General features: G+C 40.1%; 1 long non-coding RNA gene across 2 annotated transcripts; it reads left to right on the top strand.

Annotated features, from left to right (window-relative positions):
* Positions 1-33,098: 33,098 nt before the first annotated feature.
* On the top strand, positions 33,099-63,119 carry LOC132869800 (uncharacterized). 2 transcript variants are annotated; one of them, XR_009651011.1, is made up of 4 exons: positions 33,099-33,160; positions 61,899-61,988; positions 62,221-62,458; positions 62,916-63,119. It is a non-coding gene; the product is annotated as an uncharacterized LOC132869800 (long non-coding RNA). The 2 variants fall into 2 exon arrangements; XR_009651010.1 differs by having other exon boundaries at positions 62,221-63,119.
* The last annotated feature ends 8,970 nt before the right edge of the window (positions 63,120-72,089 follow it).

Here is a 72,089-nt window from a genome sequence, read left to right as displayed (position 1 = left end):
TTCATAAGGGAATGGTTATAAAAACTGGAAGAGTATCCAATTTTATTTTGCCCCATGTACAATGAGGAAGATGGTAAGAAAGGCAAAAAAAATCCCCAAGGATCACTGTTGGTGAATTACAAGAAAGAGTAAAATCTTGGGATCTCCAAGTATCCAAAACCACCATCAGATGCCACCTCCATGCGAACTGATTATTTAGAAGGTGTACCAGAAAAAAAGCCTTTTCTGTCAGTTAACTACAAACATAAGCACTTGAAGTTTGCGAAACGCTATTACAACTTTGACTGGAACCGTGCTCTATGGTTTGATGTAACAAAAATGGAGTTTTTTGGCAATAAACACTTAAGATGGGTTTGGTGTAAAAAAAAAAGGGATGGCTATAATGAAAAGAACCCAATCCCAACTGTAAAATACAGTGGGAGTTCTGTGATGTTTTGGGGCTGTTTTTCCTCCAGAGGCCCTGGAAACCTCGTTAGGGTACATGGCATCATGGACTCCATGAAATACCAGGACATTTTAAATCAAAATCTGGCTGCCTCTGCCAAGAAACTAAAACTGGGTCATCACTGGATCTTCCAGCAGGGCAATGATCTGAAACATATGTCCAAATCAACACAAAAATGGTTCACTGAGCACAGAATCAAGCTTCTGTCATGGTCATCTCAGTCCCCTGAGCTGAACCCCAGTGAAAACCTGTGCAGTGAGCTGAAGAGGAGAGGCACAAGAGAGGGCCTAGAACCCTGGATGATCTGGAGAGATTGTGTAAAGATGAATGGTCTCAGATGTCCTGCTCTGTATCTCCAACCTTATAAAATGTTATAGGAGAAGACTTAGTGCTGTTTTATTGGCAAAGGGGGGTTGTACAAAGTATTAAATACAGGGGTGCCAATAATAGTGGCACATGTGTTTTTGTTGAAAATAATTATTTTGTGGGGCAGCATGGTGGTGTAGTGGTAAGCACTGTCGCCTCACAGCAAGAAGGATCTGGGTTTGATTCCAGTGGCCGACGGGGGCCTTTCTGTGTGGAGTTTGCATGTTCTCCCCATGTCTGCGTGGGTTTCCTCCACAGTCCAAAGACATGCAGGTTAGGCTAATTGGTGGCTCTAAATTGACTATAGGTGTGAATGGTTGTTTTGTCTCTATGTGTCAGCCCTGCGATGACCTGACGACTTGTCCAGGGTGTACCCCACCTCTTGCCCATAGTCAGCTGGGATAGGCTCCAGCTTGTCCATGACCCTGCACAGGATAAGTGGTTACAGATAATGGATGGATGGATAATTATTTCATGATGAGGAATTTGCTTTTCCCTGAATAAATTGATTTCAATTAAAGGTTGGATTTTCCTCCTTTTTTTTTCAGTGTGAAATGAAGTGACTTCACCAAAAGGTGAATTTTTTTTACAAGGGGTGCCAATAATTGTGGAGGGCACTGTATATGATATGCGCGTGTAATGCAGCATATGATGTATTATGCAGCACAGTCCTTGGTTCACCTGATGAACTCGAGTATTAAAGCTAAAGCTATATAATTTGAAAGATTTGCTGAAAGATTTATGACTCCCCTTGTGTAAGTGCATGGAGAGGACATGCCACACTTTTTCAAATGAAACCAGACAGAAAAGGATTTTTATGGACATTTTCTGATCTAACTGATCAGCTAGTGAATGCATACTGAAATGTCGTCTTCTTCTTCTTCTTATTATTATTATTATTATTATTATTATTTATAGTGTTGTTTATTAATGTGTTTTTTTTAAACTACAGTATAGTCACTGTAGAAGTCCTTACAAGAAGAATATATCTTCTTGTAAAATTTTAAAAGGTCCATCAGGACAGCAATTTGTACTTTCAAAACACATTTATTCCACTTATAAATCATTTCGGAGAGGAATAACATTCCCTTCTAATTCCCACCAATGTATAACTTTATGACTCTTTTCCACAAGTGCCTTGAAAAAAAAATGACCTGCATAAAAATGAAAAAAAAAAAAAAAACCAGCTCATGTGTTTAGCAAATAGGAGCAAGATTTGTTAACTTAACCTAAACTATTTTTGTTCAGGAGCTTTATATTGTGTACTGTTCATCTGAAGGCAAAGTGCAGATGTGTATTCCAGGTCCAGAAAACCATGATCTATGCAGCTAATTCAAAAACAGCCACAGAGCTCAAAACATCACACTGTACACACATAGCAGTGAGTGAAACCTAATCATTCTCTGAACCCTGGATGCCTGAGTCTGATTTAGTTGTGGAAGAGCTGGCAGAGAATTTAGGTTCCTCAGCTGAACCCAGGCCTTTCAGCACGCGAGCTCATGGGGGAGCGGCTGCCAGTGTCCTCGGCTGAACCTCGTCGGCTGACTGATTTGCGCCAAGACTGAGGCAGACCTTCTCTCCAGCTCCAGCAGGTGCAGAGTGTTTCTGACATGAGCCAGAGCATCAGGTTCCCTCCATTATTCGAAAGGTTACTGAATAGTAACTAACTACATTGCATCAGTTTGCATCGTCTTTGGTAAATTGTAGTGTTTTGTCGTCATCAATAGGTATGAAAACGAAAGAAGGGAAATGGTTTGTGCCATATCATTTACTCTTGTTTCCTCTGCTGGAAAAGTTCCACAGAGCAAAATTCCCGTATGAGTACCAGAGTTCCGTAATAACATCGGGTTACTGGAAACATGAAATATAATGTAATGAAAATAGACTAAAGTATAGTATATGGCTGGTTCACAAATCATGAATATCTTTTCATAGGTGAATTTACATAATCATATGTCACACTGTGCAGTGTTTATCTTTCATGTGGCTATGAGAAGATTTAAAAAATTCCATGATATAAAAGTATGTCTAATTCATCAGCAGTGTTTAGAGCACAGAGTGATAAAGTGCAGTTAGTTATCCATAGTGGTGAGAGCAGATGCACCTGTGCCATGTGTTTTTTTTTTTAAGGAGCATTCCTGCCGGATGAGGCAGTGGACTATTGGAACATTTTGTGGTTCTGGGAAGCTGGGTTGGAATCAGTGAACAGAGGGGCAGGCCATGCAGTTTCCCTGCTTTCATTGAGAAAAATGTCTAGCTCAAGCCACTTGTACAAACACACCCACCCAGTCAGAGCTTTCAGGCATCTGTACTGGGTGCAGGTTATTCTCAGGAGTTGCGTTCCCATTAGGAGATTTTTCATCGCTTGTATTTATCTGTATGGGAGGAGTTGTCTGTTTGTTTAGTCTACAGTTTGAAGAAACTGGTTTAACAGAGTGGGTGATCACCTATTTACAGTAACTGGGTTTATGATGAAACTAGGCCAAGAAATAGGAGGTATGTGTTTGTGAATTTCAGCATGAGTTACAGGCTGAACTGTGTTTATAAGAGACAGCAAAAGACAAGTGTGACATGCCTCAGCAGGTTTTATTGCTATTAGACCCAGCTGTGAGTTCAGAGTCTAATTAGAACTAACAGGTACATTATTTACAACACCAAATCAGAAAAAGTTGGGACAGTATGTTGAAAGTGAAATTAAAATTGAAAACAATGACTTGTACATAGGGGCGGCACGGTGGTGTAGTGGTTAGAGCTGTCGCCTCAGAGCAAGAAGGTCCGGGTTCGTGGCCGGCGAGGGCCTTTCTGTGCAGAGTTTGCATGTTCTCCCCGTGTCCGCGTGGGTTTCCTCCGGGTGCTCCGGTTTCCCCCACAGTCCAAAGACATGCAGGTTAGGTTAACTGGTGACTCTAAATTGACCGTAGGTGTGAATATGAGTGTGAATGGTTGTCTGTGTCTATGTGTCAGCCCTGTGATGACCTGGCGACTTGTCCAGGGTGTACCCCGCCTTTCGCCCGTAGTCAGCTGGGATAGGCTCCAGCTTGCCTGCGAGCCTGTAGAACAGGATAAAGCGGCTAGAGATAATGAGATGAGACTTGTAAATAACCTTCGACCTGTATTACACTCAAAACAATAAAACAGCACAATGTTTTACCTAATGAATTTTATCCCCTCCGTATATAAACACATTTCAATTTTGATTCTTGCAACACTTTTTTTATTAAGTTGAGACAGTAAAGCTTTTCCCAGTTTCTAATGTTGCCATTCCATCTTACAACACTTAAAACTGTTTCGAGATTGAAGACACCAAGCGACGAAGCATTTCAGGTCGCATTTTGTCTCGTTCTTCCTGCAAACAGGTCTTAAGGTGTGCAACAATACGGGGTCGTCATTGTCATATTTTTCATTTCAAAATTCACCATAAATTCTCTATTGGGGACAGAGGGGACAGACACCCTCTTCTTCCACAGCCATGCCTTTGTAATGTGTGCAGAATGCGGTTTTGCTTTGTCTTGTTGAAATATCCCTGGAAAAGATGTCATCTTGAAGGCAGCATATGTTGCTCCAAAATCTCAGTGTACTTTTATGTATTAATGCTGCCATCACAGAAGTGTAAGTTACCTTTGCCAAGGGCACTGACACAACCCCATACCATGATAGACCCTGGCTTTTGGACTTGTTGCTAGTAACAGTCTGGATGATCCTTTCCATCTTTGGTCCAGAGCACACAGTGTCCATTTCTTCCACAAAAAAAAAAAAAAACCTGGAACATTGATTCATCTGACAACAATACATGCTTTCACTGTGTGATGGTCCATCCCAGAGAAGTCAACAGCACTTCTGGACACAGTTAACATAAGGCTTCCTTTCTGCACAGTAAAGTTTTAACTGGCATTATTTATTTATTTATTTATTTATTTGTTTGGTTTTTAAGTCTTTATTCATCACATGTACATTAGAGCACAGCAAAATTCTTTCTCTGCATTTAACTCATCTGGGGATGTGAGCACACATACTCAGAGCAACAGGCAGCTGTGCTACAGTGCCCAAGGAGCAATTGGAGGTTAGGTGCCTTGCTCAAAGGCACTTCAGCCATGGATGTAGTGGGAGAGGAAAGTACTGTTCATTCACTCCCTTCACCCATTATACATCAAATACATCCCGTTTGTGGATGTAGCTCTGTATTATAGTTCTTGACAAAGATTTGCCAAAGTAATCCCAAGCTCATGTGGTTATATCAGCTATAGATGAATGATGGTTGTTGATGCAGTGCTGTTTGGGGGATCGGAGATCATGGGTTTTCAGCTTAGGCTTGTGCCCTTGACTTTACACACTGAAATTTCTCCAGATTCCTTGGATTGTTAAATGATATTATGCACCGTAGAGGGTGAAATCTCCAAATCCCTCCCTATATTTCTTTGCGTAACATTGTTTTTAAACACTACAAATAATTTTCTCATGTATTTATTGACAAACTGGAGATCTTCGACCCATCTTTCCTCCTCGAAGACTAGACCTTTCTTGGATACTGATTTTGTGCCAAATCATGACTACAATCACCTGTTGATATCACCTGTTTCAATTCACATCATTATTTAATTGTTTTACCTCATTACTAGCCCTAAATTGCCCCTGTTCTAACTTTTTTTTTGAATATGTTACAGGCCTGAAACACTGGAATGGATGCATATTAACAAATGAAATGAAGTTGAGCAGACAAAACGTAAAATATCCTGGGCTCATACTGTCTGCAGTGAAATACAAGTCAAAGTAAATTTAGAAATCACTACTTTCTTCTTTATGTGCATTTTCCATCCCATCCCAACTTTTTCTGATTTTCTGAGGTTGTATATACCTCCACACCAGACCTCAAGACAACATACCAACATCCTGAAGCAGTCCTATAATATAATTAAATATTATTTATGATTAAACTTGCCAACATTGATCTAAAATGCCTGAAATATAAGAGAGTGAAGGAAAGCATATGTCCATCCTGACTGCTTTTAAAAAGTGCTTTGCAAACATTTTTGCATGACTAAAAAGGGCCAAAACACAGTTACTTTTTTTTATTAGATGCCACAAGGGTGCGCTTTTGTTGCATGCACTTTGGCATATTGAATAATATTCCTTATAATTCATGATTTGTCTTAATAAAGAACCCTTCTCTGAATACATATTCTTATTTTCTTTTGATGATTAGTGAAAACTGTTGCCTTCATGACACCATATTATAAAATATTTTGCAGTGTGAATTATGTATATATTTTGAAGACTATACAGAAATGTGTGTGTGTGTGTGTGTGTGTGTGTGTGTGTGTGTGTGTGTGTGTGTGTGTGTGTGTGTGTAATTGATTGTATGTGACTGTACTGAATATGTTTAATTTACAGAATGTAAATGGGTACATGGCCAGAAAACATGAAAAAAATTAAAATGGCCTTTTTAATAGTTTATGTTAATGAGGTGTGTGTGTGTGTGTGTGTGTGTGTGTGTGTGTGTGTGTGTGTGTGTGTGTGTGTGTGAGTGAATGTGTGTGTGTAAGTGAATGAGTGAGTGAGTGAGAGATTCCACACTTGTAATATTTTGATTAAAATATAACATTAATTAATTAATTAATATTAAAATGTGTTTGACATTAAAATATTAAATATGAAAATATTTCACATTTAATCACTTTAAATACTAAAGCTGGACTTATGTTACATAAACCAAGGAAAGAGAAACTTGTTACTTTGTGATTTAATTAAGATTACTCTTTCTGCTTTAATATTATTTATTTACTTTCATATTTTTGTATTGACGTTCACTGTATTTCTTCACACACACACACACACACAAGGAGCAATTCCAATAAGGACATGTCATGCATAATTTCTTTAAATATATGAAGAAGTATAATATGAAGAAGCCTGTGTGTGTGTGTGTGTGTGTGTGTGTGTGTGTGTGTGCACGTGTGTGTATGTGTGTGTGTGTGTGTTGTTGTTGTTGCTGCAGGATTTTATGCTGATTACTAGTTTTTTCTCCAAGCTCAAAACCAGCTAGGCGTAGGCTTCTCTAGTCCTGCTGTTTTACAGAATTTGGGTCACTCTGTGCTCTATAACTATCAGCAGGGTGAAAGGACACTATCTGCAGCATTCTACCTCCTTGCACATGTCCTGCTACACATCTGTGAGCAGTAGCCCAACTCCTGCTCCTGACAAATCCTACCTCTGTGACCTGCAAGCTGCTGTCAAAAATACACAGCCTTAGCAAGCATCAAATTGTGAATCGCTCTTTGCTTTGGCCTATACTATGATTTTTGATTTCTGGTTGCCTGTTCTCACTTTCCTTCAGTTTAAAATGTATTTCAGTAAAACTGCCCTGGATTGATGAATCCATTGGAAATTCATTAGCTTCTGGACTGTCCGAAAGCCAAGCTGACTTTATAGTCAATTATTTAATTTTTTTTATTTAATCAGTGGGTCCAGGCTTACATTCCTCACTCGAAAAACTAAACACATTTACTACACAGATCCACTGTAGTTACTGAATAATGTGCTTTAACAATAAAGGGGTTGAATATGAAAAAAAAATCAGACAAAAGAAAAACCTGCTTTTCACCTGATAGGCTAAAAGACATCTGAATAATAAATGCCCAGGTATCTATCTTTACACACACACACACACACACACACACACACACACACACACACACACACACACACACAAAGATTTCTATTTTATATTTACATTATCGAGTCAGTACAAAAACATTTTAGAGTTCCAAATGTTTGTTTTCCAGCACAAAATTAAATGTGATTTTAAAAAATGCTTGTATCTGAGCAGCATATTACATAAGAGAGCACTTTTCAGATTAAAAAATAAAACATAATGAAGGCTGCTGGGTTTTGCTGCAAAATTAAGAAGCGAGTGTGACAGTCAAAGTGTCCAGAAGAACTGTGGCTGGTTCTGTAAGATGCTCAGTAAAACCTACAGATCATTTCCTTATAAAACTGCACTCACTGTACCTGAGACTGCTATGTTTTTTTTTTTTTTAAAGCAGAGGGTCGTCTCACACCAAATATTGACTTTCTTTCATTTATTATGGCTTACTGCTGTTTATAATATATATTTTTTTAATGTTGAAACATTTCACTGCATTATTTTGGTCTACAGCATTTCTTTACGTGTCTAAGAATTTTGCACAGTACTGTACTCTCTCTCTCTCTCTCTCTCTCTCTCACACACACACACACACACACACACACACACACACATATATATATATATATATATATATATATATATATATATATATATATATATATATATATATGTTTCATATGCATATACCAGCTCAGCTCAGATTAAAATAAAAATAAGTCTATATTGAAATATGATACATGATTGATCTTAACCTCCTAAGGCCCAAGCTGTTTTTTTTACATGCATTTTTTATTTCTCTTTGCTATTTGGGCTTATTAGAACCTGATTAGAATAAAAACTAAGCATCATCTTTTGATGAGATGTACTTTTAGAGAAAAAGTATGCCCACATATGTGGATTCTTGTTCCGAATTTCCATAAAGTGCTGTCCACGCATGTGACCGCTAAGCCCTAGGAGGTTAAGGCATATAATTAATTACTAATTATGATCAGGCATTACGGATTGGCTCCAGCTTGCCTGCGACCCTGTAGAAGGATAAAGCGGCTAGAGATAATGAGATGAGATGAGATGAGATGAGATGAGATCAGGCATTGGCATCAGGCATTTAAAAAGTGTTGGGAAACTCTGAAAGGTTCTTGATTTTGGCAAATACTGTACAAGTTTGTGGACGTTTGTTACTCAGTAGTCTCCAGAAGCAGTTCCCCTGCTGCCTGTTTCATCCCTCGTTAGATAGCAGATGATCTGTGACACATGGGCAGAGAGCATGTCAGTTCTCATTAAAGTGAGCTAATAAACATAGGCCTTTAGCACACAGGTGTAAAGCAGTAGGGCTTTCTTCTCTCTCTCTCTCTCTCTCTCTCTCTCTCTCTCTCTCTCAGCACTGTGAATTAAACACACTTCCTTAGCCTAAAAGAAGATTCAGCCTATATAATATTAGAATTGTAGAATACATTTTTGACAGAGCTTTATTTTTTACTATTATACTTTATGTTGTGGTGGCGAGATGCATGCTGCACCATACCTCCAGAATAAATATGTGTAACGCCGGGTCCTGAAGTCAAGCTTACACTTTGTGTGAATTCATAGAGCACTACTCAAGTCACATAAAAAATACATATTTCAGGTAATGGTTCGAGGTGAGGTTCACATTCATACCTTTTTTTTTTTACAACTTTTCTCTCCTTTTGTTTCAGTACAAAAAGCAAACCTTATAAGCATCACCCCACTTAAGAGCTTTCGTATTGGAAAGATGTTGTCAGATAGTGGTCTTGACTGGCAAATGAGAAATTTACAAGGAGGTAATTCAGTTACAAACCTAAAGGAGAGTAGAGGTTGATGTGCTTGCAAACAGTGTCCAATGTGGTTCATTGCACTGGGTAGAGAAAATGCTTCAGGCCAGGATGCATTGGTGCAGGACTAACCAAATCTACAGTCCTATGAGTTTCTGCTGCTCCTGCTGCTAGGGCTGACACTACAGTGCATTCAACAAACCAGAGTGTTCACTGCCCCATTCAGGCTGAACAGAACGTGTAACATTAACAAAGCCTTTTGTTAATGTTAATGTAATGATGTCTGGCTTCTCATCAGATCTGCTTTTGCAAATCAACAGGTCACAGGTCACCGTGGCAAAGCAAACCATGCAGTTTGAAATTATAGGACTGGCCCTTGTGCACAAAGGGACAGCTAGTATTTCGCGGACATGCTCCATGTACACACAAGTTTTATGCAGTTAAATGGAAAACTTTTAAGCTTTATCTTGCAACATGAACAAAGTTTTGGATTTTTTTTTCCAGAATTATTTCGAAAGATATTTTTCTTGGTCTACTCTAAAAGTGTAAATGGCAGAATCAGGATAATATGTGCAATGGCGATGGACTGGTCATTTCTTGATGAACTAGTCGTTTCTTTCTTACATGAACTATTAAGCCAGAGAACATCTCCAACCTTTATTTAAGATAGTTGTCTCACAGTAGGACTTAGACATGGTACTAAGCAGTTTGTGTAACTAAGCAGTTTTGAATCACTGGAAGAAGAAAAAGAAGAAGATGAAGAAGAAGAAGCAGAGGAAATTTATCACATGTACACTTAAGCACAGTGAAATTCCTTTCTGCATTTCACCCATCTGAAGCAGTGAACACACACATGCACACACACGTGAGCAATGATCACACACACATGCCCAGAGCAGTGGGCGGCCATGCTACAGTGCCCAGGGATCAGTTGGGGGTCAGATGGCTTGCTCAAGGGCACTTCAGCCCAAGGCCGTCCCATGTTAACCTAATTGCTTGTTTTTGGACTGTGGGGGAAACCGGAGCACCTGGAGGAAACCCATGCAGATATGGGGAGAACATGCAAACTCCACACAGAAAGGCCCCTGTCGGCTGCTGGACTCAAACCCAGAACCTTCTTGCTGTGAGGTGATAGTGCTAACCACTACACCACTGTGCCAACCTCTACATAATGTAGCTTTTGCATATGATAGCTTTTTTAGTTATCCATATCTGCAGCCAGATGAGAACTTCATGTCTGCAGCTATGTCTGCATCAGAGACTGGAGTCCAAACATGGCCAAACCTAGCATTCCTGCTAAAGATATTGCTACTGTAACACAAACTGCTGAAAAAGTTAATCACACACATCACATCACATTATCTCTAGCCGCTTTATCCTTCTACAGGGTCGCAGGCAAGCTGGAGCCTATCCCAGCTGACTATGGGCGAAAGGCGGGGTACACCCTGGACAAGTCGCCAGGTCATCACAGGGCTGACACATAGACACAGACAACCATTCACACTCACATTCACACCTACGGTCAATTTAGAGTCACCAGTTAACCTAACTTGCATGTCTTTGGACTGTGGGGGAAACCGGAGCACCTGGAGGAAACCCATGCAGATATGGGGAGAACATGCAAACTCCACACAGAAAGGCCCCTGTCGGCTGCTGGACTCAAACCCAGAACCTTCTTGCTGTGAGGTGATAGTGCTAACCACTACACCACTGTGCCAACCTCTACATAATGTAGCTTTTGCATATGATAGCTTTTTTAGTTATCCATATCTGCAGCCAGATGAGAACTTCATGTCTGCAGCTATGTCTGCATCAGAGACTGGAGTCCAAACATGGCCAAACCTAGCATTCCTGCTAAAGATATTGCTACTGTAACACAAACTGCTGAAAAAGTTAATGCTGCCTAAAATAGAAAGGTGTCAGCATTAATTTTTTCAGCAGTTTGTGCTACAGTAGCTCTTCTGTGGGATTGAACCATATGGGCTAGCTTTCATGCCCCATGCGAATCAATGAGCCTTTGACACCCATGACCCTGTTGCCGGTTCACTGGTTATCCTTCTTTGGACCACTTTTGGTAGGTACTAATTATTGCATACCGGGATCACCCCACAAGATGTGCCATTTTGGAGATACTCAGACCCAGTCATCTAGCCATCACAATTTGGCCTTTGTCAAAGTTGCTCAGATCCTTACACTTGCCCATTTTTCCTGCTTCCAACACATCAACTTCAAGAACTGACTGTTCTCTTACTGCCTAATATATCCCACCCCTTGATCGGTGCCATTGTAACAACATCCATCCATCCATCCATCCATGCATCCATCCATCCATCCATCCATCCATTATCTGTAGCCGCTTATCCTGTGCAGGGTCACAGCCTGCGACCCCTGTAACAACATAATCAACGTAATTAACTTTACCTGTCAGTGTTTTTAACTTTATGGCTGATTGGTGTATATCTCAAAGGCCTCTCTCAAACATCTCCTGATATTTATATTAATGAGAAGATATAATGCTAGGACACCTTATTCCTAGCCCTCTTGTAGCCTGTTAAACAAGACAAGAAATGGATTCAGATTTGCCAAAGTAAGCATGAAATGAATTAAAGATTGCTACTGTTTTAACAAACATAGCATTGAAGAGTGGAAAAGTGAGTTGATTTTTATAGGCCTTCACATTTCAATCTACTAAAACTAAACCTAGGCTCAGCAGGCAGTGTTATGCAAAAATCTTACCCTTGGACAGAAATACTTGTATGTTTGTTTTATACATTATGGGATAATTACTTTACTATGCATCAACACAACATGAGTTTATAGTTGAAATGGATGGCGAAGGAGTTCTAGTAGGAGTTGAATTTTATACGCCTGACTTTAAAATGAGCTGCTTCCTGCAAGCTAATGTGCTGGAAAGAAACCCAGAGAGCCCTCCATTCATTTTCTATTAACATTACACACAACATTTCACTTCACTAATGCAGACACCAGAATGAATGTTTTTTAAATAATGCCTGAATTCTGTTTCCTCACCAGCGGAGCCCCTGAGGTCATTTGGTGTGTACGTGGAATACTGGCTGACTTTAAACAGGAAAGCATGACGGCCACAATTCACACCACTTTGGTTTTCAAAAGCATCACGCTGACATGCAGTCAAAATAACACCACGCCTGACTCTCTGTATGTGCAAATCTCTGGGCCAAAAGTGACACTCTGTGTTTCAGACGAGGCCTTATTATTGCTATTCATTACATAGCGTTGTGACAGCCAATTTCTTGAGCCACAGTCATTAGCAGAGTTTTAATGTCTCATTTCACGTACATCTTGCACTGTGATTAGGCATAACAGGAAGCGAACTCTCGGATCTGGGTCAAATTGCAGTTCCTGTTTCTCCTCCTTCAGCCGTGTGACACGTGTTGGACTGTTTACTACACAGGGACCCAGTGAATAGTCAGGTTCATGTCCAATGTGGATTACAAACCATGTGTCTTAAAGAAATACAACAACTTTTACACTATCTCCCTTAAGTACACATGCTTTTTTTGTGCAGTGCATTATGAGAATTAATATAATGATCAGAAATTAAAGATTGCTATTTTGTTGGCTTTAAGTATGAGAAAAAATTGTTCTCATCCCTGAATGCTGGAGCACATGAAAATTCTTTATTGTGATCTCAGGGAATGTTTTTGTTCAGTTACATTTGACTGCAAAAGTTTGTGTCCTCTATAGTGTCTGACTAAAAAAAAAAAAAATTTAAATAAATTTTTTTTTTTATTTCCTTATGTTTATAATTCATCTATGAAAAAAAGCACAGTTCCAGGAAGCTAAAAGTTAAACATGGGTGTTTTGGCCAACCATCCAGTAATTCAAATGTGGATATAACTGGTAACCTCTCCACAGTTTTGTGTACTAAGTGCTCATCTGGTTCTGTGGTTAAACATGACACCATAAACATTTCGTCTAACTTGTCACACAAAGAGGTGCGAGTGCGTATATCTGTTGATGAGCTCATGAGAATAACACATAGGAATAACACCTCCAAATAGCATATGTATTTAAATAAGCACAAAACCTGTCTGCAGCAGACACTGCTGACTTGTTGCAGATAGTGTACATGCATAGAACACTGAGCTACTTGTCTTCTGAAAGAGGAGGGGTGTTTCCTGACTTATTGTGCATGCTTGGGGAAGTGTGGTTGGTGCAGTATGGTGACCTAGATGTAGTTTACAGCGTGAAGCTTTATCTCTGCCTTTCTGCAGCTGAAATGTGCAGGTGTTGGAAATCAGAGGGGCTCAGCTTGGCCATGTTCCAGCTACATACTCTGACTGGAAAAAAAAAAAAAAACCACAACTAAGTATAGACTGTAGGTAGATTTCTGTGCTGAGCAGCATGGCTTGAAAAAATTATTATTATTATTATTATCTCTCCTTCCGGTACTAAAGGCTCAAAGAATTAGTGGCAGCATCTTTTCTAATCGTTTGAGTGAGTAGAAGAGTTAAACGTAGAGATGTGTTAGGTACCCTGAGTTTTCAACCTTTTGTTTAACCAAGGTATTTTAGCTTATATGATAATGTTTGTCATCCATTTTTGTTTGCAAGTGAAGTAAATCTCTAGCCTGGGGAAATTCACCTGGTGATTTTCTGCACAAGACCTTTATCTTAAAATCAGCATCATTCTCATCAAGTGGAAAACGAACATGCAAAATCTCTTCACAGTAGTCTGGCTGTCCAGATACAGTTCATCTCTTGTACCGTAGGTGATTTAATACTTCAACCACTTGTTCAGCACAGGCATGAAAGATGGGGAAAATTTTCAGCCTGAAAACAATTACAAAATGAGAGAATCTGTATGGCAGTTCCTTGTTTTTTTTTAAATTTCTTTTTATTTTTTTTTTCTATTTTTATAAACACTATAAGGTCTGAATTGAAGCTTCTCTGATAAATATTGTCTTTGGAAAAGGTCCATTTTTTTCCTTCTTTGTCTCCATTCTTTTCCCTCCTGATGAATCTGTGCCAAGCAAAAAAATAAAACTCTTCCAGGCCTTGAGCATTCTCAAGTGGTCTGAGTTATGGAAAGTAGTGCGGGGGGAAAAAAAAACGCCTTCATGATACTCTGCGAAGATGGATACTATAAGTCATTTTCTGCAAAACCAGAATAAAAAAAAAAAGAGCATTTTGTTTGACAAGGATTTAAATGTTCAGATCCAGCTTGTAAACAGAAACAGAGACCACTGTTTGGTGTCATGGAAATTCAGCGGACTTGTCAACACTGTGACTAAACACTTTTGTTCGGTAGACGTGCATGTTATTTGCAGTGACTGAGTCGGGAATGATTATCTGGTTGTTTGCAGGTAGTGTTATTCTCTTTAAAATAAGCCAGAATTTGAAGAATATGGTCTCATCTGGTCATAAGATACTCTAACTGATTGTGGCTTTGTTCAGCCTTGTGACTATTGCATATGAGCTAAATTTGAATTATGCAGGTATTTGTTATGAAGAGTGGGGTCCATGCACAGGGATTTTCAACTACAGAACTGGAGATCAAGTTACCAAGGGCTTTATAATTACAGCTCAATAAGGAATGCTGGAAATGGGAAGACTTGAAGCAAAGCAATGTTTCCCCAGAAACATGACAGCTTCACTATCCTCACTTAGCAACTGTGATGACTTGATGTCAAGTAGGGCACTGTAATTACTGAAATGGATTCTCTCTCTCTCTCTGTGAGTGAGAGAGAGAGAGAGAGAGAGAGAGAGAGAGAGAGAGAGAGAGAGAGAGAGAGAGAGAGGCCTGTGATATGTGCAAGTTTCAGTGAGCTTGTGTTTGTGTCTGTGTGAGGAGCATGACCTCTCCTTGGGACCACATAGCCTCATGGTGTCACCATCTTTCCCATGGCCTCTAATCACACACAACCAGCATCATTAGCAAACTATGCAGCACTTTTCTACTACAGTTATCCATATTGTCATAGGTTTTGCTTATTGATACATTTTTTTTCTTCCCTAGCTGGGACCTTATCCAGGGTGACTTGCATAGCTCACATTTTTGTATACTTTTTGTTTGCACAGCTGCTGTTGGGCTGGAGGCAGTCTGCTTTCTGTGCGTCAGTGCCGATGTGGCTGCTCATGCCATCTGGTAGCTGTGAAGAGGTTCAGCTTGAAGTGAAGCCTCAAACACCATATGGGTCTTCAGAGTGGCATCTGATTGTAGAGAATGTCCATAGTTGCTTCTATTGCTTTCCATCTCCAGGTAATGAATGTTCTCTGCATTCAATATAGATGCAGCTTTTGCATCTTCTTGCTTGGCACATTGTCCTCTTTGGAATTGCATAAATCCAATCTTTGGCATACAAAACCTCTTCAAATGCATAATATTTGTACAGAAAAAAAAACCCACTAAATGAAGTTGTTTTTGTGCTGAAATTAAAACATTGTAGCTATAACCAGGGCTGACCCCTTAGTTAAGGCCATTGGACCCAATCATGGCCAGAGGAGCTGTATGTTTAGCCAGAGGAGCCGTGTGTTTGGCGTGGTTTTTTTTTATTTTTTAAAATCCTCAGTATATGATGTTTACATGTACCATATATAATTATACTATATTCTAGGATGGATAAATGATATTGTGATATAACTTGCTAACTTGCTTAAGTTCAAATAAAAAGTGATTTTACTTACTTTGATCATGGTATGGGTGTCGGTGCCAGAAGGGCTTGTTTAAGTATTTCAGACAACTCTTACACAACGGTCTATAGGGTAGGAGTCTCCCAAAATATGGTTCCTTGATTTACAAAAGTTGAGGTGAGGCTTAGGGTAAATTATTAGTACATAATTCACAGAATACACAAAACGCACATACAGCAAAAGAGCAACAGCTGTCATTTAAACAAATATGATTAAAATAAAATAAGCACAATAGGTTCTGTTGGTATTATTTGAGCTAAACCACTTGCATGTAGGGCCATGGTAGGGGGTTGTTCAGATTTATCAGAGCGAGAGAGAGAGAGAGAGAGAGAAGATGAGCACAGACACATGTGGCCTTGGGCTCTTTGGTAACACATTGTTCACTGGACACTAGGCAGCACTTGTATGATTGCACTGAACAATAGGGAGTCATGTTACAAGCTATGCATGACGCTCATGAAAACTTTAGCAAAGACTAATGAAAGCCTTGCATGTGCATACTATCTTGTGTAACTAGCAAAGGGAAAATCTCAGGCCATTTTAACCTTCATTTTTGGATTGATTTTGAGGCACTGAAAATGAAATGTCTGCAATTTTATTTTATGTTTTAATCTAATTTTATTATTTATTTTATGTTTATATATATATATATATATATATATATATATATATATATATATATATATATATATATATATATATATATATATATATTATGAATTTCATTATTTTATTTCATTTTACTTATTTTATCTCTGCACGTTTTGTAGTAATTGTCAAATTTTGTTCAGGTTTATTCCAGAAGGAAAATGATCTAGTCAGTTTTTTTTTTTTAATGTGGCTTCTGAGTGGATAAAAGCAAGAAAGCTCAGAGATAGCACTTCAGGACCTTATCAAAAGTACTAACCACATTTCCAGAAAAGTTGGATATTTTCCAAAATGTAATAAAAACAAAAATCTGATTTGTTAATTCACATAAACCTTTATTTAACTGGAAAAAGTACAAAGAAAAAAATTTACAGTAGTTTTACTAACCAACTTAATTGTATTTTATAAATATATACGAGGCGGCACGGTGGTGTAGTGGTTAGCGCTGTCGCCTCACAGCAAGAAGGTCCTGGGTTCGAGCCCCGGGGCCGGCGAGGGCCTTTCTGTGTGGAGTTTGCATGTTCTCCCCGTGTCCACGTGGGTTTCCTCCGGGTGCTCCGGTTTCCCCCACAGTCCAAAGACATGCAGGTTAGGTTAACTGGGGACTCTAAATTGACCGTAGGTGTGAATGTGAGTGTGAATGGTTGTCTGTGTCTATGTGTCAGCCCTGTGATGACCTGGCGACTTGTCCAGGGTGTACCCCGCCTTTCGCCCGTAGTCAGCTGGGATAGGCTCCAGCTTGCCTGCGACCCTGTAGAAGGATAAAGCGGCTAGAGATAATGAATGAATGAAATATATACGAAGTTAGAATTTGATGCCTGGAGCACATTAAAAAAAAAAGTTGGGACAGAGACATTATTACCATTGTGTTACATCACCATTCCTGTAATAACACTTTCTAATAAATATGAGATCTGAGGATGCTAATTGTTGCAGTTTTACAATTGGAATTGTTGTCCATTCTTGCTTGATACAAGACTTCAGCTGCTCAACAGTCTGTGGCTGCCATTGTCTGATTCTCCTCTTCATGATGTGCCATACATTCTCAACAGGAGACAGATCTGGACTGGCAGCAGGCCAGTCAAGCACGCACATTCTGTGTCTACGAAGCCACACTGTTATAGTTCATGCGGAATGAGGCCTGGCATTGTCCTGCTCAAATAAGCATGGCCTTCCCGGGAAGATATGTTGTCTTATTGAATACATCTCTCTAAAATCCCAGTATATGCCCCAATATATCAAAAGTACCTTCACACACATGCAGCTCACCCATGCCGTGGGCACTGATGCACCCCATACCATCACAGATGCTGGCTTTTGCACCTTTCTCTGATAACAAATAGATGGTCGTGCTCACCTTTGGCACTGAGAACTCAACATCCGGTTTTCCTGAAAATAAGATGAAATGTGGACTCATCTGACCATGGCACACGTTTCCACTGTCTTTCAGTCCGTCTAAGATGAGTTCGGGCCCAGAGAAATCATCTGTGTTTCTACGTAGAATTGATGAATGGCTTCCTCTTTGCATAATACAGTTTCAAGTCGCAGTTCTGGATGCAGTGGTGGACTGTGTTAAGTGACAATGGTTTTCCGAAGTATTCCCAAGCTCATGTGGCTATATTTGTCACATTAGCATGACGGTTTCTCAGGCAATGCCACCTGAGGGCTCAATGGTCATGCACATTCAACAGTCGTTTCCAACCTTGCCTTTTACACACTGAAATGTCTCCGAATTCCCTGAATCTTTTCAAAATATTATGTACTGTAGATTTTGAAAGACCTAAAATCTTGCACTGAGAAATGTTCTTTTTGAATTGACGAACAATTATCTCACAAATTTTGGCACAAAGCAGTGAGCCACGACCCATCACTGCTTGCAAAGACTGAGCCTTTGGGGTGCATGCTCCTTTTATACCCAATCATGATACCAATTAACCTGCTTATTGTGGAATCTTCCAAAATGGTGTTATTCGAATATCCTATAAACTTTTCAGTCTTATTTTGCCTCTGTCCCAACTTTTTTTGAGTGTGTTGCAGGCCTCAAATTCTAACTTCATTTATATTTACAAAATACAATTAGTTGGTCAGTAAAACTATTGAAAATCTTTTCTTTCTACTTTTGTCAGTTGTTCACGTGAATTAACAAAGCATAGATTTTTGTTTTTGTTGCATTTTGGAAAATATCTCAACTTTTCTGGAAATGGATGTGTCTCACACATCATCCACTTTATTAGGAACACCTGTACGCCTACACATTCATACAATTATTAGTGGCATCAGTGCAATACATAAAACCATGCAGGTATAGGTCAAGAGTTCCTGTTAATGTTTACATCAAACATCACAATGGGGGAAATGTGATCTCAGTGACTTTGACCGTGACATGTTTTTGGTGTCAGATGGACGAGTTTGAGTATTTCAAAAACTGCTGATGTCCTTGGATTTTCACACACAACAGTCTCGAGAGTTTACACACAATGGTGTGGAAAAACAAAAAGCATCCAGTGAGTGGCAGTTCTACAGGAAGAAAATGCCTTGTTGGTCTGAGAAAAATGGTGAGACTGGTTCAGACTGGTTCAAATTGGTTGTGAGATACAACCCCAAATCAGACAAAGATGGGGCAGTATGGTAAAACTGAAATTATAATAGTAAATAATCTTTGACCTGTATTGCACTCAAAACAATAGAGCAGCACATTATTTGATGTTTTACCTCATGAATTAGATTTTTTTTTCAAAATAAACACATTTCAATGTTGATTCTTGCAACACATTTCAAAAAAAGTTGGGACGATAAAGCATTTACCACTTTGTGATGTTGCCATTCCTTCTCACAACACTTTTTTAAAAGGAAACTTAATTTCATGTAAAATCTATATATAATCCATCCATCCATCCATTATCTGTAGCCGCTTATCCTGTGCAGGGTCGCAGGCAAGCTGGAGCCTATCCCAGCTGACTATGGGTGAGAGGCGGGGTACACCCTGGACAAGTCACCAGATCATCACAAGGCTGACACATGGAGACAAACAACCATTCACACTCACATTCACATGTACGGTCAATTTAGAGCCACCAATTAGCCTAACCTGCATGTCTTTGGACTGTGGGGGAAACCGGAGCACCCGGAGGAAACCCACGCAGGCACGGGGAGAACATGCAAACTCCACACAGAAAGGCCCCCGTCAGCCACTGGGCTCGAACCCAGAACCTTCTTGCTGTGAGGCGACAGTGCTAATCACTACACAATCACGCTGCCTCAATTTAAGCAAGTCATTCATTTTCAGAAATGACTATAATAGTTTTAAAGTGTCACTATCAGTACATTTTTGGTTGGACTTTAGTGAAGTGCAGGTGGTGTGAAGGCAACGGTAGTGCGGTGATTAGCCTCACAGCAAGAAAGTTCAAGCCTGGCAGCAAACGATGGCCTTTCTGTGTGGAGTTTGCATGTTCTCCCCGTGCCTACGTGGGTTTCTGCCGGGTGCTTCAGTTTCCTCCCACAGTCCAAAGACATGCAGATTAAGTAAAACACCCAGCCACTGGGGTTGCACAAGCCAGTGCATACTTAAGGCCTGTCCACACGGCAACGGATTCAGGTGACTCCGATACAATTGCTTATCGTTTAGGCCTGGCGTCCACACGGCACCGGCGTTTTGGGTGCCCAAAACGCAATCTTTTTGAGAACGGGTTCCAGAGTGGAAAGATCTGGCAACGTTGCCGTTGTGAAGTCGTCTGGATGAGTAAAACGGATTTGTTTACGATGACGTCACAACCACATGACTGTGAGTGCTTCACGCCGGGTAGAAGTGTAACGAATATCACCAGGAAAAAGCCTTACAGAGCACTAGTGAGAGTGAAACACGAGCTTGGATATTATTATTATTATTATTATTATTATGTTCAGTGTTAGTTCACAGTAGTAATGCAAGAAGCAGAATAGTGACAGTAATAGTGAAGCAAAAACATGCAATTGTACAAACACTGCAGCTCTACAGCAAAATATTCATTTATGAAATGGTCTGATTCTTAACACCAGTAGTGCCAATGATCTTCTCATTGTGATGCGAGTTGTCAACAAATCCTATAACTTGGTTCATGAAACGCGCTTACAAAATATTTTCACTGTGAATATTTATTGTGTAATGGTGCAAAGTGAGAGAGAGAGAGTCAATCCCGCCAGCAAAAATAGAGAAAAAAAGAGCAATCTCACCTCTTCAGATGTGGGTTTAAGTCCTACAATACATTCCTCAAAAAGGGCGTAGAGGAGCAAATTAATCATTATTTAATTAGCATTCAATTTATTCCGGACCATTAAAGACACCGCCTTCCGTGTAGAATCATAGGTCATCCTCGCCGCCATTTTGGAGAGGTCAAAGCGGAGAATAAAGATTAGCTGCGTTTAACTGTACCAACAGGTTTGCCATCCAAACGAGATCACATGGGATTACCTTTCACAGGTGAGACTGGAAAAATACTTTTCATTGTATTTGGTCATTATAATGTAATTTTACAAACAGATTTTCCTGACTTTGTGGCTAATATGCATCCTTACTTCTTCTATTGTTCTGGTGTCTCCGAAGGGACCGTCTTACAGCGCCCCTAGAGGTGTGGCATGTGTATTGCATCATTTTCAGCAAGCGTTGCGTTGCCATATGGACCTGATATTTTACTGATTGTTGCCCATTTGGACGCGATATATTTTTAAATAACATCTCGTTGCCGTTGTCGTGTGGATGTAGCCTTAGTGCCAGTCCCAAGCCCGGATACACTGGGGAGGGTTGCATCAGGAAGGGCATCTGGTGTAAAACCTATGCCAAATCCAAATATGCAGATCATAAATTGGGACAGGATGGAAGCAGATGATTTGCTGTGGTGATCCCTAATAGGAGCAGCCGAAAGAAGAAGACTTTAGTGAAGTGCAATATTTGCAGAGTTACATGATCATTCCAAACTGTAAACTGAAATAATGGATTTATGCATCAATTCTTGTTTTGAGATTCCGCTTCCAAATTATAAATCTCAGTGTACTGCTATTTCAGTGTCACATAATTGTGATGTAGTAACATGGCTTGCCAAGATTGTTATGAAAACTTGCAACTTGCAATGTCATGACACTGTAATGACATAGTTATGTATATTTTCTCTTACCATAAATCTGAGTCTAGTTTGTCGTCGTCATCATCATCATCATCATCATCATCATCATCATCATGTGACTCTGACATATCAGATGTACACTGCGGTTTATGTCAGTTGTCAGGAAGAGCTTATGTAGGTTTCCTGTAGCCTTATGAACACTGGTGGGTTTTGTGATGTGGGTTTTTTAAAGTGTTAATTTGTTTAATTGAAATAACTATTTTGTCCTCTGTAGTATGCTCTTTCACAATGATTGACTCTGTGTATGTGTGTGTTCTCAGATAACTCCACCATGATTCTCAAAACAGTACATCAAAACCATGTAAAAGAGGCTTTTTTTGGCTACTGAATTTACTATCGTCTTCCCCTTTTCATTCCTAAATGGAAGCCAGAGAGGTGTGTTTATGTAGCATGTGGTCTTGCCTTGCTCTTGGGTGTTGTTTGTAGCTTGTCCACACCTACCATCTAACCCAGCAGCATTGCCCTCATCCTGATGATGGAGACATCGAATGTGCTCATTAAGAGGCGTCAGAGGTGTATAAACGCACCCGTGGCCGACCCCAGGCTGCTGCCCTGCCCTGTTGCAGTCAGAGCTCTAAGTGCCTGAGAAGCTTTTCTGCACAGCTGGGATATTTAGCCAGTGCGTGGCAGAGCTGTGCTAGGTGGAGGACAGGGAGGGCTGCAGCACTCTGACCTGCTGAAAACAGTAAGAAAGGAGGATTGTTCTTTTCCTCCACAGACGGGTGGAGCTTTTCATTGTTCCAAGAGGAGAAAGTGCAGGCCCTGTCTCTCCTCTATCCTTCATCAGCAGAGCAGTTTTCTCCAAAATAGTCTGTCATTCAAAATGATAGTGAGGAGCTACTTAAATTACACCAGGCTTGGAAACAATCCATGAAGACACTCCAGAGTCTCTGATTTCTGTCAACTTGGTCAAAATGTGCTGACATTCAGCTCTCTGTTGGACTCATTTATTCATACATGCTTCAGTCTGGAGAGGAGAGGGTTAAGGAATCTGAATTGGAAAAACACACATGGCTTCCATCAAGACATTAAAGAAAGGTTGTGAGATTAAATCTAGTACTTGTGATATTCCTCACAGAAAAAAATGCATTGCCTCTTCCAGGTCTTCACATAGACATAAATTAAAGTTCAGCAACAATATTTTCCCACTAATGTGTGATCAACAGTGCTGCCCTTTAGCACTGAAACATTTCTGACACAAAAGAAAACAAACAGGCGAAAGAACAACAACCAGTCTGAGTGTACATTTCATCCGGAGCTATTTTAATCTTTTTAAACATTTTTTGGGAAAAAAAAGCATTCCTGTGCAGCACACTAAAGGGACACTTTGAGTTAGGACCAGTCAACTCGCTTTTCACTACTCTACACTTCACCCACTTGGCATCTTGGCACTGACTTCTTGTCTGTGTTCTCAAACTTTTTTCCCCCAGCCAGGGATCCTTTCCAGTATTCAAAAAGAGAGACAATTATTTAAATTAAGAACATTGTCCAAATATGTCATATCGTGTTGATTTATTTGAAGCTTTTTATTTCTCACCTTTTGACCCACAGAACCCAAACCACGGACCCTGTAACACTATTAAAATCCAGCTTTGAAATGTTTTCTATTATATTCACTGCACTTTTCCACTTTTATCAAAATAGACTCAAGTTGATATTATTTATACTTGTGTTGAACCTGAGATTAATATTCAGTTACAGTCACTTGGCCAGTCAATTAGATTTACAACAATAATAACTAAATAAGAAATACAAGACCAATAACCACTGTAATAGTGATATATCAGTGATATCCACTTAAAAAGAGCTCTGGTTCTATGATCCCCTATATTATGATAGTGGCTTGACCTGAAATTTGAGAATCAGATTGTGTACCAGAAACACACCGTATCCTCACACTGTGTTTAAAACATCTGCAAAATAAATAGAAATGCCTGACTAAAGTAAGTAACATCATAAGGTCTTAAAAATGAAGCAAGTTTTTGCAGTCTTTTTTTAAGCTGCAGGCAAGCACTAAATGTCACATAAATCAAACACACCACACATCATGTGTGTACACATGCACTATTAGGGCTTGTCTGGACTTGTTTGTTGGTGGGGCAAAGGTGCTTGTGTGCCCATGCTGGCAATAGGGGGCAGTGTAGACAGTGGCTTGTGCTCTGTTGTGTAGCTGAGGATGGAGGGTGGAGCTGTGGGAGTTGGCGGGAGAAAGCTGCTTCAGAATGTCTCTCCCTCCCTGCCCTGTTTACTCCTCTTTGCACCACTTGAAAAAACACCTTCAGAGAATAAGAGTAGGCCTTCAAATTTCAGAAAAACATGCACGGGCAAAAAAATAAAATAAAACGTGCTAATTTGTGTATGTGTGTGTGTGTGTGTGTGTGCCTGTGTACATGTGCTGAGAGTGGGAGGCATGTCTTTACATCTTTAGAGGGGATGAAATGTCCCCATAAAGATAGGAATATTGGACAGTTTTGACCTTTTGGGGACATTTGGCTTTACAAAAACCACACATTTTATTGTTTCGGGTTAGACTTAAGAACAGGCATAGCATTAATTAGCTGCATTAATAATTATGTCTGTTAAAGATACTCACAAGGATAATAAGACAAACACACGTGTGTGTCTGTGTGTGTCTATGTTTTTCTATGCTACTGAGGACCAAAAGTCCCCAAAAGGATAGTAAAATCTGACAATTTTGACCTTGTGGGGACATTTTGATGGTCCCCACAAGGAAATTGCTGTTGTGTTAAAAACAAACAAACAAACAAAAACACACACACACACACACACACACACACACACACACACACACACACATATATATATATATATATAATAAAAGTTTCCTTTTCATTACTGAGGTTAAGGCTGCGGTTAGTTTAGGTGCAGGCATAGCATTAATTAACTGCAATAATAATTATGTCAGTGGAAGGTCCTCACAAGGACAGTGAGACAAATGTGTGTGTGTGTGTGTGTGTGTGTGTGTGTGCACGCACTCATGCAGAGAGATAAAGTGATGTGTTTTGTTAGGCTCTGTTTGAAGTGAATAATTGAACTCAATCACTTGCTGTATCTCAGTTTGTGACTGCACTCATTGGCTCGATTATTTTGTGAGAATCATGTTCTTTCTTTTCTGTTCCAATCACTTCAGGACACTCCCATACAGCAAATGAGTGATGGCCTAGAGCCAGCCCGCATTAACCACTTTTACCTTTTACCGCTGTGGAATGTGAATTACAACTCAACATTGGGGAGACCGCATCTCAGGCATGATATGGACCAGAACGGACAGCTGGGTCAGTCATGCTCAGCCTAAAATTAAAATGCCACACAAGTTTGACATATGGTTGTGTTTGGGCCACTTTTGTCCCACAATACCTTTGCCAATGCCATAACGGAGTCTATTGTGTCTAAAGTCAACCATATTTGAGCTCTAATGTAAGTTGCACTTTCCAGTGTTACAGTTTGGTTGATTTATATGTATTTTAATGTCATAATGTACCGGTATGTAGTACTTTCTCCCTGAGGTTGAGGGTCTGTATATCAAATATAAAGATTACAGTCCTTAATGCCACAGGGTACGCCATGCATTATTTACATGCAGATTAGGATGTGTGTGTGTGGGGGGGAGACATGGACAAAAAAGACCTATTGCCTCCTTGGAATACAGTTAAACAGTAAGGAATGAAACACTTTGAGGCATGTTGTCACAGGAAAACAATCAACGTTGGGGTGGTGCTAATTATTTTAATTATTTTTGAATAATGGCAACCTCCTAATGTGTTTTGCTTTTATACCGTGGCAATTTGCCAATATCAATCATTTTTTATTTATTAAAGAACAGTATACTTTACACTTTATCCATTTATAGTTACATTTATTGTTGTTGAGTGTCTGCAGCGTGTTCTTATCCTGTTGTTGTCGTCCACTTGCTAACCTCTCTTTTTTGCTCTCTCTTTGAGTCATGTTACTGCATGTCCCTGTGTATGTTACTGGAGAAATGATAACATATTAGAATGAGTGCATGAATATAAACCTTGCAGCCAGAACTACTGTCAGAGCTACTGTTATAGAAAATCGATCAACACTGTCTGAGCAGTCATAATAGAATGCTGAATGGTGCTGCTGTATAAAATGTATATAAAATATAAATCAATCAAAAGATTTACAAAGTATACTGATCTGACTCTAGACTTTTTAAAAAAAAAATAATTTTCTAGACGACCACCTACAGAACTAAGGATCTGTTCTGAATCTTTATTCAGCTGCTTTGGGGCCAGTGAACAATTAAAGCTCTGTCTTTTCTGAACACAGAGGGAAAGCAGTTCACCTGTGAAGAGGATTAGTGCCTTGCCTGTCTCCTGTATAAAAAAAAAAAGAAAGCCCTCCGAGTGGAACAGAGAACAATGTGAGCTGAGCAGACTTACAATATCCATGTGTCGACCTGCATGGAGAACAGTGTGGCTGTCCTCCCAAGAACCCCCTGGCTCTCACACAGAGCTGAGGAAATTAATGGACCTTGTTTACTGGTGTGTAGGTGGGTCTGAAGGGAGAGACACTGTCCTTATCTCATCTTCCTTTTACTGGAATGTCTGCAAAACAAGTTAGTTCCTATTATTGCTTATACATTATAACAATAATAAACAGTAGTTCATTACCAGCCTCTCTATTTTAGCTTGGCATGTTATTGATAAACCACAAAGTCCTATGTCCTGAAGACTTTCCCATGCTGGAAAACTTAAAGGAACAGGTTCCTTTACTGTTTAACCTTACTGTTACAAAGCTCTGATGTCATAGATTCCTTCCATAAAAGCTAAATAAATATCTCATCACAGACTAATTTATGTGGAATATCCACCATACAAGTCCCTGTGTAAGTACTTACTATAGTAATAATAACATATTAGAATGACTACATTAATATAAATTAATGTGATTTGTCTTCTGAACTAATGTCAGAGCTGCTGTTATAGAAAATTAATCAGCACAACTCAGATTCAAGAATTTGACAGCACCGTGGTATGAAGAATTGTCCTCTGGATCAATGGCCTGTATTTCTGAATCACTCAAATTTCCCGACAGTTCTCCTGTTTTTCTAAATTGATTTTAGTTTTTTTCTCCTCTTGTCACTGCACTGTGCTATTGTGCTAATGTCCATAATCAGTGCTTCATAAGATAAAAATGTAATCGAATGACATGTTGGTTTCTGTATCTGTGTCCTACTTTTACAACCCCAAATCAGAAGAAGTTGGGACGGCATGTTGAAATTGAAATTAAAATTGAAAACAATGATTTGTAAATAATCTCTAACCTGCATTACACTTAAAACAATACAAGAGCACATTATTTGATGTTTGACTTCATCCATCCATTACCCATAAGCAGTGTTCGCGGATCTCCACTCTGTCCACTGCTGGCTGGTCCAGATGTTCGGGTGAGAGAGGCCCGTGGATGTGGACTCACCGGCAGATAGCTCCACGCTGCCTGCTTGCTCATCCTGCTGCATGCTGACAGCGGGCCCGGCATTCCTAGCAGGTGCAGCGATGGTGGTTGCGGACGGTTTGTCCACTGTCATCTGCTGAAGAACCGTCTTGCTGCTCCTCGGAATTTTTACTTTTCTTAACAAATCCAAAACTCGAAAGAGTACCTTGTTTTCTTTTCGACATGGCTAACGCTGAAGACGAGCACTCGCATGATCTGAAGATGCACCGAATGATAAACACTTTCTCAACCTACTGCCACACCCACTACAAACATTGTAGCAAAACAACCGTGGGAAAGAGGGGCAACTACAGAAACATGGATAGAAGTCGTGGGAAAATTCTGGGGACACAAACTAGTAGAAAGGAAGTGTGTTGGCACTGTTGGCACACTTCCTTTGTACTAGTTTGTGTCCCCAACCTGGCAGCAGCAGTCGTTGTCATATTGGTTTATTTTATCTTTGATGTAAACACAACACTTCAGATATGCAAATGCTTCCCGTTACACACGATTGCTATGTCAATAAACATCATTTTGCCAATATTTTAGAGACCCCCCAACATTTCCCAAATCATGTTTTCAATGGATCTCATGTCTGTTTCAGGGGATCTCGGATCCCCCAAGTACCCCCGTAGTTCGAACGGTGCCCATAAGCGTTTATCCTGTGCAGGGTTGCGGGCAAGCTGGAGCCTATCCCAGCTGACTATGGGCGAGAGGTGGGAAACACCCTGGACAAGTTGCCAGGTCATTGCAGGGCTGACACATAGAGACAAACAACCATTCACACTCACATTCACACCTACAGTGCTCAGCGTAAATGAGTACACCCCCTTTGAAAAGTAAGATTTTAAACAATATCTCAATGAACAGGCGGCACAGTGGTGTAGTGGTTAGCGCTGTCGCCTCACAGCAAGAAGGTCTGGGTTCAAGCCCCGGGGCCGGCGAGGGCCTTTCTGTGTGGAGTTTGCATGTTCTCCCCATGTCCTTGTGGGTTTCCTCTGGGTGTTCTGGTTTCCCCCACAGTCCAAAGACATCCAGGATAGGTTAACTGGTGACTCTAAATTGACCATAGGTGTGAATGTGAGTGTGAATGGTTGTCTGTGTCTATGTGTCAGCCCTGTGATGACCTGGTGACTTGTCCAGGGTGTACCCCGCCTTTCACCCGTAGTCAGCTGGGATAGGCTCCAGCTTGCCTGCGACCCTGTAGAACAAGAAAAAGCAGCTAGAGATAATGAGATGACATGAGACCAAGTCTTCTAGGCTTGGAATGAACAAGTTGGCGACATTTTGCAACATCAATCTTTTTCCATTCTTCAACAATGACCTCTTTTAGTGACTGGATGCTGGATGGAGAGTGATGCTCAGCTTGTCTCTTCAGAATTCCCCAAAGAAAATCATTTCTTTACACCACAAAGGTGAAGGCTACAAGAAGATCAGCAAAGCTTTACTTATCAGTCAGAATGCTGTAGTAAAAGTGGTACAAAAATTTAAGAAAGATGGAACTGCAACCATCTCACAGAGACGTCCGGGTCATCCACGGAAGTTAACACCTCGACAGGAGTGTCTTCTGATGAGAAGGGTTGAAGAAAATTGGCATGCAAGTTCACTGCAGTTATCTAAAGAAAGAGAAAGCCAAACTAGGGTGACTATTTCCTGTGACACAATACGGCATACACTGCAGAGGAATGGCATGCATAGATGCCGTCCACGAAAGAAGCGTCTCCTAAAGCCCAGGCACAAAAAAGCCTGCCTAGAGTTTGCCAGGGCCCATGCTGACAAAGATGAAGACTACTGGGACTCTATACTCTGGAGTGATGAGACCAAGATAAATGTTTTTGGAACTGATGGCTTCAAAACTGTATGACATTGCAAAGGTGAGGAATACAAAGAAAAATGCATGGTGGCTACAGTGAAACATGGTGGTGGCAGTGTCCTTATGTGGGGCTGCATGAGTGCTGTTGGTGTCGGGGAGCTGCATTTCACTGATGGCATCATGAATTCACAGATGTATACCATCACTCCGTGCCCTTGGTCGTCATGCACTTTTCCAACATGACTAAACACACATCTAAGGCCGCTGTTGGATTTCTGAAGAAGAACAGGGTGAAAGTGATTGAGTGGCCAAGTATGTCTCCTGATCTGAACCCAGTCGAACACCTATGGGGAATTCTAAAGAGACAAGTTGAGCATCACTCTCCATCCGGCATCCAGTCACTAAAAGAGGTCATTGTTGAAAAATGGAAAAAGGTTGATGTTGCAAAATGTCGCCAACTTGTTCATTCCATGCCTAGAAAACTTGGTGCTGTCATTAAAAATCATGGAGGCCATACAAAGTACTAGATGTAATAGTTTTTGTTGTGGGGTGTACTCATTTTTGCACCACCCTAATATGAGTAAAACTGAAAAAAATGTGTAATCTAAGTTATATTATTAACCTTACTTTCATGTTATAAGTTAAACAGATGTTATATTAAACTTTGTCTTGTCAACATTTTGGAAATTGTTTGTGTTCATTGAGATATTGTTTAAAATGTTACTTTTCAAAGGGGTTGTACTCATTTACGCTGAGCACTGTATGGTCAATTTAGAGCCACCAATTAGCCTAACCTGCATGTCTTTGGACTGTTGGGGAAACCAGAGCCCCTGGAGGAAACCCACACAGACATGGGGAGAACATGCAAACTCCACACAGAAAGGCCCCTGTCAGCCACTGGGCTCAAACCCAGAACCTTCTTGCTGTGAGGTGGCAGTGCTAACCACTACACCCCCGTGCCGCCCTATTTGACTTAATGAATTGTATTTTATTTTTTCAAAATAAACTCTTATTTCGGGCGGCACGGTGGTGTAGTGGTTAGCGCTGTCGCCTCACAGCAAGAAGGTCCGGGTTCGAGTCCTGTGGCCGGCGAGGGCCTTTCTGTGCGGAGTTTGCATGTTCTCCCCGTGTCCGCGTGGGTTTCCTCCGGGTGCTCTGGTTTCCCCCACAGTCCAAAGACATGCAGGTTAGGTTAACTGGTGACTCTAAATTGACCGTAGGTGTGAATGTGTGTGTGAATGGTTGTCTGTGTCTATGTGTCAGCCCTGTGATGACCTGGCGACTTGTCCAGGGTGTCCCGCCTTTCGCCCGTAGTCAGCTGGGATAGGCTCCAGCTTGCCTGCGACCCTGTAGAACAGGATAAAGCGGCTAGAGATAATGAGATGAGATGGACTCTTATTTCAATTTTGATTCTTGCAGATTCTTGGAACATATTTAACAAGCGAAGTTGAGATGGTAAAGCATTTACCACTTTGTAATGTTGCCATTCCTTCTCACAGCACTTAAAAGATGTTTAGGGACTGAAGACACCAAGTGATGAAGTGTTTCAGGTGTTATTTTGTCCCATTCTTCCTGCAAACAGGTCTTAAGGTGTGCAACAGTACGGGGTCGTCATCATATTTTTTTGTTTCAAAATTCGCCCCACATTCTCTATTGGGGCAGAGGGGACAGGCACCCTCTTCTTCCACAGCTATGCCTTTGTAATGTATGTATAATGAGGTTTTACATTGTCTTTTTGAAATATCCCTGGAAAAGATGTCATCCTGAAGGCAACCTATGTTGCTGCAAAATCTCAATATACTTTTCTGCATTAATGCTGCCATCACAGAAGCGTAAGTTACCTTTGCCAAAGGCATTGACATACTGTAACCCCATACCATGACAGACCCTGGCCTTTGGACTTGTTGCTGGTTACAGTCTGGATGGTCCTTTTCCTCTGTGGTCTGGAGGACATGGTGTCCATTTCTAACAACAACAACAAAAAAAACTTGGAATACTGATTCATCTGACCACAATACATGTTTCTACTGTGTGATGGTCCATCCCAGATGCTTCTGAGTCCAAAGAAGTCGACAGCACTTCTGGACACAGTTAACATAAGGCTTCCTTTTTGCACAGTACATTTTTAACTGGCATTTGTTGATGTAACTCTGTATTGTCGTGCTTGACAAAGGTTTGCCAAAGTAATCCCAAGCCCATGTGGTTATATCAGCTATAGATGAATTACAGTTCTTGATTCAGTGCCATCTGAGGGACCAGAGTTCACGGGTGTTCAGCTTAGGCTTGCGCCCTTGACCTTTATGCACTGAAATTCCTCCACATTTCTTGAATCATTTCATGATATTATGCACCATGGAGGATGAAATATCCAAATCCATTTGTATCTTTCTTTGAGGAACACTGTTTTTAAGCAATTCAATAATTTTTTAACTTTGCTTCTCAAAGTCTAGGCCTTTCCTGGATACTGATTTTCTACCAAATCATGATTACGATCACCTGTTGATATAACCTGTTTCAAATCACATCATTATTTAATTGTTTTACCTCATTACTAGCCCTAAATCTCCCCGTCCCAACTTTTTTTTTTGGAACGTGTTTCAGGTCTGAAATGCAGGAAGGGATGTATATTAACAAATGAAGTTAAGTCCACAGCTTTAAACATGTTAATTAACTACCTACTTTCGACCAAAGCTTTGGTCTTTGGTAACTTATCAGTCAATTCTGCCAATATTATTTCTATTGTCTGGTTCAGTGATTGATTTGAAATAATCTGTAAGTTGTCGAAAAGGTGGAATTTCTCAGAACTGTGCTGGCCGTATCTAGTTCCTAAGAAGTATTGTGGGTTAGACTTAGAAAACATACATTGCTCTCCGAGGAGTCTGTGTGGAAGAACGTAGAGGTCCTGGAGATTTTTCAGTCGGTTTTCAAAGAGACAAAGAGAGAGAGAGAGAGAGAGAGAGAGAGAGAGAGAGAGAGAGAGAGAGAGAGAGAGAATTGGGCACACTCTGCTGCTGCTTGGCCTCATTTGTGTTATTGCAGAGGAAGCAATCCAAGAGGTCTCAGTGCATGCAGAAGGAGGTGGAAAGAGATTTAACTTACCATGTAAACTCTGAGGAAAGGGAATCGAGAATCTGTGTGTTCTACTGCCGATTTCTCTGTTTGTTTAACTGAGAGGAAACCAACAGCTTAGCTCTAATTGTGTGGTTAGTTTATTTGTGTTACTTTGCTGCTCTTTTATGTTTTCCACAAACTCCTCTCTGTCTCACTTGACCACTTTGCTCAATGTTTGCTCATTCTGGTGCAAAAGGAAGCAAGTACTGGTAATTTGTATTTTAAAACATGTATGAAGCCACGACAGGCAGGTCTTTCTCTAAAGGCTGCAGCATGAGACTAATATGTTACACCACGGTCATGAATCTATATCTCTATTTTGAGATTTACACAACCATGTATTGGGTTTGGATGGGCTCCAGAGCTCCAGGTCTTACAGCACTCGAGACTGCACCAATGCTCGTTGTGGAGGAGGGGTGAAAAAGGACATGTGATAACTTGCCAAGCTGACCTGCTCTGACTCCTGAACTCAACTTTTGAGGATTCAGGAGAAAGAGTTTAGTGACAGGGCACAATTTTGGTTAAAATATGCATGTTTAAAGAACAGGTGTGGTGATCTTAATCATTAACTGACTAGAATAGAGCAACACGTGTTGCTTGCCAAACTAGACTTGCTTGTGCATGTAAGAGAGACGACAAAGGAGAAATCAGTTGAGGCAAAGTGGAAAAAAAAGGCTGAAATTTCAAAAAAGATGAGGAAGAAAGTTGCACCCCTACCACACACACACTCACCCCCATAAGCACACACACTCCAGCTCCCGCCTCTGACACCATAATAACACCTGCACTCGATCCTCATCCAGTGCCTTCAGTGGGAGAAGTGATGCCAAGACATGCTGAGCTGATACAATCAGCTCTTTCTCTCTCTCTCTCTCTCTCTCTCTCTCTCTCGCTCTTTCCTTCCCTCCCAGTCCTTTGCTCTTGCCTGTTTACAACAAGCCTAAATATGATTAGGGCTCTATAGAGAGAAATGTGTATGAACATGAATGTGTGTGTTTGCATCTGCCTGTATACTAAAGGACTGCAGAAAGGGGTAGGGCAAATTCTCTACTTCTCTGTTCCATAATTTGGTGTGATTTAGCTCTTGGTTTTAGTGGTTTCATGGTGCAGTGTTGTAGTCCCACATAGTAGTTAAACCTTTTGTGTGTGTGTGTGTGTGTGCTTTAGCTGCAGGCTACAAAGCGACTGTAATATGTGCTCCTGCACACTTCTCTGCCAAATGAAACTGTGTCTTAACACAGGGTTCTTACTCTGCTGGGCCCTGAGTTCCTCACTGAACTGCTGTTGTCGTAGACTAAAATCTGCAGTGCTCAGGCCAAAGGCTCACATTTTACTGACTGATCTGAATGGTATGTCCGTAGATTTCTGTAATGGCTCTCTAGAACTTGTAGATTATTAATGCTGTGAGTTAGTATATTGCTTACCATCCAAACTTAAATATTGGAGTAATTTGTTCATTTTAGATGCGACAAAATTAGCTTTTCTTTAACACATTTATTCCATAAGGCCTAAACGTGTCTGTCTTATGGGCTAAAGTCACCATAACTGATGTATCTGTGTCCTCTGATTCAGCACATACTCAGGTTTTCACTTTTGCTAATTACTGACAAGATGACAATAGTATGCAATGAAGAAGAAATACAAAGAAATGGAAATGATTTTGCTCACATTTGTATTGCATCAATAAAATCACACAGAATGAAACAATCGGAACAAATAACAGGAAGAACAGGAACAATAAACCATTTTATGACCTAATAAAAAGTTTGTTGGAAGTCTCTTTTCTATATATGACTTATATAACACTAGCCACATTTGGAACAGCTGTAATATTGCAACTAAAAATTCTGAACACACTCAGAGTCAATTATAAATATGGGTGTATGTAGTTACATACATGAATTTTAATTAGCACTTATGGTATGAAACAGGTGGGTTTCCTCACACAGTCCAAAAATACGCGGATTAGGTCAACTGGCGACTCTACATTGCCCCTAGGTGTGAATGTGAGTGTGAATTCATCTTTGTGTTAGCCATGGATAGATTGGCAACCTGCCCAGGGTGTACCCCGCCTCTTGCCTGAAGTCAGTTGGGATTGGCTCCAGCTTCCCCATGACACTTGATGTAACTAGCTATAAACCTGTCAAATTTACTGCTGCCAGGATTGATCAGTTTTCACAGGTTATAACATTTCTTACCCAGGAATCCAACTTAATCCTCTTGGTTTTCTTCAGCTTGGAAAAACATTTTATCCATTTATCCAGCAGTAGATCCAGTTTGGTTTTCTGTCCAGTAAAGTACGGGGAGGAGTGCATGGTCCTTGGGTGTGTGTGTATATAACACAGTGGACAAACACAACAAAAGAGTCCAGCACAGAACTAGTTTTTTTTTTTTTTGTCCCCCCGGCACTTTTTTGCAGGCCTAGATACACTTGCTTTATTAAAAATCATATTATTTCAACAATTGTTTCATAGTGCTGTCCAGATATTTACACATCCATCCATCCATTATCTGTAGCCACTTATCCTGTCCTACAGGGTCACAGGCAGGCTGGAGCCTATCCCAGCTGACTATGGGCGAGAGGCGCGGTACACCCTGGACAAGTCTCCAGGTTATCACAGGGCTGACACATAGACACAGACAACCATTCACACTCACGGTCAATTTAGAGCCACCAATTAGCCTAACCTGCATGTCTTTGGACTGTGGGGGAAACCAGAGCACCCGGAGGAAACCCACACGGACAGCATGCAAACTCCACACAGAAAGACCCTTTATCAGCCACTGGGCTCGAACCCAGGACCTTCTTGCTGTGAGGCGACAGTGCTAACCACAACACTACTGTGCCACCCCTATATTTACACATTATCTGTATTTATTAAGAAAAATTAAAAGATTGACCACTACATCTTTAAACTTACAGCAACAATAAGCTTTATGTCTTTCCCTTTCAAAAGAGGGGCTGATCTAAGCTCCACTGGAGCTAATTTCTGGACTGGAAACATTTAACTGAAACCTAAAATAAGGAAACTAGGTACATTTGTTGCAATATGATAATATGGTAACCCAGTTTTCCAGTGTATATTTAGAATGACATAAACATTTCAAACGGCACCTTTAATGCATTATTCTAATTGAATTTGCACCCTCACAAGCCTGTTAATGAGTGGTCTGCTTCTTCAGCTGCTTGTTGTGTGAGAAGGGACTAAATCAGCTATGGTGTGTATGCATATCTAGCCCTTGTGCTCTGCAGCCGTGCAGAGCAGCATAGATTCCCAGTGGAGCGTGAATCACTAGTGCTGAATCAGCATCTGGCCTGCTTGCTGAGGAAACTCAACAGCTCACATTTCTAACCACTTTGCTCGCTCTGTCATGTTCTTTCCTTCGCTTTCAGCCCTCCTCACTCACAAAGACAAAGTTGTGGTTGTGTGTACTTCTCAGATGAATATGAGATGATAGATCAGAATTTCAGCTTTCATTTTTCTGATATTTACATCTCGATGTGTTAAACCAACTTAGAACAAAGTAACTGTAACATGTGTGAGACAGGTGTTTCTTGTAGCTTAGGTGTACCCTGTAAGATTAATGGTTTAAACAATAATAGCTCTGAATGTCTACTCTTGGTTTGAGCCATGGGTTTCACTTGTGAAGATTGCCTGTTTGTTAAAAAGGATAAACCAACATGAAGACTAGAGAGCTGTCTATGAGAGAAAAGCAAGCCATTTTGAAGCTGAGAGAAGAGGGAAAATCGAGTCATTGCACCAGCACTGGACATAGCCAATCCAACCAGTTAGAATGTTCTGAAAAAGAAACATTCTGATTGTTTCTAACTGGTGTGTACTAACAACATCAGATAGGTCGGCCAAGGAAAACAACAGCAGTTGAGGACAGAAAAATTGTGAAAGATGTGAAGCAAAATCCCAAAAGAACAATCAGTGACATCAACAACCTCCACAGGGCAGGGGTGAAGGTATCACAATCCACCGTTCAAAGAAGACTTTGAGAGCAGAAATATAGAAATATAGAGGCCATACCACAAGATGCAAACCACCCATCAGCAGTAAGAATCAGAAGGTCAGATTGGAATATAGATCCACACATATATGTTTGTGAATATTTGAGTTTGGCTACACCTTTGTGTTTGCTGGCAAGTCTGACAGTATGTGTGGGAGAGCCAAATGTGCCGCAGATGTGCCTTCTCTTTTCTTTCTTTCTCTCCCCCTCGCTCACTACTGTTAGCCATTTCTCAACACAAAGATCACAATATATGGAAACAGGACATGCTTCCCTTTGCTGTTAGTCATTAATGGCTCTCTTTGAAGTGTTCCTTGGACTGGTTAGAAAGAGCCCAGCACTGTCTCTAGTGTCTGAGGATCAAGGCACTCTGATCAGCTCGGCCTTTGACTGTGTCCCTACACATAAAAAACAAATGTAATGCAGAGTGAACAAAACGGCATGTGTCCAGACGCTGTAATTGCAAACACACACGTGCGCGCATGGACGCATGCACACAACACACACACACACACACACACACACACACACACACACGCACACACACACACACATACATTCACAAACACGCTGAGCCTCTAGGGAATTTGCTGTATGGGTCTCTCTACAACCCCCTCTGCACTGTCATGTCCTAGAACTGTTTACTGCACTGCGCTTATCTCAGTTACTACCACAGACACAGCATTGTTACGCTAGTTCATTTGCATAGAGTTAGACATAAAAGTTCAGTGGTATCATAAACAGTTAGCGCCCTGATCTCATCAGCCTCTGGTTAAATACTGATGTCTGATGTTTGTCTCTCATCTTCACCTGTTGTCTTCTTAAGACCAAGGAGTATGTTAAAGCCGAGAGAGAGAGAGAGAGAGAGAGAGAGAGAGAGAGAGAGAGAGAGAGAGAGATTTAGGGGTTTAATCAGTGGTAGAAATGTAACCAAATATGAATACACTATTTGGATTGAACGGATGACTGAATAGAAATACAGTGTTAGTCAAAATTATGTTAACACTTCAATGGTAGAAACCATTTATTCACAAAACATACATCATATGTGTCAGATGATTTACAGGACAGTCTCAACCTGTTCGCCATCATGTTCAACACACAAAAAACAGCGAGCAACAGGACCATTTAATCTGTCACCCATGGTGTACGTCTATCTGCAGGAGAAAAATAATCCATTAGTGTTAACATAATTTTGACTAACCCTGTAATTGTACAGATTGAATACAAATACGTATGTGGACAGGAAGTGCACTATTCAATTTGTAAAAAATGTTTTTCAGAAGTTTGCCAGAAAACTCAACATTGAGACTCGGTATGTGCATTGGGCCTGGGCTCCTGCAGCACAAAACAAAAAAGGTCCAGTGAACATAAAGTTTTTACTTTCACGCAGAGCTTGTATGAGTACAATTCAAAAGTACAACTTTTTTTTTAAATACAGGAAGACTTAAACCGATACTAAAAGGTTAGGGTACTAGAATCGCAAGATGTATTTTTCTGCTTTTTTCAGTCTTTACATGGGAAACATGTAAACAGTGGTGAGCACGTATTCCTGATTTATTTATTGAGCCACTACTCCATGAAGACCATGCACTGTGCACAAGGCAGCATATCTCTACTGGGGTAAAACATAATTAAAAATAGGTACCCTATGGGTACATGAGACTACTACTTATAACTAAAATTGTTTTCTGATACCATGTACATACAGTAAATATAGCATATATATTTACTCTATGAGGCAGTGGCCACAAAAATGAAACGTGATCCAAAAATGAACAATTTAAAAATCACAGAAGTAAAATATACCAAGTATCTGTACTTTATATTATTCTACTCTTACCTCTTACAGTTTTCGAAACTGAAACCTCAGAACCGAGGCTGACATACACACGCTGTCACCATGACCCAAACTCTATTTCCTGGAAAAGGCCTGGTGCTAGAGCTCAGTGGTCTCAATTGCTGGGTTTCAGTCACGTGACTTTTCTTAGCAGTTTTACTGGAAGTGAAATAGCTGGTGGTCTAAACGGCTATTGTAGTGCAAACAACAAGTGATAACTTATCAGAGTATGCTCGTAATCTAGAAGCCACTGTTCGCTTTAGATATATTCAGAAGATTGCTATGCACAGTGGAATCGACCCCTACAGTCTGGGAAAGAAGGATTTGTCAGACGAGCTCAAAAACTACCCTTCAGTTGAGTTCCCCAACATCTTGAATTATCTGGTGTTGCAGACGTCCTTCTACACCACAAAACAGATGAAAATGTGGAAGAGTATGGAGGCTTACAACTTTTTTGTATGTGGCTGAGTAAAGGACCTTGGTATCAAGTCGCTGCCGAATGAATCCTATATTGTTTTTGCCCGTGTAAGTCTGTTTTTTTAAGCTTTTCGTTCGCGTCTTTACAACGAAGCACTGCAAGTTGAAGTGTAAACAAACAACAGCTCACTTGATTCTCATTTGTGTTCGCTCTTATCTCTCAGGTAAATCATTCATGAAGATCATCAGAAATCCCTTTAAAGACCTTTAAACAAGATGGAGAAGTGATCACGTCGCATTGTAACTGTACGACTGGGGAAGAATTTTGCTGTAACCTTCATGCATATGGACTTTGTGAGGAATGAGGATTAAACAAAGAAACAGATGGGGACTTTAGCGCTTTGTGACTAAAAAAAATTACCATAAAATAATGACACATAGCAAGAAAAGTACTTGGAAAACACTAAGGACATAGCTGAGAGGGAAATACAAACCTTTCACCAAGTGATCACTGCAAACTCGAGCATGCTTCAACTCGGCTCCCTTCGATTTCAGTGAGAGGTTCAAAAGCCACCTTTCTCGACGTCTTTTTGTGAAATCCTGTGTTCGTTAACCCTTTTTTATTAGTTCACGGGGAACCCTGAAGAAACTTTTATCAGTTTCACAGTTTGATTGATTTGAACAACCTAAAACAATGCAAGCTTAAGGCGTTTTTCATGCGAGCAATGCACCTTCTCCATACAAACGCTTTGTTAACTGGGCTTTGGTAGACCACCAGCTAAAGTTTTGAATAACTAATGAGGTGGATGTGACATCATGTGAAACCCAGCAATACTCTTTTCGACAACTTCCTGTAACAACTCGGAAGTGCGTCACGTCTACATCACACATGGGACCACTGGCCGAAGAAGGTGAGGAAAGGGGGACAACCTGGAGTATATTTTAAAATAGGAACACACTTTCCCTCAGTAATAAGCGTAAACATGTCTGAAATCAATTTCTTTAGTCTAGTCCATTAATGTCGAATGGTGAACCGAATTGTATACACTTACTGGTCATTTTAATAGGAACACCTGCATGCGCATGCGCAGTGCGCGATTGTTACACTCATTCTTACAACATGATGACATAGTGGCTACAGCCTCTATATGAGGCAGTAGCCACAATAATTTAATTGATTTAAAAATTATTAACTTGTGTGTACATTGTGTGCATCTTGTCATTTTTAGATTAACTTTCTCCTTCATTATTAAAAGAAAAACTTCACTGAAATCATGAACACATTGTATTGAAGTTTAAAAGACACCATTTTGATTCACAGCAGCACTGTGTGTGTGTGTGTGTGTGTGTGTGTGTGGTGTTCCACAATTGACTGGCATCCCAACCAAGGTGTAATCCCACCTCACACCCAGTGTTACTTGGGTAGGTTCTGGATTCACCGTGACCCTGGCATTTTTTTGGTAATTGCTGAGAGCCCAAATATAACCTCTGGGTATTATATGTTCTTACATATAAATTATATTACCTATCATAGCTAGTTATGAGGTGAGGATTATGTGTAAAATGTTTTACTTATTGAGTGCAGGTGAGAAGCTGTTAGGGCTTGACTTGACCTTTGTCTAAAGGTTGTTGAAGGCAGTACTGCTTTCTGTATGGGAGTTGCTGCATGAGAGAGTGATTTGTTCCATTCGGTGCATGCGGCCACTCTAAGACTCTTATCTGTATCTTGCAATGTCTCACCCTTATCCAGATTTGCCTGCATGTGTGAGCGTTCACTCACCTCCTCTCAGCTAACACCACATGATCCTCTTGGCCTCTTTGATCATGTCAGGGTAAATTTAGTTAAATTAATGCATTGTACTCCAAGGCCTTAGGGTTAGTCAGTCTGGATAGGCATCTCAAGCCCTTGGGCAGTTTGCTTGCCCTCTTGACCTTGCTGTTTTTATGCACAGTCTGCTGTCTTATCAACTTTAATGCTTTGCATGTTCTATTCCAGCCCTGCAATATATTGGTGACCTGCCCAGGGTGTACCTTGCCTCTTGCCTGAAGTCAGCTTGGATTGGCTCCAGATTCCCCTGTGACCCTGACCGATAAGCGGTATAGACAATGGATGGATGGATGGATGGATGGATGGATGGATGGATGTTCTTTTCCCCAATTTTTATTTTTTAACTTGTTTTTCTTAAATGGTTTTTGCATATGAAGGCTGTAAAGAATGTGTGATGGAAGATTTATGACATGCTTTGGAACCCATTGACGTCATAACAATCAGCCAACCTTGAGAGAAGACTCTTAGTTTAAGACCGGGAAGCCTTTTGAAGTCTGCAATGAGCATGTAGGCCATAATTCTTAACGTACTCAATGAGAAACAGACATTTGTACTACCTTTGAGGAATAGAATGGACCATCAATAAACAGTCATTCTGTGGAAAGCAGGAGCCTGTGCTGTATCTAGCTTGACTAACCAAGAGGCTACCTAAAGCTAAAAGGCTTGTTTGAGATGACAGTAGTTAAGGCTGTATACATATACTTTCTGTAAGTCTTTAGTCATTACTATGCAGGCCACCCAAAGCACCATTCATTGGCCTTGTCATCAATTGCTTTTCAGAGTTGGGCCAAATTTCAACTGTACTGGTTATTGGTTGATGGGATATATGAGGGATGAAGCAATGCCTGATTAAGTGGTGAAATGAACTTTTGGGTGAAATAGGGTGAGCCCTTCACCCAAGTTCTAAATAAAATTAATATATATTCAGTTTGCCTTAGATACATCAGAAGTGCAGGTAATTACAGATGCAGTTGCAAGGGAGAGTGGGTGTGTCAAAAATTGGCAGTCAAATTCGAATCGTGAAACTAATATCAAAGTCAGTGTTGAGCAAGGGGTCGTCAATGTACAAACAACATGTCAGAGGTCAAGCAAAAGTTCAGAGTCCTATATAAACAGGAAACTGGGTCAAACTCACTGAGAGTCAAACACTAGGAATCAAGGCTTGGCATGATCAGGTAAAGATATGTTGAGTGATACTTTGCACTGAAGGCTTGTGACTGAAGTCTTTAAGTCCTGGTCCAGGTATGGTGGTGATTAGAATTCTGGAGAGGGGGGGCGCTGAGGTGCTGGGAATTGTAGTCTGTGGCGGCCATGTTTAGAGGCTGCCATGAACTCTGATTGCTGGCGCTGTCAGTGACAGGTGAATGTTGTGTAAATTTAAACCTCAAGGTAAAATTGAGTTTTAAATATACATAACATTAACCTTCTCAGGTTAAAAGATACATATTAAAGGTACAAGAAAGGTATCCTTAAAGATACCACCCCTGTGACAAACAATGTGTAGTATTTCCCTGACGTGGGTGGAATACCGAAGCGTGGTAGATGGGAAATGATGTTCACACACAACTTTATTTTCTTTACTTTGCTTTGGTTTTCAGCTTTACTTGGCACACACATGTGCTCTCATCGGGAGCGCTCCCTTCTCGTCGCTCTCACCCTCCTTTTCTACCTTCTGTCTTCACTGCAAAACACACATACACAACATTAATCGACAACAGGTGTACTGACTTTGCCACTCACCTTCCCTGACCCCGCCCTCCATTCACAAACCGACGCTTGGCCGTGCCCCCGCTGCCACACAATGGAACGCATTTTAGTGCAGTTTTTAGTTAACCTGCAGAGTGTACATTGTGATTTCAATCAAACCTATTAATTTTGCACAAAATATGCAATTGTAGAATTTGATCATACTCATTGGGAGATTCAAAGATGAGTTTTATTTAAAAACAATCATGTGGTAGGTATGTGTGCTTAACCAACTTTAAAAAGTTATTTCTCATATTTAAGCTGTTTGGAAATCAGATTTGATGGGCATGCATTGGTCACTCATGGTACATAACTAGTCCTGTCATGTGTTGGAAAGCAGTATCAACAAATTATCTTACCCTAAACACAGATATGGGAGAATGAGCAGGCGTGGAGCAGAGAGAAACCTGTTAAACAGGGCCCATTCATTAAGCTGTAGATGTTCAATGCAACCTGGCCCTGTAGAGAGTGCAGACCCATTTCGTCTGTTTTTATGACTGGCGCAAGGTTAATTACATGCTTCCTGCCCCAGGCACATGATGCCCCATGGCATCTAGTTGACACCCTGACCTCATCTGGACTGAAGAAGATGTTGGACCTAAAGCATAGTGAAAAAAAAGAGAGAAATGTGTGTAAATGTACAGAAATGCAAGGCCCCATACTTGTCTCTATCCTGTTCTCTGTCTCTCATACAATGTTTTGTTTCGGTTTGTCTCTCTGAAGCAGGACAGTCTAGCACTGAAACAAGCCCCAAGGTAAATGTGTGGTTTAATATTCTCCTCACATGAAATTAACATCTGCATGCCTGGCATGTCTTGTCTCTTTCACTGAAATGTAATTTTCTGCCTCCTGCCACTGTGTGGCCTGAGTAAATCAAGGTTCCATCCCCAGCATGTGAAGTAGAGCTGAGCCAAAGTAGCACTGAAACAGGGAGCAGGGGAATCTTTCCACACCCATAATACTCTCATGGGCTTAAATGGGGATTATTTCTGGGCTCAACCCTTTAGCAATTTATGACCAAATGATACTTGGATTGCAAGAAGTGAATAAAAAATACTCTTTCAATCAGTCAGTATCTGTTTTCAATAACATATTTTCAATGCTATACTACAAGTACCACTGTGTTGGTGCAATGACAGTATCTAGATGGGAACAGATTTGTCAAAATGATCATTTTACATTTGGATTTATGTTTACTCATTTGTCTGTTGCTTTTATCCAAACCATATTACAACTGGGACAATCCAACTGAGCAGTTGAGGGGATAAGAATCTTGCTCAGGACTGGGGCAGCTTGGTGATGCTGGGATTCAAACTAATAATCTTCCTAGACCTGCCGTTATTCACAACATTTACGCATAGGAACTCATTAAAACATCAGAGTATCCTGCTATGAGTTATCACTCAAAAGTATGTAAAATTAGCAATCTTTCTTTTCCAAATAAAAACAACAAATGAGCCAATGGGTTACTTGCATGAACATGTTTCATTATATTTACCACAATTCCTGTGTTTCTGGTTCATTTACTACTTTTGTAATTGTGCTATTTTCAGTCAGTGTCTGCAAGAACTCCTGAAGATAAATATCAGTGACGTATGGAAGAATACTTCCAGACCCCCTTCTTGTAAGCTGGGAAGGGCTTTAAACTTTATGCTTTGTCATAAATTCATAAATACACAACTATGAAGGTATGATATTAACAGAAATGAACACCCAAGCTAATGTTAGCTCACCCGTTCACAGCAAAGCTTGTGAAGTTGCTAATGGAGTGTCCTATTTATTTATTTATTTATTTATTTATTGGCTCTTCTGTCTTGGTCAGTATCGATTAACGCTACTTTTATAAATGTTCATACAATGTTGCCGCAGCATTTTTAGTTAGAAGAACATTACCTCACATTTCCATAGTTTCAATTTTTTATAACTTGGAAAGTTGTGCAAGCAACATTTTAATAACTTCGTAAAAGCATAATTACAGTATAAGTTTTTAGAAAATTCCAGGACCATTATTTTTTTGTTGTAGATTAACTTGATGTAACTATTAGATTTTGATGGAACTACTTGACTACTTAACTACATTCAGTTACTAGATTAACTGAAGGTTCTGAAATTCTCTATTAGCTGAGGCAATACATTAGCTGTATCTTTTGAAGATTCTGCAGATTTTACCAGATATACAGTTGTAGTCAGAAATATACATACATGGACATGAATGTCATCATCATAGACAGGGACATTGTGGCAATATTGGGCTTTCAATTATTTATTGAAACTGTTCCTTTTTGGTGGCAGAAAAAAATTGTACAACATACATCTTTAATAAAACAAAAAACAAGAATTTGGGCCACAAGTTGGGTTATTTTGGGTTTTCTGAAATCAACACAGGGCCAAATTTATACGTACAGGGTCACAAATAAACATACAGCACACCAACTTTGAAGCCCAGTCCCCATATTTTCAATAGGATTAAGGTCAAGACATGTTTTGAGCATAATGTTAGCTTGCTTTATCCATTCCACAACCAGCTTTGATGTGTATTTGGGGGTCATTTTCCTGTTGGAACTCCCAATTGTATTCAAGTTTCTGATGGTTTGAAGTTATGCTGAAGAATTCTGAGGTAGTCCTTCTCTTTCATGATTCCATTCACTTTGTGCAATGCGCCAGTTCCACTGGCAGCAAACTGGCCCCAAAGCATGATACTACCACCATCATGTTTAACAGATGGTACAGTATTCCTCTGTAACTCTGGTCATTGTGGCCAAACAATTTAATCTTTGTCTCATTTGACCATAACACTTTACTCCAGATGGCTTTTTCTTTGTCCATGTGGTCAGCTGCAAACTTTAGTCAAAATTGATTTTGGAACAGGTACTGCTTCTTGGATGGCAGTCTTTCAGTCCATGGTGATGTAAAACTTGCTTGACTGTAGACAGTGTTACTTGTCAGTAGCAACTTCTAGTTCATAGTGTGCCTTGCCATCACCCTTGGTGGATCCTGGGTTGTTCCTGACCATCTGAACCAATTTCCTCTCAGCTCAGGGTGACAGTTTGGGTTTTCTGAGGTGAAGCCTATCTCTAAATAACATTCATTCTCTTCCTTGATGTTTGGGGAGTGTAAAGTAGTAGGAAGTTAGAAAGTTACCAGTGCAGCTACCAGATTGTCATTTTAGATAGATAAATGCCAAGTCAATTAATTTGCCTGGAGTCAGTTAACATAGGAAGGAAAAAAAGTAAAACCATGTAAGTAAAGTACTGTTCATTAATACATACATAAAATTGAATGTTTCATACTAATTATTTTTATAATGCATATGCAGTCTTAAAATGTGAAAAGCAATATTGAAAAACAGAATTAAAATAAGTGACTCATATAGCTTAAAATAGTGATAAGTATTTCATACAATCTTTGGACTTTAACACAGGAATTGAAAAGAAACTTGGATTTAAGGGTAAAAAAAAAAAGCCTTGGTGGTTCTTGGGTTGTTCCTGACCATCCAAACCAATTTCCTCTCAGCTGAAGGTAACAGTTTGGATCTTCTTCCAAAGGTGGCTACACCTCCCCATAACTATGTAAAATTGTTTGAACTGATGATCTTGGAAACAGTTCTTTAGAAATGGCTCCAAGAGACATTCCTGAGTTGTGTAAATCTATTATCCTTTTTCTCAGATCTGCACTGAGCTCCTTGGACTTCCCCATTGTACTGTGTGTCGGTCAAACCAATGAGTGCTGTCAAACAAACTCTTTTTTTTCTGTCACTACACTGAAGCTACCATCTGTAGTCTATCACGATCCCTAATAGGAAGTTAAGAAGCTTTGGAGAGTTAAAAGACATTTTGGAACTTTCAGCACCACTGAATTAATAATCTAAGTGGGTGTATGTAAGTGTTTGACCCTGTAGGTATAATTTTGACCCTGTGTTGATTTTAGAAAACCCAAAATAAATTAAAAACTATTAACTAAATTATTGGGTATTTTTTTTCTATTAAAGATGTACACAATCATTCTGCCACAGATAAAGAACAGTTCGGAGAAACCGGTGAAATCCCAAATTGCCATGATATTCTTGTCTGTGTATGTACATTTCTGACCACACTGTGCATGATTGTGTCAGACAGACAGATGAAGTGAGTGTCCATCTCACAAGGGACCAGTTTGTTTGGGTAGTGCACATGTCAGTTAAGTAAAATCAGGTGAAGCCATGTGGGGGAAGGGACTTGGCCTGGCTCACAGGATATGACTGTACATATTCCAAGCCAAGTCTGTTTTTACCCTTCAGCATTCTATGTGTGTGGGGGTGTGTGGGTTTTGTGTGTGTGTGTACACATATGCAAGCACAGGTATTTGTTTTCTACAACCACACCACTACTCCCCCACTGTGGCTATAAAAGTCTTTTTTGGCTGAATGTACAAATTTAACAAGGTCAAGAAGCTCATGATTCAACAATGTATTTGATTGAGATTCCTTTGACTGTTCGTTCCCAACCCAGACACACACTCCACGCAGGGGTTGGTTTGCACAGCCAGCCGTGAGCGTTACATATTAACCTTGGAGAGATCTGTGACCTAACCAAGGACGAGTGTAGTTTTCAGCCAAATCCTCAGCAGGCTCTTTCTCTCTCTCTCAGCCCCCGCAGTGCTGCCACACCAGCCATACATCTCCAACACGCCACCTGGCATAATTTAGCCATGTGTATTTTTTTCCTGCAAATTCTTCAGGCCAAATGCACCCAGGGATTTTTGGCAGAAGGAAGACTTTGCACTTCAGTGGCCGTGTTCCAGGTTAAGCCTTACCGTAGAAGATTATGATTGGTAAACAATGCAGCATTATTACTTGTTTTCTTAATTTTGTACCATTTGTATGTATAGACATAAGGCCTGTTATGACAGAGGTTCTGGAATAACAGAGAACAGGGCCAGGAGGTGAAGCCTATCTCTAGATAACACTCATTCTCTTTCTTGACGTTTTGGGAGGGTAAAGTAGTAGGAAATTGGAACGTTACCAGTGGAGCTAATACAGATTGTCCTTTGAGATAGACAAAAGCCAAGTCCATTAATTTGCCTGGAGTCATTTAAGATATGAAGAAAAAAAACACATTAAAACCCTGTAAGTAAAGTATTTTTCATTAATACAGGCATAAAATTTAACGTTTCATACTAGCTATTTTTATAATGCATATCCATCCATAAAATGTAAAGGACAATATTGAAAGACAGAATGAAAAATAAACGAGTAATATAGCTTACAGTAGTAACAAGTAATTCACGTCATTTTTGGACTTTAACACAGGAATTAAAAAGAAACTTGGATTTAAGGTTAAAAAATTTAAATGTCAGTGAAAATACAGTAGGTTACATAGGAAAAAACAAACAAACAAACAAACAAACAAACAAACAAACAAACAAAGGAATCACAGCCTGATTATATGAATATATACCATATTAAATATGCATTGCATTTCCATCTAGAGTCTCTTGCTGTCTCTCAACATGATGTCATAATTAACTGTCTGATACTGTCTAAAGAGCAGGAATACACTGGTGAGTCTAGCAATCTAGCAAGATGTCTACAGTAATAAATGACTGACAAACACATTCGATTACCAAGAAATACTGCTGAATGATTCAAGAACACTCTCCAGGATATAGGCATAGATGTCTTGAGAACTATACAGGAATAAACACACCAGCATGACCTCAAAAGTTTTATGACATGATTTGTACCACTGGCAACCATCAAGGTTACAGTTTGCTAAAGAGTAGCATAAACACTGGTAGAGGAACTTCTGAACAGATAAGATTAAAATTAAACTCTACCATAGTGATAAAAAGAGGAGTATGGAGATAGAAAAAGAAAATGATCATCCAAAACATACCACATCATTTACAAAACATGATATCAAGGGTATGTATAACTGTCAGTGGAACTCACTTTACGTTATTAATCATGTGCAGTGGCAATACCAGAATGAATACTGAACTGTGCAAATAATCTGCTTAGGACCAACAAGGGTCAAAAAAGGATTTTTAAAGGGGTTTGCAACCAATCAATCACAGATTCTTTTTTTTTTTCACGAAACCAGTTGCATTAATGCTTAGCTTTGCCACTAACTGCTTTAAAGGTAGACTGCCTTTCAGATTTTTCAAGTGTAGGTCATAAAAAGAATTTTCCCTGACACCCAATTATTTTTGTTTAGTGGACTGAAAACCACTGGATTTGAATCAAAGACTTCAAATTTTATGTCTTTTTTAAAAATAGAACAATTAATGAATTCAGGGCCACGCGGCCCTAAATTCTCCGCTATTTTTTCCTGCTTCACCATGACCCAATTCAAGATACTACATCATGCATCACGTGGTGGGCTTTCCCCATTCGCACAAGGCATTGTGGGATACAAATTTGAAACAGGAGAGAAAAATGGAGGATGTGAGTGTGCAAATGAAACGTGAAAGACCAACTACAGTAATGGAAAGTGAGAAGAAAAGACATTATGTTGCGAAGGAAAGGAAACCCAGGACCAAACTAATAAATATCGGCGGTCAGCGAGCACCTCGGTGTGATGAGCTGTTCGTTTAGCAACAGAATGATGTAACTGTCAGTGTATGGTCAAGGTAAACCTGTAGATGGCAGTAATCCAACACTGTGGATGCCAGCTGCAGTAAAACCCAAAAGAAGAAGAAGAAGGTAAACCTGTGCATGTGCACACAGACTTCCTCTGTCTGCTTGACTGTGCGAAGCGAGCGATTTCATGCATATTATTTGCTAGGGAATCCCCTCAAATTAAATAACTTCCCAGCCACAGAATGGCCTTTTTTTTTTTTTATATATATATATTACAGAAATAAACATATCACAATGACCAAATTTCAGAAGGAACTAAATTTCACCGATTTTATGAAATCAAAAGGCAGTCTAGCTTTAAACAAAACTCCTAATAACAGAGTAAAGCACACGGTGTCACAGTTTTCAAAAATTGATTTTCTTTTTGGAAATTAAAGCATATATGTGTGCATACACAGTTGTATATGTGCTGGTGTTTTCATTCCTTTGTAGTGTGGATGCACACACATATATGTGTATACACATTTGTACTGAGAACCAAACAGATTGCAACCTTCAAGATTCTTATGGCCAAAAAAATGGTGCAATAAGTATCACATGATATGTCGGCCATCCAAGAATGAAATGACTAACTATATAACAAGAACTTGAACTAGATGCAATGTATGGAAGTGATAGGCAGGATGTGAGTGTGTAAACTCAGTGTGGTTCAGATCACAGGCAGACAACCTTAAAGGATATAAGCAGAGCCATGGTCTCACTTTCGTTTATAAATGCCTTGAGACCTCAAGAATGGCACAGGAATAGTTTTAAGTGCTAACAATAAATCTAATATAGTAATTTTTACGATTAAAGTGATTTATATAGGTAGCGGTCTGAGTGAATGACCTTGACGTCCGTAACGTCACAACAGAAAGTCTATCGGTCTCATTGCTATTTCCGCTATACTAAAACACAGAGTTGACTGAAACGCCAATCCTCCATTTTGAGCTAATTTATCGCCATGCCACGTAGATGTGTTGCTGGCGGGTGCAGCAACATGACAGAAGGTGGATTTATGTTGCATTCGTGGCCCAAGAATATTCAAACTACAAAGATTTGGATGCGTTTGGCGAGAAGTTCACGGGCACATTGGGCGCCTCCTCTGCTCTGCACATTTTACTGAGGACTCATACGAAACCTCTGATCTGTTGAGGAGCACTGGCTATAAGCCCGTATTGAAAGAGGGTGCAGTCCCAACAATTAAAGAAAAATAAAACAAGCAAAGGAAAGTATTTATTTTATTTTTTTAAAGTGAGTTCAGTTGCACCAGTCCTCCTGGAGTGTGAGCCGAGGGTTGTTGCTAAAACCTGGGACGGAACGGGACGGGACACATCACTTGGGCAGTGACCTCCCTGTGGTTGTTGCTAAAACCAGTGACATCCCATTCTGTCCTGGGTTTTAGTAATTGCCTGAGCCTAGTAGTAATGGCAGAATACACAGTATGGAGAGAATGAACGGACCAGCCGTCTTATTTCTAAACTGGATATTGCTGCCATCTCGCCCTTACATGGAAGAAGTGAATGAATGAAAAACTGATGAAAGTCAGATTGTTTCAAAACAATCGGTCACAAGATCGGCCTTCAAGAAGCAAGAACACAGATGGGTAAGCTCCGACTCTCATTTGGATAAAAAAAACAACAAAAACAACACGTTGTTTACCTGCATTTAGATTAATACATGTAACTTGTATTGTGTGTTTAAGTTACCGGTATAAGATTATTTAATTTGCTTCAGAATGTGATTGTCTCAGTTCATTTGATTATTTAATTAGCCTTTTATGTTTTATCAGTGAAAATGCATGCATGTACATGTATGCTGCATAAGTTATAACACCTAATTTGTTTTAATGAGAGTCAACCCACAATCAATGAAGTCAAATCAGTCTTAGTTGAGCAAGTCGGTAACGGTATTTCTTACTTTCACCATAAATTTTTATTTATATGACTTTGGTCTATAGCTGTAAAAGGCCTCAGCCTTAAAACCGGTTCCCGCTGTGACGTCACGCCCTCAGGGCTGGCTGGCTCAGCGGGGCAGCTCGAATGCCAACTTTGCAGTCAATTTTAACTCTCAAAAATATATTTTTTATTCCCATTTATGCAGCATACAAGAGTCAAGGATGGAGATACTATCCACTCAGAAATTTATTTTTAAATAAAGGTTCTGCATATCTGCTTTAAACCAGAGTAATCCAAAATTGAGAAACAGGAAACATGAGCACAGGTCAAAACCTGGAAGTACTAGCCAGGAAAACAGATGAGACCTATTCACAATTGGAAACACACCAATGATAGGAGCTGTCAACCCCAAAATGAAAAAAGAAGTGAGAAAGCCGGGGTCCAGGGCCTGTAGGCCCTGGTCAGGTCCAGGGCAAAGCCCTGGTGGGGGCCTAGGGAGGCGAAGCCCCCAGCCAGAAATGATTTTGCCAACTTTAAGAGGGGATTGGTGGCCTTAGGATGAATATTTAGTTTTCACCTTCTTGTTATTATTAATAATAAAAAAAAGCCTTCATGATGACACCACATGTATTAACAAAACAACGCCAGGTAAACAATAACACATTTCAAAATGATCATGAAATGAAAGATATGCAACACATTTCAATAAGATTTCACCACAAAACTACATATGCATGTCACTTCATAGGAAAGTTATAGATTTATACATTTATGTGCTTATTTTTTATTTCTTGTCACCAACATAGACAAGCTAGGCTACTACTGTAACAGTAATAAACATACCAAACACAGCATGCAAAGTTCCTGTTAAAAAAAAAATTGGCTATACATTTATGATAACAGGGTACCACAGTGGTGTAGTGGTTAGCGCTGTCACCTCACAGCAAGAAGGTCCGGGTTCGAGCCCCATGGCCGGCGAGGGCCTTTCTGTGTGGAGTTTGCATGTGCTCCCCGTGTCTGCGTGGGTTTCCTCCGGGTGCTCCGGTTTCCCCCACAGTCCAAAGACATGCAGGTTAGGTTAACTGGTGACTCTAAATTGACCGTAGGTGTGAATGTGAGTGTGAATGGTTGTCTGTGTCTATGTGTCAGCCCTGTGATGACCTGGCGACTTGTCCAGGGTGTACCCTGCCTTTCGCCCGTAGTCAGCTGGGATAGGCTCCAGCTTGCCTGCGACCCTGTAGAACAGGATAAAGCGGCTAGAGATAATGAGATGAGATTTATGATAACATATCTGTGGGACAGTTCAGAATAAGCTATTATTTTACTTTAACTTAGTAACTTTGCAAATAGATCTAGTTGAGCTTAGATTAACTGAAACAAAGCACATTTAACTTTTTTCAAACATGATAAAATATAAAAATATGCCTTCTCAATGACAGATGTCTGTGCTGTAAACATGGTCAAGCATGATCCTGATGACGATTTCCCTTTTTCAAGAACTTTGTGAGACTTTCTTTGCATGTGAAGTTCAACATCTCGAAGGCCTTGGTGTTTACAACTGATACTCCTGTTGCAAACAGTGCATCAGAAATGGTGCTTGCTCACTGAATCAGTGATAATGCATGGATAGATTTTGGTCCATTTGGAATTAAACTTTGTATCATACTTAGCTGCACCTTGATACTTGGAAATTTTCTGGTTTTTTAGAACTTGGAGGGCCCTCTGAGCCAGAATCACGGTCACTCATTTTCACCATGTGCATCTTTCCCGCCGGTAACATGGAAATGATGAAGACAAAGTAAGACGCGATTTCATTGGCCGACTTCCTGCAGTCAACAATTCACAAATGTCCTTTTAAAAGCTCTTTCACTGGGCCTCTGGAAACATGATATTGTGTACATAGCGGTCATTGCATGCACTGATGCATCGATAATGCTTTGTTTTCCATGAATATATGTTTTTTTCTGAAAAATCATGAGAATTTGATGGTGGAAGTGCGAGAGCCTGATTCAGTGCAAAAAATCATGAGTCTCACGGCAAAGTCGTGAGAGTTGACAAGTATGGGACAGTGATGGAGAAATGAAAAAGTGCACATCAATGTAAACAAAGAAGTACATGGAGGAACATCAAAATTTTGAACCATGCTACATGCCAAGAGAGGGAATTTGTGAAAAAAACCCTGCCCCCTCACCCCTAAAATACAGAGCCCAAAGGAGGTCCTGGACCCCAAGTTCACTGTCCTCAAGACGCTAGAGGATTTGCAGTAGTTCTTCTGGAGACCCAGGAGGCAATGTGAAAATGTCCTCTGTGGATCCAGGAAGCAGAGCAATGACATTCTTTTCTCAAGCTGGCCTTGGCACAGGCCTCAAGCTGGATAGGGGAAGGCCTCAGCACAGGCCTCAAGCTAGGGGAAGGCCTCAGCGCAGGCCTCAAGCTAGACTGAGAGATGTTGGTGCAGGCTTGGCTGTAGAGGCTCTGTCACTGATCTTAATCTTGGATAGAGAGGTCACATCACTGGCTTTGAGCTGGACAGGAGAGGCCACAGTGAAGGCCTCGAGCTGGACAGAAGAGGTCTTGATGCAGGTCTCAGTATTTGCTGAAGAGGCCTCAACACAGGCCTCAAGCTGGACTGCCAAGCTTTGGGTGGCGGGGTGGAGGGGCTGTGTCACTGATCTCAGCTGGAAAAGCCACATCACTGGCCTTGAGCTGGAAAGGAGAGTCCTCAGTAAAGGCCCTGAGCCAAACAGGACAAGCCTTGGTGCAGGCCTTGGTATTGATTGTACTGGTCTCTGCACAGGTCTTGGTTTTGGCTGGAGAGGCTTCAGTGCAGACTTCAAGCTGGACAGGAGAGGCCTTATCACAAGCTTCAAGCTAGACTGGAGAGGCGTCTGCTCTGGATGGGAAAAGCTGTACCTTAGGCCTTTGTTTTGGCTTGAGAGGCCAGGACACCATACATGGTCTTGGCTGGATAGGCCATGTTGCCAGCCTCGATCTTGGCTGGAGTGGAGAAAAAAAGACATTTTTCTTTATCTGTTCAGCTACAGAAGAATGAATCCCCTGAATTAATTTTCCTCTTACATTATCATATTGACTCTTTTACACATTTAGTTTGTTTACATTCTGGCTCTCTTTTCTCTCCCTCTCCTTCTGTCAGTCTGTAGTCAGACCTCTTTCATGCCCAGAGTTGGGGCATGATGAACTTTGATCTCTCTGAATAGGTGTACAGTGTATGTGTAAAAATTTCCTACCAGTTCCAAAATGTCACCACTGCCAAAGCCTGTAATTAGTATTACATAATTGCTGGGATGAGTACTTAATAATTGTGTTTAAAAAAAAAACAACCTTATGCACTGAAAACCCCCTTAAAAACTTTCTATTCATTTTTCACTTGAGTTTTGTTGGTATATCAAATTAAAGATGGAACATGATCTGACAGTTATCTTGGCTTAATTTTTTTCCATCACAAAAGCCCTCAATTTTAACAGGGATGTGTAAAAATTTTATATTAACTGTAGTTAGCTTTTTTGTGACATAATGCTTTGGAATTACTTTAGGCTAATGCTAACAAGAAAAAAAATTGTGTACCAACTAGCTATCAGGGGATCTGTCAGCATGATTTTTCACATTGAGTATGTAAAAAGATTTCACCATTATTTTATTAGAAATTGTTTAAATTTACATCAAATTATAGCATTGGCGATGTATGCCTAGTGTAGTTTAACCTTTGGGTCCAACCAAGTGACTCAAACTTAACTTGGTGGGATTTGAACACTTAAGATGCTTCAGAGAGAGGGTTCCTGACTTTGTAGCAGAACAATGACACCAAGCATACTGTTAAAGCGCACCGGGAGGTTTTCATCACCAAAAAGTGGAATTTTATGATTGACCAAGTCAGTTACCAGACTAAAATCTCACTGAGCATACAACCCCGATTCCAAAAAAGTTGGGATTAAAGTACAAATTGTAAATAAAAATGGAATGCAATGATGTGGAAGTTTCAAAATTCCATATTTTATTCAGAATAGAACATAGATGACATATCAAATGTTTAAACTGAGAAAATGTATCATTTAAAGAGAAAAATTAGGTGATTTTAAATTTCATGACAACAACACATCTCAAAAAAGTTGGGACAAGGCCATGTTTACCACTGTGAGACATCCCCTTTTCTCTTTACAACAGTCTGTAAACATCTGGGGACTGAGGAGACAAGTTGCTCAAGTTTAGGGATAGGAATGTTAACCCATTCTTGTCTAATGTAGGATTCTAGTTGCTCAACTGTCTTAGGTCTTTTTTGTCATATCTTCCGTTTTATGATGCACCAAATGTTTTCTATGGGTGAAAGATCTGGACTGCAGGCTGGCCAGTTCAGTACCCGGACCCTTCTTCTACGCAGCCATGATGCTGTAATTGATGCAGTATGTGGTTTGGCATTGTCATGTTGGAAAATGCAAAGTCTTCCCTGAAAGAGACATCATCTGGATGGGAGCATATGTTGCTCTAGAACCTGGATATACCTTTCAGCATTGATGGTGTCTTTCCAGATGTGTAAGCTGCCCATGCCACGCGCACTAATGCAACCCCATACCATCAGAGATGTAGGCCTCTGAACTGAGCGCTGATAACAACTTGGGTCGTCCTTCTCCACTTTAGCCCGAATGACACAGTGTCCCTGATTTCCATAAAGAACTTCAAATTTTGATTCGTCTGACCACAGAACAGTTTTCCACTTTGCCACAGTCCATTTTAAATGAGCCTTGGCCCAGAGAAGACGTCTGCGCTTCTGGATCATGTTTAGATACGGCTTCTTCTTTGAACTATAGAGTTTTAGCTGGCAACGGCGGATGGCATGGTGAATTGTGTTCACAGATAATGTTCTCTGGAAATATTCCTGAGCCCATTTTGTGATTTCCAATACAGAAGCATGCCTGTATGTGATGCAATGACGTCTAAGGGCCCAAAGATCATGGGCACCCAGTATGGTTTTCCAGCCTTGACCCTTATGCACAGAGATTCTTCCAGATTCTCTGAATCTTTTGATGATATTATGCACTGTAGATGATGATATGTTCAAACTCTTTGCAATTTTACACTGTCGAACTCCTTTCTGATATTGCTCCACTATTTGTCGGCGCAGAATTAGGGGGATTGGTAATCCTCTTCCCATCTTTACCTCTGAGAGCCGCTGCCACTCCAAGATGCTCTTTTTATACCCAGTCATGTTAATGAACTATTGCCAATTGACCTACTGAGTTGCAATTTGGTCCTCCAGCTGTTCCTTTTTTGTACCTTTAACTTTTCCAGTCTCTTATTGCCCCTGTCCCAACTTTTTGAGATGTGTTGCTGTCATGAAATTTCAAATGAGCCAATATTTGGCATGAAATTTCAAAATGTCTCACTTTCGACATTTGATATGTTGTCTATGTTCTATTGTGAATACAACATCAGTTTTTGAGATTTGTAAATTATTGCATTCCGTTTTTATTTACAATTTGTACTTTGTCCCAACTTTTTTGGAATCGGGGTTGTACATCACCACAATGCATCACCATGGAAGATATCTGATATCTGGTAATGACTAGATTTTAGGTTCTCATGGATTATGAAGAATTTGCAAACAAGTAGCAAACATGATAGTTTAATTGATTTTATTTTGTCAAATAATTTATAGAACCTTGAAAGGGGGCACTGTGTATAAAAGGGGCATAGATGCAACTCAGTGTGGATGAAAAATACTGTCTTTACACTCCCGGGCATTCATTTCTTGTAATTTATGCTCCATTATTTACAGACTGCACTCTGTAGGGCTTATAATATCAACAACAGTTACATTTGCTCTGCTTTAGTTGGTTAACTTTAAAATAACAGGCCAGTTGAGCAAGCGAATGATGTAAACATTTTGTAAAGGGGAACCTGGTGGTTAGAATGTGGATTTATAGGGTTGAAAACACCAGTTGTGGTCATGACATAGCAGGGGGGATAGACAGTGGTGGGTGAGTCATGATACATTGGTTGATTACACATTAGGAGTGTTCTGATGACATTTGCTCCCTCATGCTTATATTTGGAGTGTTATGATTGGCTGCTGAATCCTGATCACATGCTCCTGGCTTTGCTTTTTTTTATATTCGACACTGAAACTCATTAAGCATGTTTACACTGAAATATTTGTGATGGATTTAGTGATTCTGGTGCTAATTTATTGGTTAGTGCTGTATTTTCATTGTTCCTATGTAAACTTAGCACGCATGCTGCACAGATGTCGCAGGGAACATTGCAGGTCCAGTTATAATGTTGTTTATTAGCAGAAATTTCAACAATCTCAAACATATGGGATAACAGTCAGGTTTCACTGTTAGCACATTAAAACAAAATAGCAAGAGCTTCTTTTCTCACTCACCATTTACCAATGACATTTTCCAACAGCTTGGTTCAGTGACAAGCATGATGACATTAATATTGGTATTAGCATGACAGATTAAACTTTGGGTGCTTATCTGTTTGAGCAGAGTGAACAGATGAAGAGAGGAGAGAGCTGGATAGACTAAAGTACTAATTCACTGCTTCATTGGTCTCTCTTAAGGCTCTTACAGATGATTTCCCATCGGCACCATTATCAGCAAACAGCATTGAAGGTAATATAGGAAATTGTTAGACAAAGTGAAAATAGATAAACTTCTCAATGAAAGAAGTTTAAACCATAACAAGCAAGCCAGAATTTAATCTATCTAGAAATAAATCTTTTGCACAGTTGAAGATCATATAGTCCCCTCTGAAAGACAGCAGGGCCAATTCTGTTGTTTTTTGCTATACACTGCAAACATTTGCATTTGAGATCAAGAGATGAATATGAAATTATATATAAAAATTTCAGCTTTCCTTTCCTCATATTGAGCATGGCACCTTTTTATTGAACCCACTTTTTGCAAGTGATCAAAAATATTGGAATATAGTTGTTTCTTGTTGCCCAGGTTCTTTGATCATTTGTTAAACCTTTAATAGCTCTAAATGTCTCCTCTTGGTTTTTGTCCTAAGTTTCACCTGTGAAGACTGCATTTGTTGTTAAAAAGGATAAATCAGAGGAAGACTAGAGAGCTGTCTATGGGAGATCCATCTTGAAGCTGAGAAAAGAGGGAAAATCAATTGTAACCAATGAAAAGCATTGGGCATAGCCAATACAACAATTTAGAATGCTCTGAAAAAGAAAGAAGCCACTGGTGTACTAACAACCAGACATCAAACGTGCCGGCCAAGGAAAACAACAGCAGTTGATGAAACATTGTGAGAGCTGTGAAGAAAAGCCCCATAGGTCAGTGGCATCGCCAACAACCTCCACAGGGCAGAGGTGATCACAATCCACCATTCAAAGAAGAGCAGAAATATAAAGGCCATACCGCAAGATGCAAACCACTCACCAGGAGTAAGAAGCTGAAGGCCAGACTGGAATTTGCAAAGAAATACAGAGATGAGCCACAAAGGTTATGGAACGAAAATTAACCTCTAACAAAGTGATGGAAAGGCCAAAATGTGGAGAAAGAAAGAATCTGCTCATCATCCAAAACATACAAGCTCATGGGTCCAGCACAGTAGAGGTAGTGTCATGGCTTGAGCTGCTTCTGGAATGCACCAGCATTGTGGAAACCTCTGTTTTAAATAATTATTATATTTGGTTTATAAATTATTTCAAATTATTTTTCTCATCACAATAAAATAGCAAGAAAGAGTTGTGGGGATACATGTCATTTCTTGTTTTGATTTATGCCCCTTATCTTTAAAGTCTTTGTTCCTCTTTTTGTTGTTGTTGTTGTTGTTGTTGTTGTTTTTCTCTCTGCCTCATAATTTAGAAATGACTGCATATTTATATTTGTTTTTAAATAAATCCTCCAAATTATTTTTTTAATTTATGCTAATAATGTTTATATTGTTTTATTGAATACTTACATGGTGTCTGTGAGTTCTTGTATCTTCTTTAATGTTTTTCCAATAAAAATAAATTGGGGGGATTGGGATTGGCCCTAAGAATGGGAGCTGTTGTAAAGGCAGTTTTCAGTTTGGAGAATGCCACTTCTGCTGTTTGGGTCCACTTTAGGTGTTTGGTGCCCTTCTTCAGGAGAACAGTGAAAGAGTAGGCGATGGAGCTGAAACCCAGTATAAACTAATGGTAGAAGTTGGCAAAGCCTAGGCATTGGTGTTCTTTGACAGTGGGAGGACTTGGCCAGTTACTGACAGCAGCCACCTTGTTTTTGTCTATGGCTACCCATTCCTGACTGATAATATAGCCCAAGAATGATGGAAATATGGAATTCACACTTCTCGGCTTTAACTGAAGCTGATTGTCAAGGAGGTATAATCGGACCTTTTTAGCAACGTGGGTAACATGGCTGTCAAAAGTGGGAGCGTAGATCAAAATTTTTATCAATGTCGGCAATAACAAATTTCCCCAGCATATCCCTCAGCACATCATTAATTAAGCACTGGAAGCCCGAGTACGCACAAAAAAGCCGATAAGTCATGAAGCAGTACTCAATGTAGCCAAAGGTGGTGCTAAAGGCAGTTTTCCACTTGCCTTTTCTGACATGCACCAGGTTATAAACATTGCAGTGATCGAGCTTTGTGGATATCTTGATGGCGCAAAGTTGTTCTAGGGCTGATGGGACCAGAGGCAGCGGATATGGGTACTTTACGGTGATTTGGTTCAGACCTCTGTCATCAATACAAGGATGAAGACCACAAAAAAAAAAAATCCAGCTGAAGCAGGGGAGGTAGATGGATGGATATATCCCTGATGGAGTGCATCCTGCATTTATTCCTCCATAACTTCTTGTTCTGCAAGGGATAAGGGGTGGATTAAACAACAGATAGATATGTGGAGGTGTGGTGCCAGGAAGGAGGTCAATGGCACAGTTGTATGGTCTATGGGGAGGCAGGCCACTGGCCTTGGTCTTACTGAAGACCTCCTTGAATTCCAGATATTCCTTGGGGATGACAGTTGTGACCAGTGAATCAGGGCTCTCCACTGAGGTGGATGCGAGGACAGTTTGGGGCAGGTACAGGCAGTGGTTTTGACAGGATCTGGACCATTTGACAGTCTTCTTGTCATACCAGGAAATCTGAATCATGTCTCTGCATCCACAGTAGTCCCAGAATTATGGGGTGTTTGGTGGGCACAGTAACAAGGAAGGAAAATAAAAAAAGTGAGTTGAAACCTGTGCAGAGCATAACCCTGCTCAGTGTCACTATCACCAACACCCTGTCATGGACTCAGGACATAGGGTATTAGGCATCACCAAAAAAAACGGCAAAGATGATATACATCTTGGGTCATACAATAAATCTACTGCCCCTACAAGCTTGCATCACCATTTACAAGGCCTACATTCGACCTCTCATGGAGTATGCTTCCCCAATATGGAGTGGAGCAGGTGCCATGGCACGAAAGCTATTAGATAGGCTGCAGAGGAAAGCTCTCCACCTTTTAAACATTGATGACCCCTGCAAGGTGGCCATCTTCCCACTGGAGCACAGGAGAAACATCACTTCACTATGTATTTTCTACCATTATTACTTCCTGCAACTATCCATCAAGGTGACAATATTGCCTCCAGGAGTACCCAGTGGAAGAGTAACTCAATCAACTGTGAATGGCCACCCATATGCTGTGAATATACCAAAGTCTAACACCAAGCTCCATCTATCTTCCTATATTCCTAGAACAAGTAGGATGTGGAACTGTCTACCAGCATCTGTATTTCCCACTGCTCCAAACATGGATGCATTTAAGACAGCTTCTAATGCATATTTTTGGACTTAATGTTGTTGTTGCTGTTGTTGAATTAATTAGTCATTATTGCTTATTTGTGATGTGATAATAATGTGCCTTGTGCCATGGATTGCTTTTCATCTAGTTTGATGGCTCCATCAGGCCCTTGAATCACTTACATTTAAAAACAGGAAATGGATTCCTGATGCAAAGCACTGACTTGGACTGGGAGTGGCTTGCTGCATAAGGTGATCAGACCAGTGCTGATAATCCTCAGTAGATGGTTCTTATTGTCAGGGGATGCTGGAGTGGCTGTGTGGGTAGCTTGAGTCTTAATACAGTATCATGAAATTCCCAGCAGCTCTGAAGTCAATCAGAGCTGAGGGAACAAAGGTAGATCCTGAGTGCTTTATCTGAACATCTAGTGTAAATGATTAGTGAGATAAAAAATTAGATGGACTTACTAAGGAAGCATGTGAAGGAGTGGTGGTTCTCAGCTAAGGGTGTTGATGTAGGGCTCTTTTGGTGAGCCAGATACTGGGACACAAATGATCGTGACCCCCACAGTAGAAACACAGCCGATCCTTCCACATTTTCTCACATTCAGTGAAGCTCAGCTTGGCACATGCATTTTCCATCAGCTCTAGCTGCTTGGTGACACTCACAAGTCTGCTGCATGATGGGGCTGGTGTTTATAGAGGAGATTCTCTAGGTGAAGGGTTAGTTCAATGAGCAAATTGATGAAAATCTGGTCATCACGACACACCAAATCAGTGAGTATCTCTGTGCTCAGACCTCAGTGAAATCCAGCTTTAAACACAGGCTCATTTCACCCACTACCAGCAGCGAGAGTGCAGAATTTGAGAGCGTATTCAGCTACAAGCTGTTTTCCCTGTTTGACAGTGAACAGTTGCTCTCTAACTTCTCTCCCTTTGGGACTATGGTCAAACACTCGAAGGAACATCTGAAACTGTCATATGAGGACAACAACTCACCATCTTTCTCCCACACTACTGTTGCCCGCTTCAGCATCTTATGAGTGTGTAAATTGAGAAACTCTGTTGTTTTTTTGTGAGACCTGCTTGTCTGGTGTAATACAAGGAACATTAAAGCAAAAATCTTTTGTATTGGGAGGTGTCTCCCAAAAACATTTCAAGCCAGGGAATGAGTGTACTGGTAGGTGTGACTGGGCATGCTAAGAATGCTATATAATTGAAACAATTACAGTGGTGTAAGTGGTTAGCACGGTCGCCTCACAGCAAGAAGGTTCTGGGTTCAAGCCCAGTGGCCGGCGAGGGCCTTTCTGTGTGGAGTTTGCATGTTCTCCCCATGTCTGCGTGGGTTTCCTCCGGGTGCTCCGGTTTCCCCCACAGTTCAAAGACATGCGGTTAGGTTAATATGGGACGGCCTTGGGCTGAGGTGCGCTTGAGCGAGGCACCTAACTCCCAACTGCTCCCCGGGGGCTGTTAGCATGGCTGCCCACTGCTCTGGGTATGTGTGTGTGCTCATTGCTCACGTGTGTGTGCGCATGTGTGTGTTCACTACTTCAGATGGGTTAAATGCAGAGAGTAATTTCACAAGTGTGTGATGAATAAAGTTGTGTTTTCTTTCTTTTCTTAATTGGAAGTGAGTAAGAATGACTGTCTGTCTCTGTGTTATCCCCATGATAGATTGGTGACCTGTCCAAGGTATACCCTGCCTCTCAACCCATGTCAGGTGGGACTGGCTCCAGCTCACCTGCAATCCGCAATGGATAAACGGTATAGAAAATGAGCGAATGAATGACTAGAAGATCTGTATTTTTCTGTTTTGTAATGAATGACTGTGACATTATTGCTCATGTGAGGCCTCTTCTCTCTCACTTCCATATTTTTCTTCTTTATTTTTAACACACACAAACAAGTATCTCTCACTTTCATACTCTTTCACTGTCTCTCTTTATTGTCATGTCTCCTTTTTGTCTCTGTCTGCTTTTCTGTCTCTTTTCAGCAGATTTGGCACAGGCCGCTGCAGTGTGTGGCCCTTTCAGAAAAAGGCCTTTGCACTGGAATCATGTTAACCACCTGTTACTAATCCAGTGGCATTAATCGATGAGTGGAAGTCGCGTGTGCCGCCTGTGGTTCAGACATTCCCCAACTACGTGTGGACACCCTCTCTCCAGGCAGTAAAACTGAGACAGCCGCCAGCCACGGAGACATGCTGAGGCCTGTCCTGCTGGAGAAATTAAAATGTCAGGATTAAACACACACACACACACACACATACACACGTTCCTCCTACACCTACTCACATGGCACGCCATGGTTGTGTGGCCAGAGTTGCTAAATCCTGTGGCTTCATTTACAGAGTTAATTTTATTTAAAAAAAAAAAGCCATTAATTCAGGTAGAAATGGGAACATGCTACTCCCCTGTGATTTTAAAGGCTCCTTAAAGGCTCAAATGATCTGGCTGGGGTCGTAATATGTCCTGCAGTTAGTCTTCATCAGTTATTGATTCATGCACTCCTGTTAACCCATTTCTTGAAAGGCTTATTTTTTAAACTCCCTGTGTTAAATATATATGGGGGCCTACATGAGTGGATCCTCACCCTTTATGTGAACACATGAGAATGCATTTGTGAAAATAAAGGGTGGGTTCATGTATTTTCAGTAGGATAAGTGGTAACAGTATGACCTCTTTGTGATAGTAATTCAACATCTCCTTTGGGACTGACTGAGACATCACTACTGGATAAACAAACAAAGGAAAAGATACATCATGACAGCAAAAAGGCCTCTCTGAATCAAACTCAAGATTAAAAGCTATTGCTCAAACATCTCGTAGCTGAGTCTTGAGTTGCCAGGTGACTGGAGCGAGGCCTTCCTGAGGGCTGCCCATCCTTAAATAAACGAAGATGGTATGAAATCAGTAGCTGTGTGTCTGTGCAGGGCTGTAAACTGGAGCCTGCTGTCTTTGCCCTAACCACATATTCTAACCACAGGTCATATAGCAGGCGGCTGAGGCTGAGACTCCAGCAGGCGGCTCCTCCAAGGAACCTGGAAAGGTTAAGCAAAAAGCAAGACAGCTAGAAAATTATGAAGAAGGGTTGGCGGAGAATTAAGGGTATGTTTAGAATTGAGGGATCATTATTAAATTTAAACATTTAATATTTATTTTATATTTGAGACTACTTTTAAACATTTTATCATACAACCATGTTTACAAAAAAGTTGATATGCTGTGTGAAATGTAAATAAAAAACAGAACACAATGATTTGCAAATAATGAAAATCCCATATTTTATTGAAAATAGTACAAAAACACCATATCAAATGATGAAACTGAGGAATTGCATTGTTTGAAAAAAATGCATGCTCGTTTTGAATTTGATATCAGCAACTTGTTTCAAAAAAGTTGAGACAGGGGCATGGTTACCATTGTGTTACATTACCTCTTCTTTTAACAATACCATGTAAATGTTTGGAAACTGAAGAGACGAATTGCTGTATTTTTGAAAGTGAAATGTCCCATTCTTGCCTGATACAGGATTTCAGCTGCTAGACAGTCCGGGATCTCCTTTATAATCTTTTTTGTTTCAAAATTCACCAAATGTTTTCAATGGGTTACAGGTCTGGACTGCAGGCAAGCCAGTTTAGCACCTGGACTCTTTTACTACAGAGCCGTACAGTTGTAATACATGCAGAATGTGGTTTGATATCATCTTGCTGAAATAAGCAAGGCCTTCCCTGAAAAAGACATCATGGCATATGTTGCTCCAAAAGCTGTATACACACTGCCTGGCCAAAGAAAAAAAAAAAAGAAAAAAGTTGTACAGTCTAATATTTCATTGAAACCCATTTAGCTTTGATTATGGCACACATTCACTGTGTCATTGCTTCAAAAATCTTGTGCAATGTTACAACATTTATTTCCATCCAGGATTACATAAATTTTTCACCAAGATCTTGTCTTGATGATGGGAGAGTCGAACCACTTTGTAAAGTCTCCTCCAGCACATCCCAAAGACTTTCAATAGGTTTAAGGTAAGGACTATGTGGTGGCCAATTCATGTGTGAAAATGATTCCTCATGCTTCCTGAACCACTCTTTCACAATCTGAACCCTAATTTTATGCTTGTGCCATCAGGGAAGAAAAAAAAAATCCATTATGCTCCCTAGCAAATTGAAGCATTTTCTTTTGATTATCCCAACTAACTAGTGGTTTTCTTAAGGCCACACAGCTTTTTAGTCCCAATCCTGTAAGTTCTCGTCACATTTGGTGTGTGGAAATGATCTTACTTTCACTATTAAACATAGTCATGAGTTCTGCTGTCTGCTGTGCAAGCTACCCATGTCATGTGCACAAATGCTCCCCATACCATCACAGATGCTGGTTTTTGAACTGTGTGCTGATAGCAAGCTCAATGGTCCCTTACCTCTTTAGCACGGAGAACATGGCATCCATGATTTCCAAAAAGAATTTCAAATTTCAATTCATCAGACTACAGGACAGTTTTCCACTTCACCTCAGTCCATCATAAATGAGCTCAGGCCCAGAGAAGGTCGTGTTTTTTTCTGGATATTGTTTCTATATTGTTTCTTCTTTGCATGGTAGAATTTTAACTTGCAATCGTGGATGCAGTGACTAATTGTGTTCACAGCCCATGCAACAGTTTCTACAGAAACATGTCTTTTTTAATGCAGTGCCATCTGAGGGCCTGAAGATCACAGGCATTCAGTATTGGTTTTCAGCCTTGTCCCTTGTGTACAGAGATTTCTCCATTTCTTCTGAATCTTTTAATGATATCATGTACCGTAGATGACGTGATCTCCATTTTTTTTGCAATTTTACATTGAGAAATGTTATTCTTAAATTGTTGAACAATTTGCCCATGTTGAGTTGTGAACCCCTCCCCATCTTTACTTGCTTTTTTTAGACCCAAATATTGTTAATAACCTGTTGCCAATTACTCTAATTAGTTGTGAGATGGTCCACCAGGTGTTTTTTTTTTTAAGCATTACACAACTTTTCCAGTCTTTTGTTGCCCCGTCCCAACTTTTTTGAAATGTATTGCTGGTATTAAATTCAAAATGAACATATCTTTTTCAAAAAACAATAACAATTTCTCAGTTTCAACATTTGATATGTTGTCTTTGTACTATTTTCAATTAAATATAAGGTTTCCGTGATTTGAAAATAATCGCATTCTGTTTTAAATTACTTTTTACAAGACATCCCAGTTCATTGGAAATGGGGTTGTACAAAGGGGATTTCAAAAAATCAGTAACAACACACCTGCCAAGAGTTCTTTGGAATTTTGCACCATTTGGGAAATTCTTTAGAAATGAGACTTTTTTAAATATAGAGGACGTTTAAACTTTAGCTCAGCTCAACCATTTGGTAGAGGAACATTGTAAAACTTCATAGTATATGGTACTGTCTTAGTATTTGGTATGTCTTGTTTTTTTTCTTTATTGACCGTGCACTTGAGCTGGCACTGACTCCACAAGTTTGTGCAAAACCTTATGATCCATTTTCGATCAACTCCATCAGAGTGTCATCTGAACACATGCTTCAATAGAAGAAATTAGGCATGAGGAAAATCTGACTTTTTGTACAGAAAAGTTAATATCTATATAACAAATATCACAAATTTGCTTAAATTTAAATAGGGACCTACAAATAGTGTGGAATCTTGAATATTAAATATTAAAGATATTGGTCATTTACTTTCTTTGTTTTAAGTATTTCAAAATTAAAAATTTCTTCTTTTTATTTACAAGTTTAAAAAAAAATATCAGATTTTTGGACCCCACAAGAGTAAGAATGTCCCACAGGAGTAAGAAATGCAAAAAAAAATGTCCATGCCATTAAAGGGCTAATCTCTCACTGACATGAAATGACAGGTTTTGTGCCTCTGTGCTATGTAATACAGTATTTAACATGAGGTTATTAAACCCAGAGAAAGAGCATAGAGCTATGGGGAAATTTTTAAAGCATCTTAAAGATTCTTTACTGTTGCCCTGCAAAGCCATGACAGGGTGTGAGAGGAGAAGCTTCCTGGTATGATGTGGAAGGTGTTAGTCACGGATTTTTGCCTCTCACTTCGCACGGCATCTCTGTTTATGATGGTTGTTATGGTTCGGGCTGAGTGCAGAGATGACATCACTTGCCAAATATAGATCTTTACATCAGAGACACATGTAGATTCTGGGTGTTTACTGCTCTATGTTTGCAGGTCAGTGAGTTTATCACTCTCGCGTGCAATAGTCCACACCTGTTAGGTTTCTGTACAGCTTATCGTTTGTGTGCATGTGTGTTAGCATTATGAGAGATATACAATGCAGTGGCATGTGTGTGTATGTGTTTGTGTGTGTGTGTATGTAGATGTCTGCACATGTCTGGGCCATCAAGACTGAGGAAGTCTTGTTTACCTGTTGGTTTACATGTCATTAAGACCTTTTACAGTAGCATGGATGGACCCTTCTTTCAAAATTAACAATATGTCACACCTTACACACATCATGACACAAACACTTAACCCACAATCATCATTAAATATCAGGTTCTTTTTGTAAACAATCAGATTGTGATGTGCAGTGTTTCTCTTGTATTCCTGTCACAAAGCTTTCGTACACTTCATACCTCTGCAGAACCAATTTTGACATAAATCACGAACATAATTAAACTCAAATAAATTATACTGTATTTGATGAAACAGCTGACTAGGTGATTATTTCACCAGACACAGCCATGCCTTACTGTATAATCATTAACATTGTTGGGTTGATCTGTGAGTTTAATGACACGAGCCATAATTTCAAGATAATAGCTTATCAACTTGTTTTAATGAGCAGAATGTACCTGTGCTTCTGCTGAAATGAGACGTGTCATGATATGGATACATTTTAGGGGAGCAGGCAATTCCTGTTAGGCCATTTATGTTATTATTTACCAGAAAATGACAAATTAGGAATTTGAAGACATATAAAAAGTTGTTTCTAATGCTGTTCAGGATTTCAAACTCAAATCCTTATGTCTACGATGCCAGCTGAATTGTACATGACTTCCAAAACAGCAATGCCAAAGCTTTAACCCTTAAAAAAATCAAATGTCACACACGCTCAAATGTTTTTAACATGATTATATGAGTAATATGCGATTATATATGATTACACATACATTTAAGAATGTCCTGAAATTGACATCATTTGAATATTATGTGACAAATAAAACCATTTGAAAAAAATTTAAAATGTGTAAAAAAAAAAAAGTCATTCATGTGACTTTTCTGTAAGGATATTATTATTGGGTAATTTGCAGACACAGCTACTTTTGACTCTTTATGTGAGTTGAGCTTTCACATAGTTTGCGAAACAAAAATGCCAATCCCATAAATTGTAGTGTTGAAAATGGGAAGTTTCCTCTTTAGTTCTAGTGAAAATGGTGGGTTTTTTAACTCTTGTAATCTTGACTTGTATAGTGCTAACTACTAACTGCTCACTTTATATCACATAAATAGAACTTCTTTCTTAGCCGTGAAAGTAGATTGCTCAGACTGCTATGAACACCATTGTATGGCAACAAATCTGCCACCACATAGAGACTGATTAATAGCTCTCATAAAAAAAGCTGATGTTTTAGTCCAAAATTAAGTGAGCAGCAAGTCTGGAAAGTCAGGTAGAACAAATGATTTAGTTAGGTGGAATAAAACAACAGAGAAAAGAGCTGGTGTAGGCTAACCCTGTCAAACTCTAACACACATTTCAGAAAAAAGGCTTAGTAATGTTTGTTTCTGTTTCTTTTCTGTTGGCAGTGTGCTTAATTGCTGCTGACTGGAGCCTCCCTTTCTGATAATGAGATAGTGAAATGGCAGCAGATATATAAATAGATCTGTTATCTGAAAATGTCCTCATAACACACGCCTGTTTGGAACTGCAAAAGACATTGAGCACGCAAAGCCTGAGATTATGAACTGAGATTATATGGTAGAACGTTTCGCACAAATTGTCCTTCATGCTTTATTTCTATTAACTAAAAGACACTTCCTGTCTTAAAGTAATAATGGATTTCATTTCTCTTTATTTAGTTAAGCGGGGGCAATTTCCATTAGCCGTAACTGCTTATCCTGTGCAGGGTCGTGGGCAAGCTGGAGCCTATCCCAAATTGTACACCCTGGACAAGTTGGCAGGTCATCACAAGACTGACTCTTGCCTCTTTTTCACCAAATCAGTTCCAGGGCTGGTTCGGGGCCAGTGCTGGTGCTGGTTCACAACTCGTTCAACTCGCGAGCCAGCTGAGAACCAGTTTGCTTTTCCATAGCTCACGGTGCTAAGGGAAGACACGTCATTACGTCGCTGTATACGTCAGTTACGTCGCTGTATACGTCATTACGTCGCTGTATACGTCAGTTACGTCGCTACGTTTGCATAAACCTTGGCGCAAATATCGAAGCAAAAACAACACGGAAGCAGCAGCAACAACAACAACAATAATAATAATAATAATAATAATGGATGACTTTGCGTTTGTACAGCTGCTGCTTCTCGTCGCTTAAAAATGGCGATCTTTCGCGGTCTTGTTATTGTTGTTGGTCTTAACAACTCTACCCCCCTGCTGACGTAAGTGGTTCCTTCCTCTGGCCCAGCAGAGAGTTGGTGCTAGCCTAGAACCGGTTTTTCTGGCCCCAGAGCCAGTTCTTTGTCAGTGGAAACAGAAAACCCGGTTCCAAACTAAGCACTGGCCCCGAACCAGCCCTGGAACTGCTTTGGTGGAAAAGGGGCAATAGAGACACACAACCATTCACACTCACACCTACAGTCAATCTAGAGCCACCAATTAGCCTAACCTGCATGTCTTTGGACTGAGGGGGACTGGAGCACCTGGAGACATGGGGAGAACATGCAAACTCCACACAGAAAGGCCCCTGTCAGCCACTGTGCTCGAACCCAGAACCTTCTTGCTGTGAAGCAACAGTGCTAACCACTACACCACCATGCTGTCCCCTTAGTTGAGTGGTTCTTGACAAAATATGGATCACTACAGCTATGGAATAGGGCTAATTACTGTATTTTTATTATTTATTATTTACTGTTTGTTGATCTCAAACACATTAAAGAAGTCAAGAAATTCCACTAATTAACTTTGGAAAAGACACACCAGGCAAAACCCCATATTGCTAAAGATACACAAAGTTGCGTATCTAAAATATACACATGAGCATTCAGACACATCAGAATAAATAAAAAACAATAATAGAACTTTTTGCCAATACTTCAGCTCATCATTGTTGGAGAAAAAGTGTTGTGCATATGATCCCAAAGATTTATGCTTGTTAAGAAATATTTTTTTAAAATAAATACATATTTATAAGTACAAAGTCAAAAGGCATTATGTGTGTAAATTTGAAGTTTACTGGAAGTATATTAAATAACCAAAACCAAAAGTGGATGAATGCTTATTTCCTCTCACTGTACATGATATATGAAGAGAAACGATCATTTAGCTTATCCACAGCCTTCTTAGAAAGGAAGATTGCCTGGCGCTCACTAAGCCTGCACTAAGAATTTTTAATAGGCATTACGTAGTGCCAAAGTGTGGTCTGTGGCTTCAGCTCCAGGTTTCAGCCTCAGAGCCATGATGTGGAAATAAAACATGAGCATTTGCCATTGCTAAATATGTCTCGTAATAGCCAAGACAGACTGAAAATAGAACGGGAAGGCTATCATTAACATTAATGGTGTATAAATTTGTCATTTGCTTCATGTTAGAATACAGAGCAATTTAGTTGTTCCAGTGACTTACAGAGGGTAACTGAAGCATGGAGTCAAGCTTCTTAAATAACGAGGGTCTTTTTCAGCTTTTTGTTTTAATTCATTTTCTTCCATAAACTGCCCTGCTTATTCACTGCTATAACTGCCACTAAGCACAATTACCACTTAGTTAATCATTGCTTAATGAATCAACACTTAGTTAATCACTGCTGTCTTAAAATGTGGCCTTAATGATGTTATGCCTACAGTATACTCTTTACAATCTTCTTCCTATTGTACCCAAGAATTAAAAGTCAGTTCTAATGTCCTTTAGGAACAAAGTGTTTGCCATGACTGCTTGATGACCAGTCAACAAACATGAAGTAGTCCATGGAAGCATTCTCTGTCATTTTGTCTTTTTTGTGGAAGTTTCCAACCACCCCACCCTTTTTCAATGCCGCCCTGAAGTGGAGGAACCAAACTACGATTCAGATGAATGCAAGCGTGACAGCAATTACTCTCAGAATACAGCTGCTGCAAACCATAATGGCCTCTGAAACTGTAAAAGGATGTGATTTTAAAGTCATTCACAAATCATCATGGTAAATTCTATGTGGCACATTTTAGTAAGCGCTAAACTCTGAACAAGTTTTTAGTCATGTGAGTTTCACTTTTCACTTTCATCCAGTTTTGCTTGAGTGATAGTGCCACAAGAAATAAATTGTGAGGCATGGTATGGTTACAATAAATGCATTAACACAGTACCATAAGCGCATATCTAATAATCTGTTATCTCTCTCTCTCTCTCTCTCTCTCTCTCTGTGTGATGCTGGTGTCTGATCTTGAAACACTTCTACTGCTGTGGCTCCTCATACCCTCTGGACCTGCTTGATTCATCCTAATGCTCTACCTCTGCACTTGTGAATCACCATCTGCTGTTTTGGGAGCTCCACATGGATACCCCAAAGATTTGCATTTCCCAAAACCAGTTTACACCCAAGTCTCACTCTTGCTTCAGTGGATACCATAGACTTGTACCTGAGAACTGCTGCTGTAATTATTACAGTTAGCTTATGCTCATCCCAGGACTCTTATTCATGATATACCCAGATTAACATCCTTTCAACTGACTTTATAGTATACAGTTGTCAAAGAGTAATGATGTATAATAACACTTGCTGGAGTCAACTGGAAGAGGATGGGTTCCATTTTGAGTCTAGTTTCTTCCTTGTGTCATTTCAGGGAGTTTTTAGTTGTAGGTCAATGCCCCAGCCATGCTGTGCAGGCTATGGGTGAGGCCACCAAGTCAACACCAGAACTGGCTACAATAATGTTTCCTGTCACCTTCGGCAAATGTTTAAAGTTCTGCAAATGTAAAGTGAGTTTAAAACCACACCCCTACTTTAGTATGCAATTGGTTCAAGGAAATTACACTTCTTTGTTTCTAGTTTTAGGCAGCACGGTGGTGTAGTGGTTAACACTGTCGCCTCACAGCAAGAAGGTCCTGAGTTTGAGCCCAGCAGCCGACGAGGGTCTTTCTGTGTGGAGTTTGCATGTTCTCCCCGTGTCTGTGTGGGTTTCCTCCGGGTGCTCCGGTTTCCCCCACAGTCCAAAAACATGCAGGTTAGGCTAATTGGTGGCTCTAAATTGACTGTGGTGTGAGTGTGAGTGTGAATGGTTGTTTGTCTCTATGTGTCAGCCCTGCGATAACCTGGCGACTTGTCCAGGATGTACCCCGCGTCTCGCCTGTAGTCAGCTGGGATAGGCTCCAGCTCGCCTGCGACCCTGTACAGGATAAGTAGCTACAGATAATGGATGGATGGATGTTTCTAGTTTTGTGAGCACTTGCAAAATTACATTTAACCCACTAGAGTAAGTATAATATATACTTTGGGCTTTAGCTGTATATTTACACTAATTAATTTAGTATACTGAACTTAAACCACTACTGTAATGTTCCCTAGAGACTTTGATGGCTGAAGCTGTCAGAGCGGCCATGTCACTGTAGTGATATGCCAAAATGGATGGATGGATACTTAACTTAAAATAATTAAGTAATTCTGCTAAGTTTCTTTTTTATGTAAAAATGTTTTTGTCATATTTATGAACCACTTAATATTTTTCAGTGA

This window comes from Neoarius graeffei, chromosome 21 (genome assembly GCF_027579695.1).
Source record: "Neoarius graeffei isolate fNeoGra1 chromosome 21, fNeoGra1.pri, whole genome shotgun sequence".
NCBI classification, from domain to species: Eukaryota; Metazoa; Chordata; class Actinopteri; order Siluriformes; family Ariidae; genus Neoarius; species Neoarius graeffei.
This window is presented reverse-complemented; position numbering and strand designations above follow the sequence as displayed.